Raw genomic sequence first — 72089 nt, forward strand, 5'->3', positions numbered from 1 at the left:
CCTATCACAATCCAACATCCATGGAGCAGCTGCATGACAGCATTACCCCCCTGTGCCTGCGCCCCTGCTCCCTGGCACAGTCAGACCCTGTCACAGCCCAACATCCATGGAGCAGCTGCATGACAGCATTACCCCCCTGTGCCTGCGCCCCTGCTCCCTCGCAAGGTCAGAGCCTATCACAATCCAACATCCATGGAGCAGCTGCATGACAGCATTGCCTGCCTGTGCCTGCGCCCCTGCTCCCTGGCACAGTCAGACCCTGTCAGAGCTCAACATCCATGGAGCAGCTGCATGACAGCATTACCCCCCTGTGCCTGCGCCCCTGCTCCCTCGCAAGGTCAGAGCCTGTCATGGCTCAGCTTCCAAAGTGTTGCACTGCAGCACTTGGGCCAGCAATGGTGAAATTATATTTTAAACTCTGTAGTATGAACTTGTTCCTTGCAAGTTACCAAAGTATGACATTGCATGTGATGTGTATAAAGTTCTCTGCACTGTCCTGTCCACTGACAGATACATAGAGCAGACAAATATTTGTGATGCAGTTATTTTATTGAAGGTTGAAGCAGGTCAAAGGGCAGCCGTGAGGTGAGCAGTGGTGATAGTGTCCAGGGGAAGGAGTTAGCACTCTCCCATCTTCCTGATGCGAACGTGAAAGTTCCTCTTCCTATTGGAGAATAATCAGAATTTCACAGTTACTGGTCAGGGCAGCTGAGAGGAGTCTGCAGCCCAGTAATATCCATTAAATGTTAAAGTTATAAGAAGTGACCAGAGAGACGATGTCGCTCTCTCTACTCTGGAGGATTACTGGGGGGGCCTTAGCTGTTGAACCACCAGCACAAATTACCTACCAGATTATAAAAAAGCAGCTGAGGAGCAGGCTGGGAATGCGCTGCTCCCGTCCCGGGGAGTACTGGGAGTTGTAGTCCTGAGTGATATGCACAGGACAGGCTCCGCCCACCCCTCCTGGCCTGATCCCATTCATTTCAAATGACATAGACATTGTCCGTGTCGTTTCTTGTCATTTTCAGAATGAAATGATGGAGAAAAAAACAGTACATTTACTGGGTTTTTTTTCTTCTCGGTTTTAGTGAGCGTGCTTTCCGAAATATAAAAAAATGGGAAGACAGTAATGACAACGAAAATTGACAGGACCTGAAAGACCATTTTTTGGCTGCAGACTCCTGGTAATGAAAGTGATGAGGTGTTGATACTTTATTCCCATCGGTCAGTACTGACAGGGTCACCTCAATGAGGACGCCCAAACTGCCAGGGAAGACCCCTCCTCCCCCACTGTGATGCTGGACCCCCGTTTCTCCCTTTCAATCCCCCCCCCCCCCACACACATTTATTTCTGTGGTTCGTTCAGAGGAGGAGAAAAGTTAAGTATTGGGAAGAAGCTGCAGAGCTTGTGATGGAGGGGGTGGAGGGCCATGCGGTGCCGGCTGGGCAGAGTCACAGCCAGGGTGGGCTTTCTAAGCGGGTCTGTGTGCACGCGCTCAGCTGTCTGTGCCGCTTTTCTTTCAGTGCGATTGGTTTTAACACGGCATCTGGACTTTGTCTAATTACATTGCTTATCTCTTCAGCAATATGAAAGCCAGCAGGTGAGAGAAGAGATGAAAGGGGCAGAACTGAAGATGAAACGTCAACATTGACCAAGGTTAGCGGAGGCTGTGCACCTGCTGCAGCTCCCACCCTTTACCTGGCACTGCTCCCAGGCTCCTCTTCTCTGACCTCCAGCACTTAGCTTACCTGTGCTGTATGGTGGAGGAAGGGGATAGCAGCGTGACCTCTCCCCACAGCACTAGGTGTTCTCATTATCATTTTATAAAGTGCATCTCTTGTTCTATCCAGCAAGGCTGAGGTGAAGTGGCAGTTTGTGTGTGTGTTGGGGATGGGATACTGGAATAGCAGGGGGTGCTGCAGGGCAGGAGTGAGGTGCATTGGCAGAGCTGTGTGTGGGGGTCTCAGTATTGGAATAGCAGGGGGTGCTGCAGGGCAGGAGTGAGGTGCATTGGCAGAGCTGTGTGTGGGGGTCTCAGTACTGGAATAGCAGGGGGTGCTGCAGGGCAGGAGTGAGGTGCATTGGCAGAGCTGTGTGTGGGGGTCTCAGTACTGGAATAGCAGGGGGTGCTGCAGGGCAGGAGTGAGGTGCATTGGCAGAGCTGTGTGTGAGGGTCTCAGTACTGGAATAGCAGGGGGTGCTGCAGGGCAGGAGTGAGGTGCATTGGCAGAGCTGTGTGTGGGGGTCTCAGTACTGGAATAGCAGGGGGTGCTGCAGGGCAGGAGTGAGGTGCATTGGTAGAGCTGTGTGTGAGGGTCTCAGTACTGGAATAGCAGGGGGTGCTGCAGGGCAGGAGTGAGGTGCATTGGCAGAGCTGTGTGTGAGGGTCTCAGTACTGGAATAGCAGGAGGTGCTGCAGGGCAGGAGTGAGGTGCATTGGCAGAGCTGTGTGTGAGGGTCTCAGTACTGGAATAGCAGGGGGTGCTGCAGGGCAGGAGTGAGGTGCATTGGCAGAGCTGTGTGTGTGTGGGGGGGTCTCAGTACTGGAATAGCAGGGGGTGCTGCAGGGCAGGAGTGAGGTGCATTGGTAGAGCTGTGTGTGGGGGTCTCAGTACTGGAATAGCAGGGGGAGCTGCAGGGCAGGAGTGAGGTGCATTGGCAGAGCTGTGTGTGGGGTCTCAGTACTGGAATAGCAGGGGGAGCTGCAGGGCAGGAGTGAGGTGCATTGGCAGAGCTGTGTGTGAGGGTCTCAGTACTGGAATAGCAGGAGGTGCTGCAGGGCAGGAGTGAGGTGCATTGGTAGAGCTGTGTGTGGGGTCTCAGTACTGGAATAGCAGGAGGTGCTGCAGGGCAGGAGTGAGGTGCATTGGCAGAGCTGTGTCTGGGGTCTCAGTACTGGAATAGTAGGGGGTGCTGCAGGGCAGGAGTGAGGTGCATTGGTAGAGCTGTGTGTGAGGGTCTCAGTACTGGAATAGCAGGAGGTGCTGCAGGGCAGGAGTGAGGTGCATTGGTAGAGCTGTGTGTGGGGTCTCAGTACTGAATAGCAGGAGGTGCTGCAGGGCAGGAGTGAGGTGCATTGGTAGAGCTGTGTGTGGGGTCTCAGTACTGGAATAGCAGGGGGGCTGCAGGGCAGGAGTGAGGTGCATTGGTAGAGCTGTGTGTGGGGGTCTCAGTACTGGAATAGCAGGGGGTGCTGCAGGGCAGGAGTGAGGTGCATTGGCAGAGCTGTGTGTGAGGGTCTCAATACTGGAATAGCAGGGGGTGCTGCAGGGCAGGAGTGAGGTGCATTGGCAGAGCTGTGTGTGAGGGGCTCAGTACTGGAATAGCAGGGGGTGCTGCAGGGCAGGAGTGAGGTGCATTGGCAGAGCTGTGTGTGGGGTCTCAGTACTGGAATAGCAGGGGGTGCTGCAGAGCAGGAGTGAGGTGCATTGGCAGAGCTGTGTGTGTGAGGGTCTCAGTACTGGAATAGCAGGAGGTGCTGCAGGGCAGGAGTGAGGTGCATTGGCAGAGCTGTGTGTGAGGGTCTCAGTACTGGAATAGCAGGAGGTGCTGCAGGGCAGGAGTGAGGTGCATTAGTAGAGCTGTGTGTGGGGTCTCAGTACTGGAATAGCAGGAGGTGCTGCAGGGCAGGAGTGAGGTGCATTGGTAGAGCTGTGTGTGGGGTCTCAGTACTGGAATAGCAGGGGGGCTGCAGGGCAGGAGTGAGGTGCATTGGTAGAGCTGTGTGTGGGGGTCTCAGTACTGGAATAGCAGGGGGTGCTGCAGGGCAGGAGTGAGGTGCATTGGCAGAGCTGTGTGTGAGGGTCTCAATACTGGAATAGCAGGGGGTGCTGCAGGGCAGGAGTGAGGTGCATTGGCAGAGCTGTGTGTGAGGGGCTCAGTACTGGAATAGCAGGGGGTGCTGCAGGGCAGGAGTGAGGTGCATTGGCAGAGCTGTGTGTGGGGTCTCAGTACTGGAATAGCAGGGGGTGCTGCAGAGCAGGAGTGAGGTGCATTGGCAGAGCTGTGTGTGTGAGGGTCTCAGTACTGGAATAGCAGGAGGTGCTGCAGGGCAGGAGTGAGGTGCATTGGCAGAGCTGTGTGTGAGGGTCTCAGTACTGGAATAGCAGGGGGTGCTGCAGGGCAGGAGTGAGGTGCATTAGTAGAGCTGTGTGTGGGGTCTCAGTACTGGAATAGCAGGAGGTGCTGCAGGGCAGGAGTGAGGTGCATTGGCAGAGCTGTGTGTGAGGGTCTCAGTACTGGAATAGCAGGGGGTGCTGCAGGGCAGGAGTGAGGTGCATTGGTTAGAGCTGTGTGTGAGGGTCTCAGTACTGGAATAGCAGGGGGTGCTGCAGGGCAGGAGTGAGGTGCATTGGTAGAGCTGTGTGTGGGGTCTCAGTACTGGAATAGCAGGGAGTGCTGCAGGGCAGGAGTGAGGTGCATTGGTAGAGCTGTGTGTGAGGGTCTCAGTACTGGAATAGCAGGGGGGGCTGCAGGGCAGGAGTGAGGTGCATTGGCAGAGCTGTGTGTGGGGTCTCAGTACTGGAATAGCAGGGGGTGCTGCAGGGCAGGAGTGAGGTGCATTGGTAGAGCTGTGTGTGGGGGTCTCGGTACTGGAATAGCAGGAGGTGCTGCAGGGCAGGAGTGAGGTGCATTGCAGATCTCTATGGGGGAAGGTCTCACTACTGGAATAGGGGGTTCTGCAGGGCAGGAGTGAGCTTTATTGACAGAGGTGTGTTTCAGGTGCTTTGGTAGAGCTGAGGAAGCAAATGAGCACAGCCCCTGCCCACAGTAATTCTTCTAGTGGCAGTTGTCACATCCCCGGTAAAAGCATACTCACAGATTCTCCAAGCAGAGCAGACATTCGTTGGAGTAGACTCTGCCGTCTGTGCCACACAGCGGGTTGTAGTTCTTGGGGCAGCCAATCTTTGGGTAGCGATTACAGTTGGGCTATACAGGGAATGAGAGATTACACAACTGCTTTATGTAGAAAACCTTTAGGATATTGCACACCTTCCTTTACATGCTGGTGAAATGCGCGCCATGCTCGGGAGTTTGTACTGGATCCGGTCTGCAGCCAATCAGGTCTGATAGATACCACAGCCTCATTGGTGTCATCACGAAGGCTTGCGGACAGTGAAACGCACACAGCAGAAAACAGCTTTAGGCACTGTTAAGGGCATCTCCTTCCTGTGCATGCATGAGGACAGGGGTTCCCAGGAAATTATGAATTTCAGGAACTCCTCCCTCACACCCATGGGTCGAGAGAATAAACATTTGTCTACATTACCTCAGGCAACCCTTAAAATTCTGCAGTTAATACAGCACATGGTAGCAAAGATTCTGGGAGGCTTGGGGATAAGGGATCGGGACCCCTTTGTTGACACAAATGCATTGGCTCCCAACTGAGTATTGTATCAGATATCAAGTCTTAATGATGACATACAAAGCTCTGAATAGTTTGGGTGCAGAATAGTTGTACTCTCCACTAGACCCAGATGTACTGCCAAGACATCTGCGTTCTTCTGAGGATAAGCTGCTAACTATTCCAGCAGTGAAGTCAAGGCCCCTTCAGCTTCAAAGAATGGTTAAAACTTGACATTTGTCAGGTAACAGGCTAATTATTTTTATTACCTGAGGGCTGTACTGAAGGAGGATGAGGTTTAATAACCTCGGTTTGGACTAAGATAGTGATTTGATGAGTCTTTAGTTTACCAATGATCTTATTTATGATGGCGTGATTTCTTGAGTGGGTGGGAGGTTATGTGTAGGTTGGTAATGGGCTGCTCCATTAATGCTTTTTGTTGATTTTGTTTTGTGTAACTATATCGTTAGCTTGGATAATAGATATGTTATGTGAGATTTATTTTGTTTTATTGCCTCGAGTGGTTTATAGAGGCAATCAATAAGTGGATTTAATAATTGCATGTATGCTCTTTAATTATTTCATAAGATGTTGGCTCCAGCGACTTCATGAAACAGTGTAGGAGTGGTCTAGTGGTTAGAGCAATGACTGCAGAGTAGGAAAGCCAAGCGTAGAGATCCCCTCGGGATCTCCACTAGATGGCCCCAATGGAGGGCATGCGTTTAGGAGAGGAGAATGTCCCCCTCCCCCATGAGGTCTGCTGGAATGGGAAACTCTTCTCCACTCAAAGGCAGGTGGAGCGGGAGGTCAGTGCGGTGTTTTTAGTTGGACTTAGAAGGAGAAGCACTGTATTTTTATTTTGGTAAAGGAGTGTATAACAGGGACCCCTCTTAAAAGGCCAGGGCCAGGCACTTAGCTTGTCTACCTTAAGGCACAACCCAGAAGGGAATCTTGGTCCCAGGGCATCTCCCTAACTAAAGGAACAAGAGAGTAGGCCCTAAGGGTGAGGAGAAGGCAGCTCCTATGACAAGACCATCTAGTGCTGGACCTTTGGTTTAGAACTACTGAAGTAAGCAGACCTTTTCTGTTCTGCCGTACATAATAAAGCTGATTCTGTGGAGAAAAGGCCAGAGTCCATACTACTCTGTGCTCCGGCAGACCACTCGCACATTATCATGTCCACTAGTGCTGCTAGGCCAGGCCTCATGTTCTTGTGTTCCCAGAATGGGAAGGAAGCAGTCTACCTTCTCATCTATAACCTAGCGGGAAAAGTTGCCACAGTGTTATTGCGGTTTGAGAAACTCTGAGAAGCTCCATCTCACACCTGGGGATGGATGGGGTGACTTCATTCTAGTGATTGTGTACATAAGGATATAAGAACATAAGAATATGCCATACTGGGTCAGACCATCAAGCCCAGCATCCTGTTTCCAAAAGAGGCCAAACCAGGCCACAAGAACCTGGCAAATACCAAAACATTAGATAGATCCTTATTAATTAATAGCAGTTTATGGACTTCTGCTCTAGGAATGTATCCAAACCTTTTAAAAACCCAGATACACTAACTGCTGTAACCACATCCTCTGGCAATGAATTACAGAGCTGAACTATGTGCTGAGTGAAAAAGAATTTTCTTCAATTTGTTTTAAATGAGCTACTTGCTAACTTCATGGAGTCCCCCCTCCCCTGATCCTTCTATTATCTGAGAGAGTAAATAACCGATTTACATTAACTTGTTCAAGTTCTTTCATGATTTTGTAGGCCTCTATCATATCCCCCCTCAGTCGTCTCTTCTCCAAACTGCACAGCCCTACTTCCTTAGCCTTTTCCTATTTGTTTTCAGAAGGAAGTTTGCTGTCACTCTAGGGCTGCCTGGTCCTTTCATTCTGAGAGATCCCTGGTTTACTACCTGCAGAGGAGAACTAAGCATTAAGTGCTATTTTATTATCTGGAGACCCCTACTGTAGTCTGCACCTGGAAAAGAGGAAGAGGATTGGGAGCTTGGAAAATCTGAAGTACATCGGACCCTCAGATGTTGTCTGGCAAGTGAATTCCACTGCATCAAGGAGGCCCCTGTGCTACCTGCATTCTTACCTTTCCATGGCCCTCAGGACCAAGGGACACCTTCATAGATAGAGGAGTAGTTTGAAAATAGCTTTGGGACATGGATGTGCCTGTGCATGGTGCTAGTTAATTTCTTTGGAACATCCATTCCGAGTGTCCTGTCTGTTTTATGTGGCACCTACAGTATCCAGCTAGTGATTCAGCACCCCTACCCCAGGGGTGGCCAACTCCGGTCCTCACGAGCCACAACCAGGCCAGGTTTTCAGGTTATCCACAATGAATGTGCAAGAGAGAGATTTGCCTGCACTTCCTCCCTTGTATGCAAATCTCTCTCATGCATATTCATTGTGGATAACCTGAAAATCTGACTTTTTTGTGGCTCTTGAGGACCGGAGTTGGCCACCCCTGCCCCACACCTTGGGCCCTGGAGGTCGCTTGTCCCCCCCATGAGAGAAACCATGCCCAGGGCTGCACAAAGGTTTATCCCCGGGATCAGTTGTCACCTCTGCAGTAGAAGTCGGGCTGCAGAGGCTTCATTCATTACCACTTCTTCCATTTAACATACCTTGAGCAAGTCACTTTATCTCTCATTGCCTTAGGTACCACTTAGATAGTAAGCCCTCTGGGGAAGGGACTTATTCTAACTGAAAAAATACCATTAAGAAAGATTTCCTCCTTCCTTTACCCACCGTGGTGCCTTGGGCTGCTTTATTAGTTCTCTTTTCAGGCAAATGTTTACCTGTAGCCAGGGGTCACATTAGTTCACCCCCCCCCCCCACCCCGCCGCTCCAAAGCACATTTTGTATTTACCTCTTGCCCCTCATCGGAACCTGCCTCTTCTCCAGAATAACCTAAAATATACAAAGAGCAGATTTAAGTATCATTGAGTAATTCCAGGCGGTGCTCTTTCTAGTGGAATGGGGAGAGGGGGGGTGTAGCCTGGGGAGGGTAATGACAAGAAGGAAAGAGATGCACACTTAATCCATCTCATTCTTTCAAGGGACAAGCAGAGGCAAGACGGGCGGATGGACAGAAGGCTGCAACTCTTACTTTCAATGCTCACCCTCAGCGGCAGGGAACTGTGAGCACATTTAAATTACATAAATCCTTCATTGCACCTGATAATAACAACTTTATGCAGGGCTGTGAAAAAGCACATAATGAAAATGCACAAGTAGGTTACGGGCAAAAGATTTGTTTCTGAATTTGGTAAACCCGATGCATCCAGGCAATAAGACACTGACAGCACAGCTTCCTGCAAAGTCCATTCTCATGGAAGACTTCACACTATCAGTGTCTGAGCACCATAATGGGCTTCTACCAGCTACAAGAACATAAGATTCATCATACTGGGTCAGACTGAGCATCCATTAAGCCCAGGGTCCTGTTTCCAACAGGGGCTAATTCAGATCACAAGAACCTGGCCAGATCCCAAGCTGCTAATGATCAGGGATAAGCAGTGCATTTCTCCAAGTCCACCTCAATAATGGTTTATGCACTTTTCCTCCAGGAACTTGTTCAAACCTTTTTTTAAACCCTGCTTAAACTAACAGCTTTCACCACATCCTCTGCAACAAATTCCAGAGCTTAATTATGCATTGAGTAAAAAAATATTTTCTCTTATTAGTTTCAAATGTATCACTTAGTAACTTCATTGTGTGTCACCCTGGTCTTTGTACTTTTCAAAAGAGTAAGCAGCTAATTAACATTTACTTGTCCAGTCCACTCACTTCTCCAAGCTGAAGAGTCCTAACCTCTTTAGCCTTTCTTCATAAGTGAATTGTTCCATCCCCTTCATCATTTTGATTGCCCTTCTCTGTACCTTTTCTAATTCTGCTATGTCTTAACATAAGATATGCCTCACTGTGTCAGACCAAGGGTCCATCAAGCCCAATATCCTGCTCCAACAGTGGCCAAGCCAGGTCACAAGTACCTGGCAAGTACCCAAACAGTAAAAAGATCCTAAGCTGCACTAATGCTGGCAACAAGCAGTAGCTATTCCCTATTCATTAATAGCAGTTTATGGACTTCTTTTTCAGGAATGTATCCAAAACATTTTTAAACCCAGCTACATTAACTGCCTTAACCACATCCTCTGGCAATTAATTCTAGAATCTAATTGTGTGTTGACTGAAAAATAATTTTCTCCGATTTGTTTTAAATATGCTACTTGCTAATTTCATGGAGTGTCCCATAGTCCTTGTACTATCCAAAGGAGTAAATAACCAATTAACATTTACCCATTAAAATCCTTTCATGATTTTGTAGACCTCTATCATATCCCCCCCTCAGTCATCTCTTCTCCAAGCTGAACAGCCCTAACCTCTTCAGCCTTTCCTTATAGGGGAGCTGTTCCATCCCCTTTATCATTCTGGTCACCTCTGTCTATACTTTCTCCGGTGCATTCATATCTTTTTTGACATGTGGCGACCAAAATGGCACCCAATATTCAAGGTGCTATCTCACCATGAAGCGATATGGATGCATTATGATATTCTGTGCTTTATCCTCCTTTCCTTTCCTAATAATCCCTTGCATTTTTTTTTTAATTTCTTGGCTGCTACCACACACTGAGCAGAAGGTTTCAACATATTTTCAACGATAACACATAGATCCTTTTCCTGAGTGGTGACTCCCATGTGGTACCTTGCATTGTCTAGCTATAATTTGGGTTACTCTTCCCTAAGTGCATCACTTTGCATTTGTCTACATAAAATTTCATTTTCCATTTGCATGCCCAGTCTCCCAGTTTTGCAGGGTCCTCTTGCAATTTCTTACAATCCTCTTAACATTTAACAACTTTGAATATTTTTGTGTCTTCGGCAAATTTGATCACTTCATTAGTTGTTCTCATTTCCAGGTCTTTTATAAATATATTTAAAAAGCATCGGTCTCAGAACAGATCCCTGGGGCACTCCATTATCCACCTTTCTCCACTGGGAAAATTTACCTTCTATTTTCTATCTTTCAACCAGTTGGCAATCCACAATAGGACACTGCCCCTTATCCCATGACTTTTTAATTTCCTAAAAAGTCTGTCATGAGGGACTTTGTCAAATGCCTTCTGGAAATCCAGATACATTATATCCCGTTTATTTATGCCTTCAAAAAAGTGTAGCAAATTTGTGAGGCAAGATTTCCCTTGGCTAAATCCTTGTTGGCTTTGTTACATTAAGCTCTGCTTCTGCATATGTTCAGCTGTTTTGTTCTTTATGATAGTTTCTACCTTAGCCAGGACAAAGCAGAGTGAAGATTTCTTACCCTGGAAGCAAATCAACAGCATGAAGAGAAACACCAATACTCCTGCACCCCTCATGTTGCTTTCACTGGTGGTTCCTTCTGTACAGATCCTAACACTGCAGCCCTGGGACTGGATCTATATCTTGCAGGCAGTGCCCCTCCCCACCTAATATCAAACGCCCCATGTTACTGATTAATAGGAGCCTGGCATGATGATAAATCTATGGAACAGATATTGAATCTCTCCCTGGGCTAAGGGCAGCACAGTTTGTCTGGTTTTGCATAGGAATTATCACAGACTTTTCTCTAAAGTTCATGGAGCTCAGTCACCACGCGTCGTGAACCTCTGCAGCTTCTCTGGAAATTGGAAACGGAAGAGCAGTGGCTGAGCCCCTTCACCCACTACCACATACATTACCCTAACGAATTAACCTTGCCAGCTCTCTAGCTCCTGCAGTTGTGGCAGGTGGGCTTCACTGCTGGTGGGGCAGGTGAATCCCCTCCGGTCTCCTCTTCTCCATCGGTAGGGGGATGGGGTAGGGACAGGTGAAAGGAAGGGGAGGCAGCCAGCTCCGGCTCCTCTCCGAGCTGCTGTTTCCAGCCGTGTTGCTGCTGGGGCCATGGCTGGCTGTCACCCCCCAGTCACTGATTTAGATATTGTGCTGTGGGAATTTCCAGAGATTAAAATGCTTCCTTTCCTCAAGCTTTTCAAATATTTTTGGAATATTTCTACAAGATGAGTGAAACAAACTCCTATTTTAATGCATTTTGATTCGTATATTTTCAACAGCAAAATGTGAAAAATGTTCAAGGCTGTGAAGACTTTTACAAGGCACTGAATATGGTGCTGAACAACTCTGATAATTCTCACACTGATGCAGTAAAATTGCATCTTCTTTTCTTCAGTCATGAATTTTCATAAATATAATTATCTCCACAAATGGGTGGAAGTGTTTAGCACCTATTTTTCTTCTCCTCTGTAGCTGCCTCCTGAGGATTCAGTGCCCCAGGACTGCAGAGCACCTGAGTCTCCTCATTGGCTCAGGATTACCCCATGATTAATCCCATGCCCTGTCTCGTTTGCTCCAAAACCCCCCAATGCTTAGGCTGGCTGGGGAGAAGGGGGAACGGGCACATATTCAATGCTTTCCAGCTGCATTTATTCTTGCAGTGGCATTGGCCAGCACAGATACTTCTTACCCATCCTCTCTCATATGTTGCCCTTCAAACGGCGCCAGGATCAAAGAGCCTCTCCTTTCCCTCCCTGACATCTGGCAACCTCAGCGCCCATCGCCAGGATCATAAAACAACCCCTGCATCTCTCTCTGCCAAGCTCTGAGAGCAGAGGATAAAAGCATTACCAACCGGGCATTAATGCCATCTCTCTCCATTGGGACATTTGCCAGTGGAAATCTCTAACACCTGTTGTTTTCTGTATTTTCCACTGGAGTCCATCTACCTGTTTGGCCAATGTAAGGAAATATACAGATTTGTAAGTAAGCCAGGAGCTGGGGTCTCCTAGGAATAGCAGATTCCTTTGGCACAGCTCTCAGCTGCTCTTCCCTTTTGAGGAGGCGATGGATTGTTTTCCAAGAAAAAATAGGAAAAGCACTCCAGAAATACAAATAATAATATGAGTATGGGATAAGAAGTTGGCTGGTGCAGAAAAGCACTCCAGAAATACAAATAATAATATTATTATGGTATAAGAAGTTGGCTGGTGCAGAAAAGCACTCCAGAAATACAAATAATAATATTATTATGGTATAAGAAGTTGGCTGGTGCAGAAAAGCACTCCAGAAATACAAATAATAATATTATTATGGTATAAGAAGTTGGCTGGTGCAGAAAAGCACTCCAGAAATACAAATAATAATATGAGTATGGGATAAGAAGTTGGCTGGTGCAGAAAAGCACTCCAGAAATGCAAATAATAATATGAGTATGGTATAAGAAGTTGGCTGGTGCAGAAAAGCACTCCAGAAATGCAAATAATAATATGAGTATGGGATAAGAAGTTGGCTGGTGCAGAAAAGCACTCCAGAAATACAAATAATAATATTATTATGGTATAAGAAGTTGGCTGGTGCAGAAAAGCACTCCAGAAATACAAATAATAATATTATTATGGTATAAGAAGTTGGCTGATGCAGAAAAGCACTCTAGAAATACAAATAATAATATGAGTATGGTATAAGAAGTTGGCTTGTGCAGAAAAGCACTCTAGAAATACAAATAATATGAGTATGGTATAAGAAGTTGGCTGGTGCAGAAAAGCACTCCAGAAATACAAATAATAATATTATTATGGTATAAGAAGTTGGCTGGTGCAGAAAAGCACTCCAGAAATACAAATAATATTATTATTATGGTATAAGAAGTTGGCTGGTGCAGAAAAGCCATCGAGTGTTATTCATCCTGAGTAGAACAAAGGCCCGACTCTGTTTTCATTCCAAAATCTTCACTTTTGGCCAAATGATGCAAGGAAATTTGTGGGCCTACTTTAAAATTGTCTTTGTCAATTATTATTGATGAGAGAATATTTTATTTTGTCTGGATTTTGGTATACCTTCAGAGAAATGTTGCTACTAGCCCATGACAAAGACTTGGTGAGCTCAGTCTTCCTTGTGTATTTTGGTTGTTGAAGGGATACTTTTTCCACCCATTCCTTCTGAGTAGACTGGAGAGAGGTAATGAAAGATTCTTGTTCCTTGCAGGAAAAGTGTTGGAAGTATTTTTTGGAAAGAAAGGAGTTTATTTTCCTTCTCATTTTGGGAACCTTGCAGTTTGCCCATGTGTCACTCAGATTGAGGGACTCCATGCCAATCTTATGGGGGAGTGAGTTCCAATCTGGTGAGAAAACCATTGAGTTACCCATCCAATGCTCACTCAGCAGAGACGACAGAGTAGGTGCTTACGCACTACATGAAAGAGCAGAAAATTGGATTGAGAGTCGTGGTCAAGCTATAGGTTCCAGGCATTGCAAGGGGAAAGCCAGTATAAATGAAATAGCACAAAGCAGAGTCCATAAAAATATCTAAATATACTACCTATAACATCCCTACCTTCCAAAGGCATTCAGTGTCTCATCACATTTGGGCTGTCTGCCGGGTCAGCTTGCTTGATACTCATGAGGATCTGGGTCTATACAAAGTCAACACAGGGATTGCACCTGCATAAGTCAGGTTGCATACACATTCTACACAGGTTGTCCATACAGAGGTCAGGCTGTGTCCACAGTATGGATTATACACACAGGATTTAGCCTGTATTTATCCATAGTCATGCATGCAGGGGTCAAGCTGCATCCAGAGCCAGCATAAGTTCTACCTGCAGAGTTCAGGCTGAGTCCACATTTAGCGTGCAGGAGTCGGGGTGTATCCACATTCAGCACAGGTTACTCACACCGTGCCATGATCATTTTCTCCCTGCTCAATCTGGCCTGGGAGTGGCAGAGAGAGGTTATTGAGGTGGAGACATTCACATCTCCCTCTCACTCTCTTGGTGCAGGTGTGTGTGGGCAGGAGACTGCAGACAAAACTGTCATGAAATTAAATCCAAAGAAAGTTAAGTATCATTTTCTATTGCTTTTTATTCATTTGGCAAATACAACACTCCTATCTACAACACTAGACACTGCCTGAAAATCCCACTCTTTCGCATTCAATCTCATTTTTTTGGGATCTTGGCCTCCCCGGATGGTCAATGGGGTGAAGATCGGCTGTTGTATCCCCTCTCCCTCATGATCCACAGGCGAGAGGAGCTTGAACTTCCAACTTTCTGCTGGTTCCTCTCTCTCCCTTGTGGTTGAAAAGGTGACCTGCATGGGAGAGAGAGGAGCACAGGGGAGGGGGGACCTACTAAAGAACATAAGAAAATGCCATGCTGGGTCAGACCAAGGGTCCATCAAGCCCAGCATCCTGTTTCCAACAGAGGCCAAACCAGGCCACAAGAACCTGGCAATTACCCAAACACTGAGTCTATTCCATGTAACCATTGCTAATGGCAGTGGCTATTCTCTAAGTGAACTTAATAGCAGGTAATGGACTTCTCCTCCAAGAACTTATCCAATCCTTTTTTAAACACAGCTATACTAACTGCACTAACCACATTCTCTGGCAACAAATTCCAGAGTTTAATTGTGCATTGAGTAAAAAAGAACTTTCTCCGATTAGTTTTAAATGTGCCCCATGCTAACTTCATGGAGTGCCCCCTAGTCCTTCTACTATCCAAAAGAGTAAATAACCGATTCACATCTACCCGTTCTAGACCTCTCATGATTTTAAACACCTCTATCATATCCCCCCTCAGTCGTCTCTTCTCCAAGCTGAACAGCCCTAACCTCTTTAGTCTTTCCTCATAGGGGAGCTGTTCCATTCCCCTTATCATTTTGGTAGCCCTTCTCTGTACCTTCTCCATCGCAATTATATCTTTTTTGAGATGCGGTGACCAGAATTGTACACAGTATTCAAGGTGTGGTCTCACCCTGGAGTGTTACAGAGGCATTATGACATTTTCCGTTCTATTAACCATTCCCTTCCTAATAATTCCTAGCATTCTGTTTGCTTTTTTGACTGCTGCAGCACACTGAACCGACGATTTCAATGTGTTATCCACTATGACACCTAGATCTCTTTCTTGGGTTGTAGCACCTAATATGGAACCCAACATCGTGTAATTATAGCATGGGTTATTTTTCCCTATATGCATCACCTTGCACTTATCCACATGCATGGGAGAGAGAGGAGCACAGGGGAGGGGGAACCTGCATGGAAGAGAGAGAGGAGCTAGCAGCAAGGGGAGGTGAGAAGCACAGGGGGAGGGGGATCTGGACAAGAGGGAAGGGAAAAGATGCAAGGTGAGGAGGGCTGAATTGTGAGGGAAAGGAGGAAGGGGAAGACTGAAAGGAGAGGGACAGGAAGGTGTGGATGGAAAGGGAGGAGGGAAGGATGGGCGAGGTTGAAAGTGAAGAGATTGGAAGAAGAGAGAGGGGGAGGAAAGATGGAAAGTAAGGGGGTTGAAAAGTGCTTTGGAGAAGGATGGGAGGAGATTTAAAGGTGAGAGAGAAGAGGGAAAGGATTGGAAGGTGAGGGAGAGGAGTGAAAAGATGGATTGAGGGATGGAATGTGAATGAGATGAGGGAAGGAGGGAAGGTGAGGGAGAGGAGTGGAAAGATGGCTTGAGGGATGGAATGTGAATGAAAAGAGGGAAGGAGGGAAGGTGAGGGAGAGGAGTGGAAATATGGATTGAGGGATGAAATGTGAGTGAGAAGGGGGAGGAGGGAAGAGTGAACAGTGAGAGAGAGAGGAGGATAAAGGGGGGATTTGAGAGAGCAAGAAGGAAGGTAGCTGTTGAGGGAAATGAGAAGGGAGCCTCATAATGAGGGGGAGAGTTGGTGAGATGTAGGTTGGGACAAGGGGAAGTGGAGGGTGAAGGTGGCACTCTAGCTATGAGTTTATATTGAGGCAGAGAGAGGGCATGGAAAAATGAGATGACAGGGAAAGATCAAGATCAGAAAAAGATGCAGGGAAGTGACTTGAAGAAGGCAGGAGGAGAGGAAAATGTGTAATATGGTCAGAAGTCTGAAAAAGAAGGTTAGGAGAACAAGAAGGGAGAATGAGAGATGAGGGGCAAAGTGACTAGAAAAACGTAGAGAAAAGCATTTTATGTTGGGTTTGGTGAATGGACTGTGCCGCGTCTCATGAGCTCCTTGGATTTTCATTTATTTATTTAAAATCTTTTCTATACCGTCATTAAGTAATTTACCATCATAGCAGTTTACAAAATAGGCACAAATAGTACAAATGGTTAATGTAATAGAAGTGCCCATAATGATCCGGTTACAAAGAATTCAATATGACTAATTGATGAATTACGTATGTTTTTCCTCCTGGTACATGTTTCATGGTTGAGTTACATGTAGATCTCCCCTGCGACTTAAATTTTATCTAAGGTTAACAGAGAGACTGAAAAGGAGTCAAGCACATAGAAGCTGATGCCAGCTTTCACTTACAGGACAGGAGGGGAGGAATTCTGCTTCTCTTTCTCTGCATTCAAAGTCTGTCACCCTAGTGCAGGTTTTGTCTGCTCGTTTCTGTTAAGTTCAGGGCACACTCCTCTCTCACTTAAGGATCTCATCCATACACATGTAAGGGCCACACTTTTGGGACTAAGGTCACTTATAGGTCATGAATAATAATAATAATAATCATGTTATGCTTTAAATGTAAAAAAACTTAAATCTCCCAGTTCATGGCGCGGTGTACAGGATGCGAGCACAATGTCTCACTTGGCCATAGGCTCTGTGAGTGTTTGTGGAAGAGCTGCCAGACAGGATCTTACCAGGTGCAGACTGAGGGGCGCTGAAAGCAGCAGTGGATAGAGTCTGAGAATTCAGTGTGGGTCGTGGCAGCTGCTACTCAGCCACTGAATGGTGCCATTAGGAAAGGTCACCAAGCAGGTCAAGCTCAGTGGGGACAGGGCCTCTTCTTTCACTAGGATAGAGTGAAGGGACTCACTGTGCAGCCATCTGCTGTCCCCCCCCTCGGTCCAGGCAGTGCCAAGGCACAGGAGCGGGCAAGGAATGCGGGCCTTAGTGCCTCTGCATTTCAGTGCTGGCTGCTAGCCCAGCTGAATTTTCCTGTTTCCCTGTCACCTCATTCCCTAGCAGGAATAGCACAACATTCCCTCATTCTGGTTAGCAAAGATAGCATTTTCCATCCCTTTCCTTCAAAGAGTCACTCTAGTCCCAGGAAATTTAGACTTGCTTGTACATTCCTCCCCCGTTGTGTTTCCCTCATCTGGCTGCATGCTTCCCTAACTTCCCTACTCCCCATGCACCACTGCCTTACGTCTCCTACTGTAAACTCGATGGGACGAGGCGTCCTGATGAAGGGCTGCAGGCGTGCATGTGCGGGCGTGCGTGTGCGGGCGTGCGTGTGCAGGCTGGCTGCATGTGCAGGACAGGTAGAGCAGATCCCCGCTTACGCACGGACATTAATGAGGCAACAAGAAAATTAGAATGAGGGCAACACATGGGCATTCACAGCACTTTAACGAGTTTTTCTCTGCACTCTGCTTCCTCAAGTAAACAAGCAAATGTTCCTCCTTCTATCGCATTCTTCACTGAAGCCAGATATGAAAGTTTGCACACAGTGACAATATTGCCATTGGCAAAGCCACAGAAGCTGCATCGGGAGGGTCCTTTCACTCCTCCTCCACACCCTGCCCCGGTTGATTCAGTGGCAGTGCCCACGTATATGTACCCACCTCGTGCACTCTGCTCCTTGAAAGCTTGGCCCTCAATAGATTGATTTGGTTGTGAGGTGCCACATACCTCCGTCACGTCTGCTATACCATGGCTAAGTGCAGGTTATATGCATAGGACATATCATCCGCTTCAAACAATTTGTTTGGCAATGAATGCAGAATACAAATATCTTGTAAAGTAATAAGTAAATAAATCATTCAGCCATAACACAGCACGGTATATATATACATAGGACGTTTACGATTTATTGATTTATTTAACGTTTTCTATAGACCGACATTCGTTTGGAACATCATATCAGTTTACATATAACATTAAAGCAGTGTTAAATAGCTTTACAGGGAACAAAGATTAACAAAATACGTTATATATTCTTTGGAACATTAGATGAGGTCTTTGCTTCTGAATGTCATCAGACTTTGCAGGCTGCATGTCTGTAAGGACAAGAAGGTCTGCAGCAAAAGCCATATGAGATGAGACTTAAATATGTATACCCCCCCCAGGAGAGGGGCAGGTGTTTGCTAGAGGCACTCAAATGCCTGACAGGAAGTAGATATGGGGGAAGTAGATATGGGGAGAAGAATCACAGTAAGCCGTGAGCGGAATGGAATGTCCCTGATTGAGCGTAATTGGGTAACTTTAAGCATAACTGGGCCCGATATCCAGCTAAGTTACAAGGGACATTCAGCGGCACAGCATGCACAAATTGCTACTTAGCTGGATAACTTATATCTGGGTAAATTAGACCAGCTCTATGGCTGGTCTAACATCCGATTAACTCAAATGGATAAGAGTGAATATTGCTTCTTATTTAGTTAAGTTATTTGGATAAGTAGCGCCGCCCTGACATGCCCATTGCCTGCCTACATATGGTTAAAAGATTGCCAGAAAGGTGACTTATCCACTGAATATTCCCAGATATCTGCCTGCTAGATAGCCAGATAAATCCTATTTATCCAGCTGTCAAGTGCTGAATGCACTTTGAATATGCCGCCCAACCAGATATTCTTTTGAATATTGCCCATTAGGTATAAAGTTATCTGACTGTGATAAGCCAGATAGATTTAATTAGCTGTATTAAAGATTGTGGGCCTCTCAGCCTAGCTCCAAAAGATTGGTCCTTCTGGGCCGAGTCTGTAAGTTCCCCTCTTTACGTCCCCCACTCCCAGGTCCAATTCCCCCAGGGATCCTCTCTTCCACCTTACCCTCCCACACTCCTGTACCTTAATTTAAGCTGAATCTTCAGCCTTACATCACAGTAGTGACCCTACCGCTATCCCAGCCCAGTGTAACTCTTGCAAGCTAGACTGCAGTTTTGGGTCACAGTCAGAGAAGGACTTCCAGGCTTACATCAGAACATGCCATACTGGGTCAAGCCAAGGGTCCATCAAGCCCAACATCCTGTTTGCAACAGTGGCCAATCCAGGTCACAAGTGCCTGACAAATACCCAAATATTAAATAGATCCCAAAGCTATTCTTCCTTATTGATTAATAGTAGTTTAAATACTTCTCCTCTAGGAATTCATCCAAACCTTTTGTAAAGTCAGTTACTCTAACTGCTTTATCCACATCCTCTGGCAATGAATTCTAGAGCTTAATTGTGCATTGAATGAAAAAGAATTTTCTCCAATTTGTTTTAAATGAGCTACTTGTTAACTTCATGGAGTGCCCCGTAGTGCCTTCTATTATCTGAGAGAGTAAATAACCGTTTCACATTTACCCATTTAAGTCCTTTCATGATTTTAAACACCTCTATCATATCCCCTTTTAGCCGATTTCTTCTCCGGGCTGAACAGCCCTAACCACTTTAGTCTTTCCTGATAGGGAAGCCATTCCATCCCCTTTATCATTTTGGTTGTCCTCTGTACCTTCTCCATCGCAATTCTCAGTTATAAACCGCTCATACTAAAAAAGATGCGACCAGCCACTCATATCGCAGACATCATCCCATCAAAAATCCTCCTCACCATTCCCTCCGCCATTGCGAAACCAATAGCAGAAATCATCAACTGCTCCATCACATCTGGGAAAGTCCCCGACCCACTTAAACTTGCCATCGTGAAGCCTCTACTAAAAAAAACCCACCCTCGACCACAATGACCCTGCAAACTACAGGCCCATATCCAATCTCCCTTTCTTATCTAAAATCATGGAGAAAGTGGTTAACACACGACTCACCGATTTCTTAGAAGAAAACAATATTCTTCATCCTGCACAATATGGTTTTCGTAAAGATCGTAGTACCGAAAAACTTCTACTTGCTATAACGGACACCATCCTCAAAGGCATGGACCACAGCCAATCATACATACTTGCCCTTCTTGATATTTCAGCCGCCTTTGATACCGTGAACCATCAAATCCTAATATCACGCTTAGCAGAGATAGGAATCTCAAACACAGCCCTAGCTTGGTTCTCCTCATACCTCGACCACCGAAAGTACTTAGTCAAGCTTGATAATATTGAATCCGCTCACATTCCCCTTACACAAGGCGTTCCCCAAGGCTCCTCTCTATCCTCCACCCTTTTCAATATATACTTACTCCCACTATGCCACCTCCTATCTAAACTTGGACTAAAATTCTTCTTATATGCAGACGACGTCCAAATACTCATTCCCATCCAGAAATCCATCAATGAAACCCTTCAGTACTGGGAATCTTGTCTGACATCCATCAATTCCCTCCTCTCCAATTTACACCTAGCACTCAATGCCTCTAAAACTGAAATCCTTATCATAGCAAATCAACCAATCGATTCAATCCATCAAATGATTCAAAACGCCTCACAAACTCACACACTACCTCCCAGTGTCAGAGATCTAGGAGTCTCCCTAGACAATCAACTAAGCTTCAAATCCCACATTAATTCACTACTAAAAGGGGGCTTCTATAAACTTCAAATCCTCAAAAAACTGAAGCCCCTCCTCCACGCCCACGACTTCCGTACTGTGATGCAAACCACTATACTATCCAAACTCGACTATTGCAACTCCCTCCTCTTAGGCCTACCAGCATCCACCATTAAACCCCTCCAAATCCTCCAAAACACCATGGCAAGAATCTTAACAAACACCAGAAAAACAGACCATATCACTCCCATACTCCAGGACCTCCATTGGCTCCCCATCGCCTTCCGTTCCCAGTACAAAACACTCACCATCCTCCATAACACGCTATACAATAACAATTCACCCTGGCTTGAAAATATGCCAAAATTCCGTCAAGCTAATCGCCCCACGAGAAACTCCCTTGCTGGCACTCTCCAAATCCCCTCACTGAAAATTGGGCACCTTACCAATACCAGGGATAGAGCCTTCTCCATTGCGGGCCCCACCCTCTGGAATTCCCTCCCCGTCAAACTCCGCCTAGAACCATCCCTGAGCCACTTCAAAAAAGGAATCAAAACATGGCTCTTTAGACAGGCATACCCCAACTCCTCTCAATCCTAATTTTGTCCTACGAACCACCTTAGCTCACGCTCAGCCTTTATACCACCTCCCTGTCCTCCCACTCTCCTTCCCATCACCCCTCCTGCTTCCTTCCCTTGCACTCTTAGCCCCCTAATACCCCTAATACCTAATACCTCCTAATACACTCCTAATACACTCCTAGCCCCCTAATACCCCCAACACCCCTAATACCCCTATTACCCCTCCCTCTCACCCCCTAGTAACCCCTCCCTCAAAGTACCCGTGCCTTACTGTACCCCTTTTCACTTTACCCCACTTTACCCCCACTTTACCCCACCCGCCCCTCTCCCCCTGCTCCCTCCCTACTTTCTCCCCCCCCCTCTAGCTTTTAACTATACATATGTGCACTTGCCTCCCCTTACTGTAAATAAGCCCACACATGTCAATTTCTCAAGTGTACATGCCTCGTTTAATTTGTATATAAGTTCCTTTGCATACTTAACCCTAACTTGAATGCAAAAGTTGTAATTCTGCTGTTAACTCTCTCTTCCTTGGTATTTTGTATTACCCAGTTAGCCCCTCCCTTGTTCTTTGTAATTTCCTTTCTCAGTTGACTGTAAACCGACATGATGTGTCCTACGAATGCCGGTATAAAAAAGTGTTAAAATAAATAAATAAATAAATAAAATAAACCTCTTAATACATTTTCTTCACCCTGAACTGCATACCCTCCTCTTCCAACCTAATAATGCTCTCTGGACTTGATATGCTTATTTCTGATATTGTTCAAATTGTTTTTACTGTTTCACAACTGCTAAGAAAATGTATATTTTTGTAAACAGTTATGATGGCTCTACCGAATGACGGTATATAAAACTCAACAAATAAATAAATATCTTTTTTGAGATGCGGCGACCAGAATTGTACACCGTATTCAAGGTGCGGTCTCACCATGGAGCGATACAGAGGCATTATGACATTTTCCGTTTTATTCACCATTCCCTTCCTAATAATTTCACCGACGTGATATCTCTGAGCGGCGGTATATAAAAACCAATAAATAAATAATTCCTAACATTCTGTTTGCTGTTTTGACTGCCGCAGCACACTGAGCCGACGATTTCAATGTGTTATCCACTATGACGCCTAGATCTCTTTCCTTATGTGGAATCTAACATCGTGTAACTTCAGCATGGGTTATTTTTCCCTATATGCATCAGTTTGCATTTGTCCACATTAAATTTCATCTGCCATTTGGATGCCCAGTCTTCCAGTCTCACAAGGTCCTGGAGCTCATCTTAGGCATGTTTCCAAAGTTCACTGTTGTGCTCCGCTGCTCGCAGGTCCCGACTGCGAGCAGCCTCACTCACCTCACCATCTGGGCCGACGTCTCCAGTCCCTTGCTTCTTGCGACCTAGGGTGGCACTGCCACTCCTCGCGGCCTGATGCCGCCGTTGCCTCTTCACGGCAGGAGCCATCACCAGGATTGCCTGACTTGTTTTGTTTTCCTAGTAGGAGGTGTGTTGGTGTTTCAGGGCCTGGTGAAATTTGCAGTGTTGCCTTTTCATAGATAGGGTTGTTACTGTTTTGAGTGCTGGCAGTTAGTTCTGTTTTGGTATGGAAGGTTTACTATATTGTTATTGTGATTCAGTTTGCTCATGGCTTTCTGAGGGCCAAGCCAACACCCAATGTACGTTATAATAGACCTAATACCATATGAGATCCAAGTGCCTTTTTTGCAGGATTTTCTGGTTCCCACAGCAGTAGTGTGGGTAAATATAATGTACATGATGAAAAACTGCTTTGAAGTGCCTGAAAGGTGGAATATAAATGGAATTATATCTTTACCTCAGAAAACTGTAAAAAGCTTTTTTTTATAAATGTATGATTTTTTTTGTTGTGTGTGGGGAGGATATGATGGGAGGAGGATGCCAGGCTGTCAGATTTATCTGGAGTACCCAATTCCCTTGCAGCGGCCCTGGAAACCTTTTCCTATGAACTCTAGAGCCATTGCCTGATCGTCACAGACAGCCGTTCCCAAGGCAGGCTCTGCTTGTAAGAAGAGGGAGGGATTTCCTATCTGGCTTCAGTGATTGTCGGTTGTGTCTCCGGTTAACCCATCATAACCCGCTCAGCATGTCACATTCCCAGTCCTACTGGGATTTCTGCCTGGGCTTCACGTGCTGCCCATGGAAAGACGACTTCACACCTGCGTTTTGCTCTCTGCTGTTTATCTTACGTTGCCTTTCTGCTGTAAATACAGATTTATTTTCCCCTCCTCCCCTATTTTAATCCTTTTTTTACTGTTGTTGAGTAAAACTATGTTAAACCTGAGAGTGGCTCGTTCTACAGGTGGGAGAAACGAAGTGAATTGGGCAAACTGGTTTGCTCTAGATTTGTCTGTTGCTTCTATTGGGGCTGCTGGGTAATGCGGGAGCCTGGAAAATATTGATTTTGTTCCCCATTCTGAAGAATCGGTGGGTTACTCCTTACTGTAGCTGAAAAGTTTTAAATATGTATTTATCTATTTATTTAAACATTTCCTCTATACTGCTTTAAACCAAAGTGGCTTACAATAAAACACACATGTAGTTAAAAACAAGAGACAAACAAAAGACACATTGTCAATATAAAGCAACATAAAAAACCCCATCATAAGGTCATGTAATAGCTGTGAAGTAACGGGAGGTTATATGCAGCCCTCAAACAGAGCTTTGTTTGTAACTCACTGTAATCCCTTTTCTAAACAGTTTTTTGTCAGCTACGAGTCTCAGTGTTTCTGGCATTTTGGTCTACAGAAGAGGTCCCGCTGCACATGCTTCCCTTTCTCTTACTCTTCCCAGCATTCAGTGGGCATGTTTGCTGATTGTAAGTCCCTAGATGGAGTAAATTGTATGAGAAAGTGTAGAAAGAACTTTGCACACAATCCTGTGTTGTATCGGCAACCAATGTAATTTCTATAACACTGGAGTTATGTCATCCTCTATCTATTTCTTCCTGGGGAGAGGAGATGTTACCATAATAAGAGAAGGAGCCCTTTCCTCTGAAGAGCATCCAGCAGGGGGTGAGAGAGGAGAGCCTGTTTGCCTCCTCCTCCAGCACAGCCCTGATTGTGGCCCCTAGTATGAGGAAGAGGATGGAAGGAGGGGCCCAGCAGGTTGTGAGAGGCGGAGCCATCGTCTAACAGGGCGTGAGCAGCTCTATGGTTCTGGCCTTCTCCGACTCTATAGTTGCTGTAAGTCCGACCCCCAGGGCAGGATCCTCCTGAAACACAGCTCTGACCTCATGGGGCTGCGTGAAGAACCTCACTCTATTATCCTAGAAACCAGGGGCAAAGGGGACAGGCTGAATCACCAGTTCACCCTAAGAACCAAACCAGCTGTGGAAGCAAGACTTTCAGCACGTTTACTTTATTGAAAGAAGAGGACAGAGAGAGGAAAATCACAGACAGGGTCTGCAGGAAAAGGTGCTTTGTGTGTGAGGAAAAATGGAAGCGGACCGGTCCTGTTGAACAGAAAGGAGAATCATCATTGCATGGATTCCTCCAGCTGATACTGAGGCCCTAGAACCCAGTGTAAGAGAAATAAAAACTATTGTTATTTACCTCTCAGTTCAGCAAAATCCATCATTTCCATACAAAGTTATTCTATTCAAAAAGGCTGCAAAAGAGATTGAGTCAGGAACATCTGCCTCTCTTCCACAGACATTCACTGCAGGGGTTCTGCTCACCTAGACTGAAGAAAAACATGTATTGCTCATGTTCAGCTGTCATCTGAGTTACATCAGAGAGGATAATACTAGCTGATTCCCAGCAGCCCCGATGCACTCTCCTCCCCAGCACTCTCAGACCCTCTCCCCTGCCCCACCAAGCCTGCCCCCCATCAACTCGTCACCTCCCCATCTCCCCTCCCATCAACTCCATCCTGGTTATCTAACAAGCCCACCCACTCCCAGCTTGAACCCAGCACCTACATCCCCCCTCCCTGCATAGACCAGACCCAATTTTGATGGCTTCTCTCTGGGTCTGTGGCTCATTTTTCCAGGCTGCCTTTCGCTGTGGCTCCATCTGGTCCCCTAGCTCTCTGGTTGCCTGTGGACCTGCTGACAGCCCTTGTGTCACCTGCCTTGCAGTGGAGCACGCACTGCATAATTTCCAAGCTGTTTGCATAGCTCAGGTCTTCCACGTGTGCGTCAGGGAGCACCTGTCTAGGTTCTTCGTTGGACGGTGGGGGGCACATGGCACCCACCGACAGACATTACCTGGAGGGCTGGGTTTTCCTCTGGGTTTGCTTGGGGGGAGTTGGTGCAAAAGGAGTTGAATGTTAGGGAAGTGAGGAGTGGGTGAATTATTGGGGGGGGGGGGGGTGGCAAAAATTGAGGCGAATGTCGAGGTGGTGAGGATCTTTCTGTGGGGGAGCTTGATGAGGGGATTCAATGTCCTCTTTTCTCCCTAACCTCAGTAGTGCAAGCTTGGGCTTTGACACTTTTGCCTCCCCCCCCCCCCCCCCCAGGTCCATCTTCCTGAGTCCTCTGCAGCATCAGAGGAGTGGGACTAAGGTCATGAGGAAGAAGAGGTGATAAGAGATCCACAGTAGAGGATGCATGGGAACAGTGTGTGTGTGTGTGTGTGTGTGTGTGTGGGGGGGGGGGGGGGGGGGTATGAGTGCAAAACAGCTGGTGAGATTGGGGTAGGTGTGTAGAGAAGCAGAGCAGGATATGTTAAAGAAAGCTGGAGGATGGGTGGAGTGAGAGAGAGCCAGAGATGAGGTGGATGGGGAGGGATTGTGATGGGAGATGTGTATGAGAGTGATGGAAGATGTGATGGAAGATGTGATGGAAGATGTGATGGAGAGGTAATCAGTGGGGAGAGAAGCAGAGTTGACATGAGGAGGGGGGGGCAGAGGTGTGATAGGTTAGATGCATTGAGACTGAGAGGGCAGAGAGAGACAGGGTTGGGGGTATGAAAGAGCCAGCGAGCATATTGGAAGGAAAGGGAGAGTGTGCAAGGGGATGGCATATCCCAAATAAGACTGCCCAGTCCCCGTATACTAATATCTAGAATTCCCCATGAAGGGACCCCGCATGCTGCAGCCTGGCAAAGCCTGAGATCTGCCCCCCACACTGTGACATTCCCCAAGCAGGGTTCCCAATAGGCAAATCCAGCTCATCCTATTCCCTGTGGATTTCCTGCCCAAAACCTGGCTGGCTGGGTCCTGAAGAACTGAAGTCATCGGATCTCTAAGGCTGTGCAGGGAAAATCTTTTAATTTGATTTCACTTTTTCATTTTGTTTTGTTTTATTTGTGTGTAAGTTTGTTTCATATTTATTTCAATTCGTTTCATTACTGAACCAAAATAAATATTACATTTTGAAAAATCGCCATGATATTAAGTCGGAGTATTTTCTGCTTTTCTGTTCACTTTTTTTTGCTGCTCTGGGCAGGCGTTAATTTCTGAGGCTAAAAATGTGCAGGTCGGGCACCCGTTTTCTTTTTAGATTTGGGGTGAATACCTTAAAGCCCGTTTTGCATCAGCCCCTTCGTTTGCAGCTTTGGGTACAGCAGAAATAAAGCGTTTTGGGTGATCTGTGTCATCATCGGAAATCAGGACTGCCAGATTCATGCGAAACTCTTCTTGCATGTTTGAGGTTTGTGAAGAATTATTAAAGAGATACTTACGCACGCTCAGCCCATGTGGATTTCTTGCACGGGGAACGTTTTGCTGGTAAAGCTGCCTCCAGCTGCGTAACCACCAGCCGTGCCTTCGTTGCCTTTAAACTTGGTACTTTCAACTTTAGTTACAACGTAGCTTCCACCGCCTCCATGGCCTCCCGCACTGAAGCTGCCCCCACCACCACCGCTAACTGCCCCACCTTCTTTCCAATCAATTCTGCCTGCAGCTCCACCAGTGCCACCAGCCGTGCCCCCTCCTCTACCACCAAAGCTTATTCCTACACCAAATCCACCTGCACTGCCAGCCCCTCCACCAAAGCCTCCTCTCGCACCTCCACCAATGCTTCCTCCTGCACCTCCACCAATGCTTCCTCCTGCACCTCCACCAATGCTTCCTCCTGCACCTCCACCAATGCTTCCTCCTGCCCCTCCACCAAAGCCTCCTCTCGCACCTCCACCAATGCCTCCTCTCGCACCTCCACCAATGCCTCCTCTCGCACCTCCACCAATGCTTCCTCCTGCACCTCCACCAATGCTTCCTCCTGCACCTCCACCAATGCTTCCTCCTGCACCTCCACCAATGCTTCCTCCTGCCCCTCCACCAAAGCCTCCTCTCGCACCTCCACCAATGCCTCCTCTCGCACCTCCACCAATGCTTCCTCCTGCACCTCCACCAAAGCCTCCTCTCGCACCTCCACCAATGCTTCCTCCTGCACCTCCACCAATGCTTCCTCCTGCACCTCCACCAAAGCCTCCTCCTGCACCTCCACCAATGCTTCCTCCTGCACCTCCACCAATGCCTCCTCTCGCACCTCCACCAAAGCCTCCTCTCGCACCTCCACCAAAGCCTCCTCTCGCACCTCCACCAATGCTTCCTCCTGCACCTCCACCAATGCTTCCTCCTGCACCTCCACCAATGCTTCCTCCTGCACCTCCACCAATGCTTCCTCCTGCACCTCCACCAATGCTTCCTCCTGCACCTCCACCAATGCCTCCTCCTGCACCTCCACCAATGCCTCCTCCTGCACCTCCACCAATGCCTCCTCCTGCACCTCCACCAATGCCTCCTCCTGCACCTCCACCAATGCCTCCTCTCGCACCTCCACCAATGCCTCCTCTCGCACCTCCACCAATGCTTCCTCCTGCACCTCCACCAATGCTTCCTCCTGCACCTCCACCAAAGCCTCCTCTCGCACCTCCACCAATGCCTCCTCCTGCACCTCCACCAATGCCTCCTCCTGCACCTCCACCAAAGCCTCCTCTCGCACCTCCACCAATGCCTCCTCTCGCACCTCCACCAAAGCCTCCTCTCGCACCTCCACCAATGCCTCCTCTCGCACCTCCACCAAAGCCTCCTCTCGCACCTCCACCAATGCCTCCTCCTTTGCCACCAATGTTTATTCCTACACCAAATCCACCTGCACTGCCAGCCCCTCCACCAATGCCTCCTCCAGCTCCACTGCTACCCGAGCTGCCTTTGCCAAAAAGAAGATCCCAAGTGCCTCCCATAATTTTCAGAGCGCCTCCAAGAAGTCCTTTGCCCCCCAGAATGCTTCCAATGATTCCTTCTTTGCTGTCAACACCCTAAACGAGAGAAGAAATAAGGAGGTTGAAAGAGGCAGAGAAAGGGAGTGAGTGCTGGTCCCACTGGCACACCCACCCCAAGGATTGTAGGTGCAGCAGAAGCAGTAAAGGGGAAAGGTCACCAAGTGCTCTCTGGAAACGTCCGATAATAGAAATGTTTTTTCCTGCTCATTCTGCTGCATCTGGATAGGAAATGTCCCGGGGACGTGGAGTGTGGCGTAGAGCTGAGGCGAGAGGGAGCAGGAGGGGTGCACGCACTCTCACAGAGGGAGGAGGTGGCTCACATTCCCTTCCAGGACTCTGCTGGGTCAGGGACAGGAGGGAGGCATTGGAAGTTATGCCACAGACAATCATCCTTACCCACGAAAAGAAATCAAAAATGGAGATAAGTGTTAGCAGCAGAGCAATTCACTATTATACTGCGAGGAAATCACCATCAGCCAAGACGTAAACATCTATCTTTTCTGTCTTTTTTTACAATTTTTCTGTTCTGATTTCTTACATTTTAATTTTTTTGCCTTTCTCTCCCATTCCCTCCATCTCTCCTCTTCATCTCTGTCTTACCCCTCCCTCATCAAGCCCAACTCATTCCTCCTCCTCCCTCTTTCCTGCCTTTCTCACATCCTCAGTGACCCTTCCTGTCCATTGTTCCCTCACCCCTGTGTCAGTAGGATTGGTCATGGCTGTAGAGAGCACACAGACTATCCCCATACCAGACCCAGCTCCTCTGGCTGCAGGGACACAGCTGAAAGAGGCTTTGCCTCTGTCCTTGTGGAAGCCTGACTTCCTCCTCTTGCATGGTTGCTGCTTTTTAAAATCATACGGTGTCCGTGAAGGGAGCTGGGGAGATCGCGAGGATGGAGAGAAAGTGCGCTCTCTCTCTCTGTCTCATATGCCTTGCATCCCATAGTTTAAAATGTCCTGGGCCTGGGATGGGCAGTGGATAACTGACCACAGGGGTTCTCCCTGCAAACCAGGACAAATCCACCCTCACCTGCAGAAACCACAGCTCAGGAAAACCTAAGTCAGGTTACATGAAGATGTGTATGCAAGTCAGAAAATCCTCAATGTACAGGACGAAATCCATGTGTAGACAAAATATAAGAAGATGCTGATGTTAAAAGGATCATTGAGCCATAGTTCAAATTTTTACTTCAGCTACTAAAGTGCACGTCACAAAATGGATAAACAGCCTCAGAAAAGCAATACGTAGTCTCATGAAAGGTATCAGCCTTCCGCATACGCGAGACACAGCAAACTCAAGAGATGAACTTTCTTCAAGAGATAAACCGTGAATTGCTCAACAGTCCCGCAAGATTCCCGCTCCTTGTTGTTGTTTCCAAGTGGGGGAAAGACTGTTTCTTTCCCCCACAGCAGCTTTCTCTTTCTGCCCCCACCCCTGCATCTGGTTCTCTTTCCCCAGGAAGCCCCCATAAGGTTTGAACCCTCTCCAGCTTTCTTCCTGCACCCCCCCCCCCATTCTCTTCTCCCTTCATACTAGTAAACCCCTATCTTCCTTTCAGCTTTAGAAAGACCCCCTACATTTCTCTCTGTCTGATACCCCCTCTTTCCCAAAACTCCCAGCTCTCACCCCTACTTCTTCCAAGCTTCCTGTCTACTCCTTTCATTTAAGGCTCCACCTGGCTCCCACTGATCCCTCCTTTGTTGAAGCCAAGGCATGGCCCGAGCAAAGTTCTTCCAGCCTGAATGAACCAAGGCTGAGTCTCCCAACTCTCTGCCTGCTGTCACCAGTGCTGATCCTTCTTCTCTTCCAGCCTGCATGGACCAAGGCTGAGTCTCCCAACTCTCTGCCTGCTGTCACCAGTGCTGATCCTTCTTCTCTTCCAGCCTGCATGAACCAAGGCTGAGTCTCCCAACTCTCTGCCTGCTGTCACCAGTGCTGATCCTTCTTCTCTTCCAGCCTGCATGGACCAAGGCTGAGTCTCCCAACTCTCTGCCAGCTGTCACCAGTGCTGATCCTTCTTCTCTTCCAGCCTGCATGGACCAAGGCTGACTCTCCCAACTCTCTGCCTGCTGTCACCAGTGCTGATCCTTCTTCTCTTCCAGCCTGCATGGACCAAGGCTGACTCTCCCAACTCTCTGCCAGCTGTCACCAGTGCTGATCCTTCTTCTCTTCCAGCCTGCATGGACCAAGGCTGACTCTCCCAACTCTCTGCCAGCTGTCACCAGTGCTGATCCTTCTTCTCTTCCAGCCTGCATGGACCAAGGCTGACTCTCCCAACTCTCTGCCTGCTGTCACCAGTGCTGATCCTTCTTCTCTTCCAGCCTGCATGGACCAAGGCTGACTCTCCCAACTCTCTGCCAGCTGTCACCAGTGCTGATCCTTCTTCTCTTCCAGCCTGCATGGACCAAGGCTGACTCTCCCAACTCTCTGCCTGCTGTCACCAGTGCTGATCCTTCTTCTCTTCCAGCCTGCATGGACCAAGGCTGACTCTCCCAACTCTCTGCCTGCTGTCACCAGTGCTGATCCTTCTTCTCTTCCAGCCTGCATGGACCAAGGCTGAGTCTCCCAACTCTCTGCCTGCTGTCACCAGTGCTGATCCTTCTTCTCTTCCAGCCTGCATGGACCAAGTCTGACTCTCCCAACTCTCTGCCAGCTGTCACCAGTGCTGATCCTTCTTCTCTTCCAGCCTGCATGGACCAAGGCTGACTCTCCCAACTCTCTGCCTGCTGTCACCAGTGCTGATCCTTCTTCTCTTCCAGCCTGCATGGACCAAGGCTGACTCTCCCAACTCTCTGCCTGCTGTCACCAGTGCTGATCCTGCCTCTCTTCCAGCCTGCATGGACCAAGGCTGACTCTCCCAACTCTCTGCCAGCTGTCACCAGTGCTGATCCTGCGTCTCTTCTAGCCTGCATGGACCAAGGCTGACTCTCCCAACTCTCTGCCTGCTGTCACCAGTGCTGATCCTGCCTCTCTTCCAGCCTGCATGGACCAAGGCTGACTCTCCCAACTCTCTGCCAGCTGTCACCAGTGCTGATCTTGCCTCTCTTCTAGCCCACTCCTGCTGCTTCCTGCTCTCCATCACCGATTTCTCTGCTAGTCCCGTTCCAGGAGAGAGAGTGTGCTAGGAAGAACATGGGATTGAGGAAAGAGAGGCAAAGATTGCAGTGCTCTGAGTGTGAGTGAGGTTTTGGCAGGAACACATGAAAATTCATTAAATCCCTAAGTTAATATGAATCTGATGACTACAAAGCAAAAAAAAAAAAAAAACCACCACCACCACCTCAAACAATCCAGATATAAGGTGTGCTTACCAGGAGGTTCCCCACGAGTCCCATCATGTGTTTCAGAACGAAGCCACTAAATTCCAAAAGGCCGCCCTAGAACGAGGGAGATTGAGCGCAGTGAGCGTGCAGCAATGTTCCGTCACATCGTTCCCGCAGCATAGGCTCGCGGCACTTCACTCTCTTACACGTACGTTCTCACACTGCAGCATGGAGATCGCAGCTCTAAACCCAAGCCGAGTCAGCATCCGTCAGGACTCGGGGACCAGCAGCAGAGGCCACAGACGCCCACAGCTGCGTTGGCTTGCAGAGTGAAAATTCTCGCGGTCTTTGCACCAGTTGTCAAAGAGAAGGTTCATGGGGAATTGTTTGTTTATTTATTCCATTTAGCAATCGCATTTCCTCTAAAAGACCCAAAGTATGACATGCAACCAACATCAAACCTCAATTGGGTGAGAAGAGGGGAAAATTTTGTTTCGTTTTTCATTTCGTTCTTGGAGGGCTTTTTCCTCTCAAATTTATTTTCGTATAATGTTTATTTTGTTTCCTTCATTTAAAAAAAAATGAAATAAACATTGGAAAAAAAACAAGAAACAGGGCCTCCCAGGATCTCCGTGCCCCCCATTTCAACCCTGGGGCCAGAATCCTCCCCAGCACCCACTTATCCAGTCCGGAGGGGATCCACAGATAAGGCCTAGGCCCCAGCCCAAACTGAGGCCTTACGTGCGGCCTAGGTCAAGGTCACAGCAATCTTCCATGGCCTAAGCATTAGGGCCAGCTGTCCCTAAAGCCTCGACCTTGCATAGGCTTAGGCTGCGGTAGGTTGCCTCAACCTCAGCATAGGCCCTAGCAAGGCCCAGGCTTGGAGACCTGGACCCAACGCCTGGTCCTCGACCTAGGACAGAGCTTAGGCCTGAGGACAGGTCCTGATGCCTGGGCAAGGGCCCAGACCCACACCAGACGCAGCCCACAGGCCATGTCCTGACTTCGGGGCCTTGCTCGTACCCAGGCTTGTAGCCAGACTTGGCCTGGAGGCTAGGTTCCAATGCATAGGCCTTGGCCAGGATCCGGACCCAGGCCCAATGCCGGGGCTAGCTAATTACTGCTGTATATCAAATGGCACCCTCCATTAGGGAGGCTGCGCCAGAGTTAATTAACTCTGGTGCAACAACCCCAGTGGATGGCATCAGTTGGCGAAGAAGGAAGATGACAGAGGAGCACTGAGGCCTGGGCGTGACCCTGAGTCAAGGCCCAGGCATCGAGACCCGGCCTCTGGATTGAGCCACAGTATTGGGCCTAGGCCCAGGCATCAGTACATGGCCTCCAGGCCAGGCTCCAGTGTCAGGCCTGGGTCCGGAACGAGGCCCTGGTGTCAAGATCGGTGCAGGATGCCGTATCAGATTTGATAAGTATGGGGAGATCCTTTGCTCAGGTTTTGGCCTAGCCTGAGACTCTGGTGTCATGCTGAGGTGTAGGTCTTGGCCCTTTCATTGGGTCATGGCCCAGGTCTCGAGCCTAGGCCAAGGTGCCAGTATTGCACTGAGGCATAGGATGGGGACCCCTGCTTTGGGTCTCTGTCTACTCCCTAAGTGAGGCTCCGGCTTCGAGCCTAAACTCAATTCTTTTTTGATTAAATGATTAAAAACAACGAGATTCCACCAAATTTTTTGTCGGAATTTTACTTTTGAAAACGATGCAAAACAAAAGAGAACATTTTTTCTCACTTACTCTTTCATTTCTCCCAAATGCCCATCCCTCGTTAAATTGTACGAGGAACAGTAAAAACAAAATACGCCGCCACAGGCTCAGTAGCATAATTTTCACTTTAAAACTTGGAATCACGTGTGCCCTGCATTTGTGCGAGTGCAATCCCGCTGGAAAATGAATGCAGAAATCTGAAACGGCCGTCTATGTACGTACGTTTCCCAGCCCAAACATTTACCTGCCCCCCTTTTAGAGGTCGATTTTAAAACAACTGCATGGATGCCTGTGCACCAGCACACGGGTGTGTGGGGGGAGATGTGCTGGAATGTTTAACAGTGCACGCAGTTACGCGCGTATGATGTAAAATACGCCTGCCGTACGTAACGATGCACCTAGTTATAAGAAATAACGGAAGCAAAACTACTTTGCTTATGTTCAGTAGGACTTTGCCAGCTTTAACTCGCGTATGTCAGCAGATTTTAAAGCATGCTTGCATGAAGGATATTCCCAGTTTTATCAACAAGCTACCAGCTTGCCCTGTCAATCTTGAGTTCTTCCAGATCCCTCTGATTCTTCACCTTGTATGTCCCCCAGTTGATCTGGATCCCTCACCCTGTCATGTCACCCTTAAAACTCGAGATCTGCAGACTTCCCCCTGCACAGGAGCAGCAGTAAAGTTGCATGGCATGCTGTGGCATCTGCTTTTAAAATACGCACATATGAGTGTAACAGTTGGCTCCGCCCCAAAACGCCTATGTTCCACCCACAACTCCTCCCCCTCTCTACCCCTTTTTGGTTACTCACGCGCATAACTTCCGGCTTTTAAAATACATGTTGCTCGTGCATGGCCACGTCACTGCGTACATGGGTTTTTTGCATGAGCAACATTTATAAAATCGACTTCTTTGTGCACTAAAGCCCAAATTTTACGTGCGCAGGGCTTTTGTTTAATTGAAATAAACTAATCACCAAAGTGAAAATAGAAAACCAGGAAAGAAGTGGGGCTGGATCGTCTCCTTCCTCCAGCAAACCCCCCCACCAGCACCTCTGCAGTGAAAAAATGATGCCCCTTTCGCTGTCACACGGCCCTGAGACCGGCGCTGTTCTGCTCCCTGTTCTATGATTGCACAGCCAAGCGGTGCCAGCCAGGGGAACAACCCCCATGCGGGACAATCTACGTAAACATTTCCGAGAGCTGCATGGGGAAAGTGCAGAAGACGGAGAAGGCCCAGGGAGAGCTTTAATTTTTTTATTGCTGGGGTGTTGGGCAGGGATTGTGCTGCTTTGGTTTTGGCAATGCTGCAATCTGAAATAAGGAGAACTGAATGAATTTCATTGAGCCCAATATTCAGAATGGACGTATTATTTAGCTGGATAACTTGGGGGGGGGGGGGGGGGGAGGAATTGAGCTAGCCAAGAGGGTTCCAACATTCAGTTGGATACCTCTGGTCAGTCCATAGACCTGCCCTAATGTTATCCAGCTAACTTTTAAGATATTTATTTATTTGTTTTTATATACCGACATTCATTGGGGTATATCACATCAGTTTACATTATAACTTGATAATAATATGACTAAGAACATGCCATACTGGGTCAGACCAAGGGTCCATCAAGCCCAGCATCCTGTTTCCAACAGTGGCCAATCCAGGCCATAAGAATCTGGCAAGTACCCAAAAACTAAGTCTATTCCATGTAACCATTGCTAATGGCAGTGGCTATTCTCTAAGTGAACTTAATAGGTAATGGACTTCTCCTCCAAGAACTTATCCAATCCTTTTTTAAACACAGCTACACTAACTGCACTAACCACGTCCTCTGGCAACAAATTCCAGAGTTTTATTGTGCGTTGAGTAAAAAAGAACTTTCTCCGATTAGTTTTAAATGTGCCCCATGCTAACTTCATGGAGTGCCCCCTAGTCTTTCTACTATCCGAAAGAGTAAATAACCGATTCACATCTACCCATTCTAGACCTCTCATGATTTTAAACATCTCTATCATATCCCCCCTCAGCCGTCTCTTCTCCAAGCTGAAAAGTCCTAACCTCTTTAGTCTTTCCTCATAGGGGAGCTGTTCCATTCCCCTTATCATTTTGGTTGCCCTTCTCTGTAACTTCTCCATCGCAATTATATCTTTTTTGAGATGTGGTGACCAGAATTGTACACAGTATTCAAGGTGCGGTCTCACCATGGAGCGATACAGAGGCATTATGACATTTTCCGTTTTATTCACCATTCCCTTTCTAATAATTCCCAACATTCTGTTTACTTTTTTGACTGCCTCAGCACACTGAGCCGACGATTTCAATGTGTTATCCACTATGAAGCCTAGATCTTTCTTGGGTTGTAGCACCTAATATGGAACCTAATATTGTGTAACTATAGCATGGGTTATTTTTCCCTATATGCATCACCTTGCACTTATCCACATTACATTTCATCTGCCATTTTGATGCCCGATTTTCCAGTCTCACAAGGTCTTCCTGCAATTTATCACAATCTGCTGGTGATTTAACTACTCTGAACAATTTTGTATCATCTGCAAGTTTGATTATCTCACTCGTCATATTTCTTTCCAGATCATTTATAAATATATTGAAAAGTAAGGGTCCCAATACAGATCCCTGAGGCACTCCACTGACCACTCCCTTCCACTGAGAAAATTGTCCATTTAATCCTACTCTCTATTTCCTGTCTTTTTAGCCAGTTTGCAATCCACGATAGGACATCGCCACCTATCCTATGACTTTTTACTTTTCCTAGAAGCCTCTCATGCGGAACTTTGTCAAACACCTTCTGAAAATCAAAGTATACTATATCTACCGGTTCACCTTTATCCACATGTTTATTAACTCCTTCAAAAAAGTGAAGCAGATTTGTGAGGCAAGACTTGCCCTGGGTAAAGCCATGCTGACTTTCTTCCATTAAACCATGTCTTTCTATATGTTCTGTGATTTTATGTTTAGAATACTTTCCACTATTTTTCCTGGCATTGAAGTCAGGCTAACCGGTCTGTAGTTTCCCAGATCGCCCCTGGAGCCCTTTTTAAATATTAGGGTTACATTTGCTATCCTCCAGTCTTTAGGTACAATGGATGATTTTAATGATAGGTTACAAATTCTCTCTTAGCCTGTCTTATCAATGTCTTACATTTAACTTGCCAATGTTTATGCATTTATCCTATTTTCTTCTGTTGGATCCTTCTTCCAATTTTTGAATGAAGATCTTTTGGCTAAAATAGCTTCTTTCACCTCCCCTTTTAACCATGCCGGTAATCGTTTTGCCTTCTTTCCACCTTTCTTAATGTGTGGAATACATCTGGACTGTGCTTCTAGAATGGTATTTTTTAACAATGACCACGCCTCTTGCACACTTTTTACTTTTGTAGCTGCTCCTTTCAGTTTTTTCTAACAATTTTTCTCATTTTATCAAAGTTTCCCTTTTGAAAGTTTAGCACGAGAACCGTGGATTTGCTTACTGCCCCCCTTCCAGTCATTAAATCAAATTTGATCATATTATGATCACTATTGCCAAGCGGCCCCACTACCGTTACCTCTCTCACCAAGTCCTGTGCTCCACTGAGAATTAGATCTAAAATTGCTCCCTCTCTCGTCGGTTCCTGAACCAATTGCTCCATAAAGCTATCATTTATTCCATCCAGGAACGTTATCTCTCTAGCGTGACCCGATGTTACATTTACCCAGTCAATATTGGGATAATTGAAGTCTGTGAAAACCAAACACAAAGATTCTCTTAATGAAAAATCCCACGATTGAAATGAACTTATATAGAAAGACGTGGTATTTGATAGTTTTGAACAATCACAACGCTATATAAATCTTTTTATCAATTTTTACAATGTATATTTAAGGACCATCATACCACCCCCAGTGCTCACAAGTTATACTTGCACTTTCTGCACTTTCACAGGGTCATGTTTAATCAATTGGTCCAAATGACATCAACGTTCAATTTTTTCATTTTTTGCTATATAATAAAAAGGCAACTTTCCTTATTTCCAGGTTATCGGGGTTGCTTGTCCCGGGGCTGTCGGAGGCACTTGTCCGCGCGCGTTTCGCCAAGGCTGCTTCAGAGACATCCAATTCAAGCTCTCCAGATCCAGCACTTCCCCTTGCTTGGCGGGGTATCTAAACAGCGTTTATTTCATGCAAAATGCTGCGGGTCCATAAATTTTTCGGACACCGACGCCGTCTCCCTGCTCAGAAAATTTCAGCAGGGAGACGGCGGCGTCGGTGTCCGAAAAATTTATGGACCCGCAGCATTTTGCATGAAATAAACGCTGTTTAGATACCCCGCCAAGCAAGGGGAAGTGCTGGATCTGGAGAGCTTGAATTGGATGTCTCTGAAGCAGCCTTGGCGAAACGCGCGCGTCGGACAAGTGCCTCCGACAGCCCCGGGACAAGCAACCCCGATAACCTGGAAATAAGGAAAGTTGCCTTCTTATTATATAGCAAAAAATGAAAAAATTGAACGTTGATGTCATTTGGACCAATTGATTAAACATGACCCTGTGAAAGTGCAGAAAGTGCAAGTATAACTTGTGAGCACTGGGGGTGGTATGATGGTCCTTAAATATACATTGTAAAAATTGATAAAAAGATTTATATAGCGTTGTGATTGTTCAAAACTATCAAATACCACGTCTTTCTATATATGATAATTGAAGTCTCCCATTATTACTGCACTACCAATTTGGTTAGCTTCCCTAATTTCTCTTAGCTTTTCACTGTCTGCCTCACCATCTTGACCACGTGGATGGTAGTATACCCCTATCTCTATAGTCTTCCCCGACACACAAGGGATTTCTACCCATAAAGATTCAATTTTGTATTTAGTCTCATGCAGGATGTTTATCCTGTTGGACTCTATGCCATCCCGGACATAAAGTGCTACACCGCCTCCCGGGTGCTCCTCTTATTATTCTTACATTAAAATATTATAACATTACAACTTTAAAGTAGGGGGAGAGGGTAAGATAGTTAGAGAACTTTAGAGTAACTTGGTTAGAGAAATGTGCAACATTATAGTAGGGGATCGAGAGGGAGAGGTTGGATCATGTAGATATCTGGGTATATTTATCGGTGCAGCTGCGCCCAGCTGCTCAGCAGCTGAATATCAAGCTCTCTGAGTTTTTCTTTTTGTTTCATTTTGCAATGATGCCTAATGATACGGAATGCCTTGCTGCATTTCACAACAAATGCACCCTCCTACTATCAGTAAAGGTGGTGGAGGCCAGCACTTCAGCGCATTTTGGGAGGACAGTGGTCGGAAAAAAGTTGAGAGGTAAGGAGCTGGTTTTGGCTGTAGGAATTTCAGCTGGGCAGACTGCATAGGTCCATTTGTTTCTATTCTAATGCCGTTTACGTTCTTACTATGCAATTAGTAATAAATGCATAAATATATCATCAAGACTTTTTATAGTTTATACGTTTTGAAAACTTGGCCTCATACTCAGCTGTCCAAATGGCACAGGATTGTCCATTTAGACACTCAAACAATGCCAGGCTTCTCCTCGAAACTGATTTCATGGCATTGCTTTAAAGTAAGAAAATTTTTTATTATACAGCTACTTGGGGAAACTGCAAACTAGCAGGTTATATCTTAACTTTCACTCAATCAAACTACTTTTAAAGAGAAAAAGACAACAACCAACCAGGAGTGGTATCAGAAATTTATATGGTGCTTCCAATCTCATGGGCTCTTGCCCTTACAGGGCTACAACCCCTCTCCTGTGTAAGCACTGTTGGATCACGTCACTTACCAATTTTCGTACCACAGCTACCACTGCTGAGGGTAGGAGGGAGGGAGGGCAGTCCTGGAACCACTGCTGAGGGTAGGAGGGAGGGCAGTCCTGGAACCACTGCTGAGGGTAGGAGGAAGGGAGGGCAGTCCTGGAACCACTGCTGAGGGTAGGGGGGAGGGAGGGCAGTCCTGGAACCACTGCTGAGGGTAGGAGGGAGGGAGGGCAGTCCTGGAACCACTGCTGTGGGTAGGGGGGAGGGCAGTCCTGGAACCACTGCTGTGGGTAGGGGGGAGGGCAGTCCTGGAACCACTGCTGTGGGTAGGAGGGAGGGCAGTCCTGGAACCATTGCTGTGGGTAGGGGGGAGTGCTGTGCTAGAGCTGCTGCCAATAGGTAAGTTGAGGGGGGGGGGGGGAGGGTGAATAACCGAAGATTCGCCTAGTGCGCGAAATAGGCTTGTACTGGCCCTGACTAATACAGAATGCTGTATTGAGGGTGCCAGTTTGTACTCTAGGGTCTACAGTACCCTTGACTAGAGGTGGTACCTGTCACGAGGTACGTGTTTACTGGCACTACATACAGTATATAGCCCAAATAACCATTACATAAAGACCTTTAGCTGCATAATCATGATATACTTCTAGAAGATTATTTTCAGAGTTTTGTACGCTGCTTTGGAAAGGAATGTTGCAGGATGGTCATCTCTGACCCATTAGAGGGAGGGGGGGGGGGTCAGTGTTAGTTGATCAGATATGTCACATTTATAATCAAACCCGCTTATCTCTATGTTAGAGAAAGGCGCTCCTTCACTTATGAGCCACACAAGGCCTTTATCAGATGATAACTATTTAGTGCTTTTATATATGGACTAATATATTGAGAGCAGGTGCTTAGAGATTCAACATTGCCCAAGACAAGAGACAGGAGATAGAGAAGTAGATTTGCAAAGGCTAAAGTCATTTTGATTCAAATAACAAATGTATCAAAGCAATTATTGTAATAAGAGACTGCCCTTACCAGCAATATTTCATAAGACCGCAAAGTGTTTGCAAGGATGCCCTCAAGATCAATTTTTGAACAAAGGTGTCCAAACTCTGCCTCGTCAGTCTCAGCCTGAAAGAAAAGAGAGAGACTGATTGCAGAGCAGTCCTTCTGCAAAGCCCACCAAAGAGAACTTGTATTTCAAACACTGAATTTGGTGGTGTTGAGTGCATCCCAAAAGCAAGGACTGTTTTAATTATTTTGGATAAGCATCTGTAGAGATGCACTTCAGCATTTAGGGATTTCTCACACAGCAGAAAGCCCACAAATATGAGGCCATCTAATAAGAAGCCCAAGAAAACAGGGGTAGAGGTTATTGCTCTATGGCACAGGAGACTTGTTCTGATCTCCTGACTGACCTCCCAGCATGCCATGGAATCAGTGGTACGTACATGGGAATGGATTTTAATACTCTTCTACATAATCAGAGATGATAGGGCCATGGAAACAGTGACATGTACATAGGAATGGATTTTAATACTCCTCTAGATAATCAGAGATAGTAGGGCCATGGAATCAGTGGCACGTACACGGGAATGGATTTTAATACTCCTCTAGATAATCAGAGATAGTAGGGCCATGGAATCAGTGACATGTACATAGGAATGGATTTTAATACTCCTCTAGATAATCAGAGATAGTAGGGCCATGGAATCAGTGGCACGTACACGGGAATGGATTTTAATACTCCTCTAGATAATCAGAGATAGTAGGGCCATGGAATCAGTGGCACGTACACGGGAATGGATTTTAATACTCCTCTAGATAATCAGAGATAGTAGGGCCATGGAATCAGTGGCACGTACATGGGAATGGATTTTAATGCTCTTCTACATAATCAGAGATGATAGTCTTACCTCCCAGAGTAGTTGCAAATTCTTGCGATTGGAATTGTCGAGATTCTAGAAAATAGCATAAGATAGTCAGCACAGTGCGGGAAAGGTGCTAAAATGTTCTGTTTTCCCTGTCTCATGCTAGTTGATCTCTGGCACCCTCTCTTTCTCATAGCTCTGAGATTCTTCACTCTCAGGAGGGATCTTCATACATGCTCTGTTTAATTATTGAGTCTCACCCCAGTGCAGACTGGGAATGCTGAGATGGCAGGTGAAATATACTGTCCACATGCGCCTTGAACCCTGTGCAATTAAATTCAAAAAGAAACTAAAAACACTTCTGTTCAACCATGCCTACACTGAATTACTTTTCCCTTCCCCTCTGTAGTCTCCCCCCCCCCAATTCAGGTGACCGCCCTCTCCTTATATTAAGAAGACATTCATTGTAAATTGTAAATTGTTTTTCTCTGGTTATGTTCTCTCTATCTTCCTACTGCCTTTTGGTTTACCCCCCCGCCCAGTTATATTCTCCCTGTTGAAATGTACTTTCCAAGCTTTCAGTTAATATGTGAACTGGTATGATGTCCCCACTAATACCGGTATATAAAAGTTTCTAAATAAATAAATAAAATATCACCAGTGCTCTTTCCCAACCCATCAGAGACCAGTATGCTCCCATCTGCTGGTTATACTCTCTGCCATCATCTAAGAAAGCTCAGGTATGGAGGAAAGCAGTTTTATGTCATGAGTCTGCTAGGAAATAAGACAAACTGTGCTTTGTACCAGGTTATCCAGAAACACATCCTTTGACGTTTCAACACTTGAGGCCAGCGATTTCTGAAAGACAAAGGAAGAATTGTAAGTAGGGAGAACATATGAAGTAATGGCCTGCTAAGTATACTTCCTGCTCAGCGCTCTGACATTTTCTAGCTGCTGCTTCTGTAATTCGCAGGGGCAGATATCTCAACATTTTGCTCTAGATTTGCGCTGGTGGGAAAACTGCTTTGCCTCAGGAAATTTTCACTGATAAATTTACAGCAATTTCTGTACTATGGCTTCTGCTCTTTCGGGTTTTGCTCAGCAGAGAGGATTACTGAAACTTCAGACTTTGTTCCTAGCTGTGCCTTTCCTGATGTCGCCATGTCACAGGATGTCCTGTCTGACACTGCTGCTGGAATGTGACATGCATGGCTAGGCTGCATGCGGGTCTGGGGTTTTCCATAGGTCCTGTGATCTCCATGAATGGAGATCTGATGTTGGGAAGATGTGAGGCCCTGCTTCTGACTGACACTACAGGGCAGTCTTTAGGCCTGTGTGGTGCAACCACCATAAGGCCCCTTCAGTTGCAAAGCCAGTTGTGGTTGCACCTTTCACATCTGCCTAGTGACATACACTGATGATATCCTGAGGGGGACTGTAGAATGCAGGCCATTCCAGTCTTAGTTTACTATTTTACACTCCCATCTCTAAGACTTGCAGTTCTGTTTTTGCATTAACACCAGCAGGACAACCATTCTGAGAAGTTGCTAGAAATACCTGGGTCTGTCCCTCTCAGGACCGTTCAGGGATATCACTAGAAATCAGACATACTGTGCATGCTCCCACAAATCCACTGCCCTAAAACTGGTGCCATGTCAGTTGGACAGGGCACTGGAGGAAATAGGGTTAGCAGAGGCTGCAGGTCATCAGGGATTGCTAGGTCAGTCCTGGCTTTGCTAATGCATGCAAGGACTTATAGTTCTAGATCAATGGAAAATCAGAGCTGCACATCCAAATACACAGGGTGCAAATTCAGGTCTGGCTCAGCCTGGAGCCATCTGGCAGTCTCTTGAATACGGGCACAACCACCATCTGTTGATAAGCTTTACCATCAGCTGGATGAGAATTTTCATGACACCTTGGTACTCCGGGCTGTGGGGATTGACCTTCCTTTCCTAAAACAGAAATCAAAAGCTTCAGCATGGAGCAATACTTTCCAGGCAAGTTCCTACCTAACAAACTCTTAGGCTTTTCCCTCCATATTGCATATAATTACCACCGTTATTGCCTGTAATTACCACCCATTCGTTGCTGGCTGAAGATGAGTTACATTCAGGTAGATTGCTCTCTTTATGTAAATCTTGTCTCAGTGCATTCTGGGACATGCAGTCTTATATATTTATTCCTGTCTAAAACGTCTCCTGAGAATTATCACTCCATTTCCTGGCACTTATTCCTAAACCAGGACTAATATTATTCTGAGCCTAAAATGAGACTGACCTAAAGTCCATTTAAGTAGCACTTAATATTATTTTGGAAGTAAAATACACAGTAGAGAGGTGGGATTGCAAGGGGTCCCTCTTCATGTAAATCCCTGAGAAGGTAGTGAGAGATCCCAGCTAGTAATATCAGAAACCCCAGAAGAGTGTGCACTCACCCCCAGCTGCTTTATACATACACTGTAGACCCAGTATTGGCAATTTTATCTACTGCATAGAGAACAGGTTGGAGAGGCATCGTACTAGACTTATCAGCTGCTGCCCTCTCCTCCTCACTTCCTATTGGATTCCTCAGTCTTTTCTTGGTTCTCATCAGATCTCCCTGACTAGGTTTTCCTGATATCTTGTTCTGAATAGTTTTCTCTCTCTGGCTCTGTTTTCCAGGCCTTTACTCTTTCATTGCCCACTGTGGCATCTGGATATATCAAATTAACTAGGAGGCTTCTTGGAATGTGAGCCCAGACCACTCTCACTATTCAGGAGGCTGCAGGTGCTCAGTTGGGGACAATTAATAAGTAGCTGTAAAGGTAGTACCTTAAGTGAACTGAAGATACAACTCATCATTGCAAATTGGACAGAATATTCTCTGCTTTTTGCTTCCTAGAAGAAAGTTTAAAAACAAGTTAAAAACTTTCTGGAACAACAGAACTTGTGTATATTTGGTAAGGTTGAAAATTATTTAACCCTAGGCAAGAAGACTTTCGGAAAGTCTGTCTTTGTTTTGGTGGCCTTCAGTAGGATTTCCCCTCTTTGCCTGGAGGAGGTCAGGAATACGAGGATCTATGTTCCTGTCCTACAGAACCAGAAGGGACAGTGGTTTCCTTCCCACAAGAGAAGAGTTTCTGAGGTATTTTGAAAATTTTGCTGGGAAGGATTTTTTTTTTATCGCCATTCCTGCCCATGAGAATAGTAAGGAATTTTTGCTGCATTATGACCTTCTTACTCAGAGGTCCAGTGTTGACATCAGAGGAGAGGCAGGAGATCCCTGTCCCCACTGGGAGCCCCCTTCCATCACTCAGTTTTTTCTTCCCGACTACCTGCTACCTGAAGGGACACCAGTTCAGTCGTGCAGGTCTGAGACAATCAGTAATATTTGTTTGGAGAGCTAAAGATTGAATTTACAAGGCTCTCTAAGGAAAATTGTGAAGAAAGTTAGACCAAGCATTTTAAAGAAATGGTTTTAATTTATATTTTTCTGCAGTTAAGGTGGATGATTTAGTTATTCCGTGGTTTGAGCAATTAAGGAAGGTTTTCGGTCAGCTAGCTCAGAAACAGGAAGTTTTAATTAATAAATATACAAGAAAGTTTCCTTTGTCGTCTTTGGATTTAGGCAACAAAAGTTGCAACAGAATATAAAGTAGCAACAGAATATAAGTGAGAAGTGAAGAAAGCTAAGACTGTATTTTACCGGTTCTATTAATCAACCCAAGGAGTTAAGTCGTTGACAAGAAAACTTGATACTTATCAAGCAGAGATTGTTGATCAGGATGCTTTGGCTGATTGCTTGGATCAAAAGTTGAACAAATTACAAGGATCTGTCAACTTATAATTTTACAAATTTAGTTTACTCTGTAGGACCTCATGTTGTAAATTCTTGGGCAGAGTTTAAGGTCATCAAGGATGAGGATGTCTGTGAGGTAATAACGCAATTGAAAACTGAGTTCTCCGATGGACCAAACTCCTTTTTGGATAATTACTAACATAGATATATATGTGTGTGTGTGTAGATACATATAAAGTTATTATGCAGAGGGGAAATAATTTTCAAAAGGATTTATGCATTTAAAACTGTGCTTTACACATTCGTATGGGCTTTTGAGAATTGCTACGATAGAAGATTACAGTTATGCGTGTGACTCCTTTGAAAATTGTGATTACTTTCTGAAATGAAGGAGTTAAAGATCTTAAGGACCTGGCTCTTTCAATCAAGCAGTCTTGAGCTGACTGTGAAATCTGAGTTATTGCAACCAGGAACTGTGATGTTTCAAGTGAAGTTAATTTGTAATGAAGCTCTGTGTTAGTTGTAACTCGCCACGATTCTTGGAGTAGTGAGTAATAAATACTTTTCAAATACATAATATGGGGGGGTTTTGTGAAGATCAAGTGGAGATTTGTTGCCGATTGTTTGGAGATATTTTTGGTTACAGTAAATTTCTGTTCCAACACCCCACAAGTGTGCCCAGGTTTATTTTGGGGGTTGAGGGTGACTTTAAACCCAGAACATCTCAGCTGTGAATATATCTGTGCGAGAAAGAGAGGGTAAGACTCTTTCCTCCTGTGTGCCTTGGAGGTCCAATCTTCCCTACCACTGGAAAGAACCCTGCCCCTGGAGCTAATGGTAGCCCCAGGTCACCGTGTACCCCTGTATTCAGGACAATCCCGAATAGTGTATCTTTCTTCATCGTCAATCCTTTGTGAAGCCCATAGTAATAAAACTTAATTCAGGCTTGTATGGGCATTTTCATCCTAACAGGATCCCAAAGCAGTTTACTATGTAAAATTCCATAAGTCTATCAGCAGCCACCTCTGGGGTGCATGACTATGAGGATATTTCTGATGCATGTGCTGCATGTCCACTTTTATAGGAGAGCAAGGACCATGTTATAACTCAGTTAGACCAGAGAAATAATGACTCTCCCACTGTCAGACAGAGGGTCAGTGACAGCTGGGGTATAAGGTAATACAAGGGCTTGCTCAGTGATGGAGGAGATTTCAGCTGCATGGAGTTCTCTGCAGAAAAGTGTATGAGTATTTATATAAATGTATTAAATATTCAAGGAAAGAAAAGAGGTTCTTGGATATCAGAACTGTCACAAATGAAATCTGCAATCACTCTACAGGCTGGAAACCCTGCACACATTCTGTGCTGAAAATGATAACCAGAGTGAGAGAGAGAGGGAGCTTACGTGGCTCTGCCTCCAGTTCTCAGTTTTAAGAACCCAGTTTTGGATTCAGGACACCCCCTGATTTCATACATCTGAGACCCAATCGGGGAGGCTGTGAATGGATCTAGTTACCCTCAGCGAGGACTTTTCCCGTCAGTCAGACTTACATTGAGCTTTTTCCAGCTGCGGGGAACCTGGAAGTTGCCAACAGAGCCTATAATAGAGGAACAGGACACGGCATCAGCTCCTTAAGTAGTAAGACTGCATTATGTGACTTTGATTGTTCACCTGTCATCCGCATTGGAAGCAGCGGAACACAAGATTTTTAAATAAAGAAAGAAAGAAAACCATTTATTGGAATTTTAGATATGTTATTATGTGAAGGTCTGGCTTGGGCGATGGATGGACTATGAGTCCACAAGTTAGGAATTAAGGTAAGTCCCAAGAAAGCAAAAGCCTAAGATGGGAGGAGTGTGAGTTATAGATTCTGAAAGTTAGGGAAGATTTCAGCCCCAGCTAGGGGCCTAAGTTTTGGGCTGAGAGCAGGTGAGGCCCTGCTATTTAGGTGGCTAAGATAAGCCTCCTGCTGGAAATCAGTGCCAACTGCCTCTCCCTTACTTTCCCCAGACTGCCCTCACTCACCTATTAGGTGCCTGAATTTAGACAACAGGGGAAGGGGGGAGAGTTATTTTCAATTAGCAAGATCTCAGCATCTTCTTACGCTAGTAACTCTTTCACTGCCAGTGGTGTTTGCAAGCCAATAACTTCCGCCACCTTACTGAGTAACTGCGACAAACAGACTTAACATTTTCCAGCATAGCAAAGCTTCCCTTGGTGCATGGCTTAGATGGGTAACTGGTCACACGATCACAGAATGCCTGCAAACCGTAGTACTCTTTAACTGTCTACTAATAACTGCAACTCATTGCGATTGGGTATGATTCTTACAGTAATCGCTCTCTACGGAAACCTGCCATAATAACTTTTCAGCTGTCTGGTTTGAGAGATGAATGATCTCTTGCACACCAGGATATGGGAAAGGAATTGCCCAAAAGTAACTCACCCTCAAAGCAGCAGCTCAGAGCCAGCAGCAGGAAGACGAGTGCAGCCTTCATGGTGGCAGACTGGGTCCTGATCTGTGGGCATGACAGGAGTGCTCTGCTCAGCGCTGCACTATATACAGGGGCAGCGGGGGCTCGCTCGCGCCTTACACAGTGTCATGTGCCTCCTGTTTCATCATGGACCACACCGCGGTTCCACCTCCTTGTTTGCTATCCCTGAAAGGTTAGCCATGTCCCCTGAAGATGTGGCAAAGTGACAAACTAATCACAAGTTTCTTGATGGCAGCTACTGTACGATCACTTGATGCAGATGAAGTTTGAGCAGTTGCTGATTACCATAGGACAGAGAGAGAAGGAGGAATCAGATATGTAAAGTCTCCTGAATCAGCACTTTCAAAAGTCTTTCGTTTTAGATCAGAAACACATTTTCTTCCATAATTCGAGTTACTTTTTCTTAGAAACCAATGACTGCGTGACATGTGTGTGTCTTGCTAAATTCCCTGTGTTAACTGTACCTTGGATTGTGAAGTATGAAAGAGTTTTACAATGCTCCATTCGTACAGTGCTAAGAAAATGTTTGTGAGCACCTTAGCAAGGTCTGAAATTCAGCACAAAACATCCAAACCCTGATAACAGAGAAAGACAACCCCAATGAATAAATAACTGAGACACAAAGAATATATTTTCATTATTCAAAAAAGATTTAATATATTTATTTTATACATTCCCAAGTTCAAGGTGACTTACAATATGAACCCTCAGAAATAAATACAGTAAAAACTCATAATTATAAAACAAATCTTAAGCTTTAACTGAGCCTACCACTTTATGCTATCTTACATATTTAATAAAAAGAAGTCAGCCTTCAGTTGTTGTTTAAATGTTTTAGTACATCGTTGTTTATGAGTTTCCTCTGGCAAGGCATTCCAGAGCATGGGACCAGCTACTAATAATCATCTCTCCCTTGATTCAGCTTAGATGAATTAACGTATAACGTGGTACATCTAAAAAGCATCTGCCTTCAGATCTCAGACTTCTGGTCGGGCGGTAAATTTTTAAAAAGGAATTAATGCACAGCGGTGATTCGTGATTCATAGCTCTATGAATCATTCCCAAGACCTTATATGTGGTTCTGTGTTTGACTGGAAGCCAAAATCAGGGTAATTTGTGAGGATCCCAGCTGCAGAGTTTTGAATGGTTTGAATGCCTTAATTGCGGGCCCTTGAGTTACGACCGGCTCGAGTTATGACCAACTTTTCTGGTCTTGAGTTACGAACAGATTGCAAGTTCCAACCAGAATATGTCCACTTGGGGGGGGGGGGGGAGAGAGAGAGAGACTAGCCATAAGGCCCTCATGCTAGGTAGGTATTTAAACCCCTATATGAGGCCCACCTAGTTACTCCAGGTGAGGAGTAGGTATTAGTGTAGGGGTTAGGGGTCACTTTGACATGCAGTGTGCGCCGTACAAACAGAACAGTGCTCTCTTGTGAAGATTTCATGACCTTCGGAGTGAGGAAACTCACCCAAAAATGAGATTTGTGCAATGTTCTCTCAACCTAGCTTGATGTTACCCAGGTAGAGAGTCCATATGTAGATATCATAAAGGAACTGGTGGAGGAGGTGAAATTGTTTCTGGTAGGCTAGGCACATTTTATAACTTTTTGGTGAGTACACTAGGAAATTTTTGGTGTTTCTGTTAATTACTGACATTATACAACCATTTTTTATTATAGAAATGGTTAGGTAAGGGATGCTTTTGGGAGGTTGGAACGCATTATGGGTATTTCCTATGGAAAAAATAGTCTTGACTTACAACCAACTTGAGTTACAACCAGCCCTCTGGAACCAATTGAGTTCATAAGTCAAGGGACCACTGTATACGTATGCTGGAAGACTAAACTCAAGGAATTGCAGTAGTCAAGAGAAGGAATGATGAATGCTTGAATTAACTGTCCTAAAATCTATATTATCTAAAAAAGACTTTAATCGTCTTAACATCCTAACCTTCCAGTGTGCCCTCTGCACAAGATTTTTCACGTTTCTTAAATGAAAGGTTGAATTCAATAATTACTAGCTTGCCTGACAATGGATAATTGATATCTTAAAAAGTTAGCAAATATAGAAAAAAAAGTATCTATTTTTCAGCTTAAAAAACAATCTCAGTTTTTTTAAGATTTAAAATTAACTTATTATGAGTTAACCAACTCTTGACAGAAGTGAAATAAATAGAAACAAGGAAATGACGGAAAAAAAGGACAGATGGTCCATCCAATCTGCCCAGCAAGCTTCCCATGCTAGTATCTGCTGCACTATGCAGGTTACCCCATGTATTAGTCATTTTTGCTTGACGTGCTTTGGCCGTAGAAGCAGTCCTGTGTTTTGCCTTAATATTTGTGCATCAGTACTCCAGACTAAAAAAAAAGTCATGGCTCGTGTTGATTGTCTAAATCCAATTCCCCTTCCACCTTCCCTTCCCCATCACCACTGTCAAAGCTGAGAGTGATGTTGCAGACGTGTCAAAAGCATAAAGGATTCTTGATTAAGAGTAGTAATCCCATGCCTTCTGTTAAGGGCAGTAACTGCTGTTCTGTGCAGGTTACCCCCATGCTTTTCAGTTCCCCAGATAGTAAAGGTCTGGGCTCTCATTGCTTGCTGTCTGAATCCAATTCTCCTTTTCCCCTGCTGCTGAAGCAAAGAGCAATGATGAGTTGCATCAGCAGTGTGAAGGCTTATTGGTTAAGGGCAGTAACCGCCGTACCAGCAAGTTACCCCCATGCACGCTTTCTTCATTTCCTTTAGGACTTGGCCATAGAAGCAGTCCTGTACTTTTTCCCTTATGTGTGCATAACGGTATCCCAGACCATGAAAGCTGTCAACACAAATAACAGTGGTGACAATGGACACCCCTGACGTGTACCCCCTTGTAAAGTTAATTCCCTAGAAAGGGAGCCATTCAACATATGATGTGCTTTTGGGTCAGTATATAATAGCCAAATTCAATCAACAAAATGCCCCTTGATCCCAAATGTGATTAATACCCAAAACATATTAGAACATAAGAACATAATGCTTGCCATACTGGGTCAGATAAAGGGTCCATCAAGCCCAGAATCCTGTTTCCTCTAGGAACTTGTACAAACCTTTTAAAATGCAGCTATACTTATAGCTTTCACCACATCCTCTGGCAATAATTCCAGAGCTAAATTATGTGCGGAGTAAAAAAAATATTTTCTCATTAGTTTTAAATGTATTATTTAGTAACTTCATTGTGTGTCCCTTGGTCTTTGTATTTTTCAAAAGAATAAATAACTGATTAATGTTTACTCATTCCATTCCACTCATTATTTTATAGACCTCCATATCCCCCCTCAGCTGTCTCTTCTCCAAGCTGAAGAGCCTTAACCTCTTTAGGCTTTCTTCTTAGGGGAATTGTTCCATCCTCTTTATCGTTTTGGTCACCCTTCTCTGTACCTTTTCTAATTCTGCTGTATCTTTCTTGAGATGGTGGGAGCACAACTGAACACAATACTAATTTTCATTGTTATACGCCTTTTCCGTGTCTAAGCTCAAGACTATACTCCCATTCTTCTGCAGCTCACCATCAGACAATATCGCTAATAACTTGCAAACATTGTTAACTCCATATCTTCCAGACACATAAAGAGTCTGATCCAGCGCCACTAAAGATGGAAAAACATTGCCCAGTCGGTTTGCCAGTATGGAAGCCAATGGTTTTGTGTCCACATTGAGAAATGAGATTGGCTGATAAGAAGAAGGGGACCCCAAATCTCTACCCATTTTTGGCAACACTATTATGACTGTTTGATTCATATGAGAAGTATAAAGATGATATAACAAGACTTAAACATTTCCTTAAGTAGTTTCAGCAGCTAGAATTTGAGACTTTTGTAAAATTCAGGTCCTAATCCATCTGCTCCAGGGGTTTTGCCAAGTTTTAACTTCCCAATAACTCTAAAACTCTCTGCCTCAGAAATGGGCATATTAAGTTTGTGGAAACCACGCACTATAAACAGTTATGATCAAACACAACGAGTGCAATTCTTCACTAGAAAGACGTCATGTAAATATAATTTTTCTTAATTTTTCTTAATGTGCTATTGCTTATAGAGCCATCATAACACCTGCAGGCATACCAGCATATTTTGCTTTGAGGTTTTGCCACTTCAGGTCACGTTTAATCATTGGCTCAAGTCCTTTATTCTTCTACGTATTTTTGGATTTTTTTAGATTTTTGTAAAATCCTGTGTCGGGGAAATATCTTCCTTAGAGTGACTCAAAATGTCAAAGGAATTTAAAGGTCAGTCCGACGCGCGGTAAGAGGAAACGGCGGCAAGGTTGGAAAATAAAAGCAAGCAAGTAATTGAGTAACGGGGGAACCACATCCGTCAAAAACTAAAGCGGATTGTATTAGTTTCAGTCCCTGATGCAGCGATGCGAAACATGCGTCGGACTGACCTTTAAATTCCTTTGACATTTTGAGTCACTCTAAGGAAGATATTTCCCCGACACAGGATTTTACAAAAATTAAAAAAAATCCAAAAATACGTAGAAGAATAAAGGACTTGAGCCAATGATTAAACGTGACCTGAAGTGGCAAAACCTCAAAGCAAAATATGCTGGTATGCCTGCAGGTGTTATGATGGCTCTATAAGCAATAGCACATTAAGAAAAATTAAGAAAAATTATATTTACATATTAAGTTTGTCCAATAAGTTCCCCTGCAATTCAAGAAAAGAAAGATCTTAAAAAAAACTCTGTCATTAAAACATCAGTTACACCACACAGAATACAGTTCCTGATAGAAAGACCTAAATATCTCCAACATTTTTATTTGTATCAGTTAGTGGGCTACCCTTCTCATCTTGTAGACCTGTAATATAGGTGTTTGTTTTTTTTACCTTACATTCTTAACTGAGTCATCAATCTCCCAACCTTGTTTCCAAATTTGTGAAATTGGAAGTGAAAATAATTAGTGGAGCATACTGCCTTTAAATGAAGTAAATGATTCAACAATGCCTTTGTCTCATCCATAGCTTTTTTAACTTCTACATAAAGAGAAGAAATATGTTCTTTCTTTAAATCTTGCAAACATCTAGATACTTTAAAGATCTCCATTTTCATTTAATTTATTGAAGTTTATGTACTGCTTGTCAAGCAAGTTACCCAGGCAGTTTATAAACTATGGCCTAGATTCATCCATAACTCATGCGTTATAAAAAAAAAAAAAAAAAGGGGCATGTTTATGGAAATTGGTAAGTTGGCTCTATAACAGGGTACCATCAAGCTAGGGTGAGAGAACATAGTACAAACTTTCATCTTTTTGAGACTTTTCTCACACCAAATGATGTCAAATCATCATCCAAGGTGCACCGTGCTGTTCGTACGTGTAACTCTACATGTAAAACTGGCACCTAAACCACCACTAACACCTCACCTTGATCTATCAGGTGGCCCTCCTATAGAGATATAAATAGGTGCATACAGTGAGCCCCCCCCAGAGGCTCGCTCTCTCTTTCTCTCTCGCTCTCTCTCTACTCCATTCCACTCCACTCCTTCCACCCCCCAAGTCCAAAAATGGCCAAAATGCAATTCCAAAAATGTATTACAAATTGCATTATGGCCATTTCACAAATACTGCACACCTTAACACCAGGGGAAAAGATGTAGTTATTTCCGGCATTTAAACCATGTAATAGCATGCGTAATGCTATCGCATGGCGCAATATGGCCCCTAATTTTACTAATTCCCATCCAATATTCCCCCTCGATCCTGCCCACCCCAAAATTTGCATTCATGCCATGCACTAAAGCGTTATCGCATGTGAAAATGCTATAATATGCTTTGATGCATGACCCCTAAAACAGACGTAATAGTTAAAAACAAAAAAAATTGTCAGACTTAAAATGGTAAGCATAAAATGAACACATCAAACAATGAACAGATGCAGCTGAAAGTAAATCCTTGCACTTCAATATTTCATGTAGTTCCTTTAATGGAAAGGGCAACTCCACTGTGTAAGAAGGTTAGCATTAGTAAGCGAGTCCCCAGACATTATCCCATTTTTTTCCCAAGGCCTGCATCAGGAGGGATGAGAGAAGAAGACTTTATAATCTTGCACATCGTTCTAAACGATATACCGGGAGCTACCGCCATAATCTTAAAGGTTCAACCGCAGGTGTTAACTGTCAAAAGCCTGTGAGAATAACCAGGTCTTTATTATTTTCTGAAATTTCAAATTAGATTTTGCTATTTTGTCCATTGGTAAAGGATTCCAAAGCAGACATTCTGGATATGAAAAAGTACTTTCTCTTGAGGCTTCCAATCTCTCTGGTTTCTTTTCCTTTCTATATAAGCCATTATCTCCCTTTCATTTCTGCTTTCCCTGTTTCCCAGAAAAGTGTTGAGGATCCATTAGGGTCTTCATTAAATTGCTTGTACGCCATCCACTTTTGATGTAAAAAAATCACAGAACCCCCGAATGTCTAAAAAGGCTGGGACTCAGCCGCCAAGAAAAATAGTCCCTACTTTCTTTACCTGTTAGAGTAAAAAAAAACCCAGGAGCATGGACCAGGATAGTAATGTTACCAATAGAGGCATTTAGAACTATAGGAAACAAGCACTCTGAGATGAGAATATAATCTATTCTGGATTAATTCTGATAAAGATTAGAAAAAAAGGTATAATCCTTTCCCCAGGGTTTAATAGATGCCATATGTCTAAAACCTCCAATTCCCTTTGCAACAAATGTAGCCCTCTGTAATGTTCCTGCGGATTAGGAGTTCGTTATGGCCTGCAATTCTCATTACTATTTGCTACAACATTTAAATCCCCCCCCCCCCCCCAATCACCAAAGTATACTGAAGATAATCCAAAAGTAAGGTGATAGATGAGAAAATAAATCTGGGGTATATATATTGGGGGCACACAGATTTCCAATAATATATTTCAACCCCTAAAGCATCCGAATTAAAAATAAATAATACCCTTCTGGATCTTTAAAAGTCTTTTCTATAGAAAAAGATAAATCCTTATGAATGAGAGTGACCACTCCCCTCTGCCTACAAGAATATGATGCAAAACTACAACTACTGACCCAATCATTTTTTTTTTAATTTAAGAAGTTCCTCATTGGTCAGATGTGTCTCCTGCAAACAAGCTCTTTCAACCTTTTGTTTTTTCAACATAGAAAGTATTTTTGTCCTTTTTATAGGGGAGTGAATGCCATCAGCACTCCATGACACCAATTTTAGATCACCCATTGCATAAGAAGAGGACAGAGCCAACCCTGCGATCCACAAGGCGGATTGACAGAATTGCAATCGCAAAAATACCCTACATCTCCCAGCCTAGGCACAGAATTTGAGCCTTATAGGACATCCTTTCAGTCCTTCTCATCCACACCTTTAACATCCTCCCCCAAAATCCTTCACCCCCACAAATCTTAAGCATTCCCATATCCCAGTCCAGAGGATGTGGTTAGTGCAATTCATGTAGCTGTGTTTAAAAAAAGGTTTGGATAAGTTCTTGGAGGAGAAGTCCATTAACTCTTATCAAACATGCTGACATAGGGAATAGCCACTGATATTACTGGTATCAGTAGCATGGGATCTTCTTAGTGTTTGGGTAATTGCCAGGTTCTTATGGTCTGGATTGGCCACTGTTAGAAACAGGATGCTGGGCTTGATGGACCCTTGGTCTGACCCAATATGTTCTCCCTCCCTCCCCCCCCCCCCCCCCGCTCCCATTTTGTGCTCTGTTCATTGTTTTCTGTGAAGCTCGTTAGCTGCATTTTGTGTTCACTGTGAACCAATGAGATGTTCCCAATGTGCATCGGTATATAAAAGCCTTTAAATAAATAAATAAATAAATAAATAATACTCCATCCATACCACACACAGAAAAGAAACTCCCCCTAAATGTAGCTCCAAGGACCCCCATCTTCCAACCTCCAGCATCTTCTTCTTACAGACAAAAATTAAAAGATGGGCCCACAGGAACCCTCCCTTCCAAGTCCCCTTAATGAAAGAACACACCGACCCATATTTCTACTTTCCTAGAACATTGTGAAGAACACATGTAGAACTAAGAAACAAAAAGTGAAACGAGAGCGCAAACAACATTAACCCTCAGTATAAGGAACATATCATTGCCAAATTGATGATTTGAAAATGTCCATCACCACATGGCCGATACGTATCCAGGCTGCAGGCTTGTGAGATCTCCAATCTCCTTATCAAAGGCTATCACTTTGTTCCAATTAGCCCACTTACATTCCTACGAATCTTGGAAAAGAAACATTTCAAGCTGCACTCTCCTCAGGCAGGCGCAGCGTTTGTGAGAGTGGCAGTGTTGAGGATTGTGTGGAGGGAAGGTAACTGATATGTAGATGTGTTACTTGATTGTTCTTTAGATGGAGGGAAGATCTGATACTGAGAAGATAGTATGAATATTTGTATTGAATATTTGTATGTTTTTGGTTAATCCATCTCTATCTGATGTAATCTATCTCGTTCAATGTAAACCTTTGTTTGATGTAAACTGATGCGATATGACTTGTGCCATGAACGTCGGTATAAAAAAAGAACTTAAATAAATAAATATTATATCTTTTTGACTATAGAGAATGATGCGGGAGGAGGTTTATGTGCGGTCACATTTTTAGAAGAGTGGGGAAGAGAGGTGAATCATGTAGGTAAGGATAATAACTTTTGGAAAAAATTGTTTTAAAACATAGAGTAAAGATCGAAGAAAGTGCTGAGTATATTGTCCGGGGGAATGGAAGAAGTCATGATAATGATGGTGCAGTATCTGGTTGTTGAAACGGGACTGAGAGTTTGAAAGAAATTCAACATACAAAGTATTGAGGTGAGAAGGATGTGAGTATGAGGCTTTAGGGTCATTGTGTATTGAATTGATGTATAATCTAAAAGATATATAGAGTTATAATGGATATATTTTTGTGTAGTGTTGACAGAGGTTGGTTTAAAGAGAGAAATTGAAGAGAATAGCAGTTTCATTGTGGGATCAGAGAAGGATAGAGCTCTATAAGGGATCAAAGTGAATAAGTGTATGAAGAGCATTTAAAGGATATTGATATCGATATTGAAGAGGATATCAATATGAGAAGAATTGGGTGTGGGATGGATATGTAAATGTTCTGAGATATATTCCCTGAGGAAGCCTTATTCAGGTGAAACAAATAGTATCCCGTTTTGTTGGTGTGAATGGTACGAATGTGTGAGTTTGATTATTATATAGGTGGTATGTGGGGTATTTTAAACGAATATGTTGTTCATAAAAAGAATATTGTATTAATAAACTCATTATTTGAAATAGAGTAAGTAGTGTTTCCTTATGTGTTTGTGAATATAACATATGAACCATATTTGTAAGGATACCAGTTGTTAATTGACAGTCCAAAAAGAATTAACAAGCCATCAATCATATATCTTATCTTTCTCCACTTATCTTAGCATGTCAACGGGATGGTAGTCTCCATTTATTGCTTCAGATTTTGAATAAACTTTTGCATCTAATCCTTGTCAGAAAGCAAGTCTTACCCTCATGCTGAATTCTCAGATTAGCAGGGAAGAGCATTGAGAACTGAATCACATGTTTTTGTAGCTCCTAGCATATGGGTGAAAGCTCTTTTCACTGAGCCGTGACTTTGGCAGAATAATCATTAAATAGCAATATTCTGGATCCTTCATACTCAACAATCCCTTTAGCTCGATAGGCACTTACAATTTTGATTTTATCTGCCCAATTTAAATGCAAGCAATAATTGGTCTCAGCCTGCTATTGTTATTGTGCACTGGGCCAACTCTATGTACTCATTCATGGATAATAGCACTCACCATATAGTTCAATCCTACTGCGTCCAGGAGCCATTTCTCAAATAATGCTGGCAAATTTCTGCTTCCAGAAGGCTGATAATTTGTATGTTGTTGCAGCGATTCCTGTTTTCCTGATCTTCTACTTTATCCAGCAACATTGCATTTTCTTTTTTAAGTGTTGCAAGTTGGATATCCACTTGTGCCGCATGATCTCCCGGGCTAAAACGCAGTTCTCCACCTCCAACAATCTACAACCCTGAGCGTCCATGCCCTCCTTGATCTCATCAATCGTGGATTGCAGTTTGGACAGCCGGTCTTCTAGGGCTGCCAAGACACTTTTTGAAATGGTGGGAGTATAGGAAATAAAAGAAATTTTGCTCGCTATAGTATCTTACAGTCGGACAGCACAATATAAAACTGTTTCAGTCTGACCTTTAAATCGACAATTTCAGATTTAAGCAGTTTCAAGCTCAAATTGCAGGTTCCAACCAAAAATTTTTTAAAGAAAAGCAAAAATAAAAAGGAAGACATTAGACCAGTGATTGTAGCGACCGGTGCAAAAAGTTTCTGTTCAATATCAGAATTCTATGCCGGTGCTTAGGTCTTATCTTCCGTATAAAAAATAATTGTCAATGTTTGAAAAGGATTTCTTCCAGGATTGGATGTAGTGATATTTAATATTATCACACATGAGTAGATACTTTTATTATCACGTATTTATAATTAACATTTTACTAGTATGATGCGCATCTCTCCTATCCTAAAAAGCCTTCGTTGGCTGCCAGTGCACTTCAGAATTCTCTACAAATCCATCTCCGTTATCTACAAAATCATTCATGAACATACTTCTATCGACCTGCAAATTCCTCTCCTCTTACACAATTCTTCAAGACCTACCAGAGACGCATATAGAGGTTCACTCCAGGTTCCTCCAACCAAAGCCACTAGACATATTACCTTGAGAGATTGGACCCTCTCTACCGCCGGTCCCCCTTTATGGAATTCCATCCCCCCAGACCTAAGACAGGAACCCTGCCTCCCAACCTTCAGGAAGAGACTTAAGACTTGGCTCTTCAAACAAGCTTTCCCGGACTCCAGCTAATGTCCTTCAACTTCAAGTTCTATAACACAACCAGCTCATTTAACTGTTCGTTGTAAATATTTAAAATGCTATTAACCTTTTCTTTTTCCTTCCTCTCCCAGTTTAAGCATCCCTGTTTTTTGTAACTGCTTTCTTCCGCACTACAGTTCCAGTTTGTTTTTTCTTTCTATGCACCACTGTTTTAATGTAAACCAGCATGATGTGATTTTATCATGAATGCCGGTATATAAAAACCTTAAATAAAAATAAATCTTCAATTTGCAAGATTTATTTAAGTGCCAATAATAGAAACATTAACTAGTGCATCAATTTAGTCGCCACTTTAGTTTCAGGCAGACGTCCTTTCTCTTGAGTTGCTTTCACAGATTTCACGCTCATAACTTTTGCTTTCTTATCACAAGAGTCCATCTGCAATCACTATAAACTGGCAATAGTAAATCAAGGCAGTTTCTTTAGTAGCAGGTCCATGCAACAGTTTTAAAAAAGGGAGGGTCCCCGGAGCTCACCCACACATCTGCTCAAACCTCCCACTCCCAAGGTCTCTTTCTATGTCAACAAGGTAATGGAGTATTTGCAAATTGCTGCCCTAATTTTGCAATTTTTGTTTAGAAATAGTGAGCAAGATCATTTGCTCTAAATGAATTAGAGGTACTAACATTGTTTTTGTTATTCATGAGTCTTGAAACTGCATAAAACAGCTACTTAAAGTTGTTACTAGGAGATCTGATAGCTGCAGCCAAGTACATTTTTGTAAGGTGTAATACCACCTCTTTATATTTCTCCATTGCAGAAAAATAGTTAACTCTATCTGCATCTAAAGGATATCTACAGCAACCTCTCTTTATTCTGTGTAATTCAGATTTAAGACCTCTTAAATCATTAGTATACGATACTGCCCTAAAGTTGCTCTTGTATGATTTTCCCCTTTTCAAAGGAGTGATTGCATCAAGAGATGTAATTAAGGCCATATTCCAATTATCAGGCACTTCGATAGTATTATTTGAGCTAAAATGAACTATCTTATGTAAATATCTTATATAAATATCCCTGTATAGATAAGTCTTTCAGTAATTGCTGACACTTCTTTGAACCCTTATTTCCTGTAACTGCTGATCACTCTTTCACATCATCCCTGAGGAGTTCTGACCCATTCTTCCAGAACTGTTTCAGCTATGTGACAATTGAGGGCTTCCTTGCTTGGTTGTAACATTTCAATAGGATTTAGGTCTGGATTCTGACGTGGTGGTCCATATTCTAAAGCTAGCTGGCTAGGGAAGTTAGCCTATCTTTGGAACTATGTCTTGACATAAGTCTCTTAGAAAGCCATTGAAAAACATTTCTATTCAAACAGGCATGCCGGTTATGTTAGGCTATTTATTAGCTGGATTTTTTTTTTTTTTTTGCTGGTCTGATCACTGCAGTGTGCTGCAGTGTGCTGCGGCAGTCAAAAAAGCAAACAGAATGTTGGGAATTATTAGAAAAGGAATGGTGAATAAAACGGAAAATGTCATAATGCCTCTGTATCGCTCCATGGTGAGACCGCACCTTGAATACTGTGTACAATTCTGGTCGCCGCATCTCAAAAAAGATATAATTGCGATGGAGAAAGGTACAGAGAAGGGCTATCAAAATGATAAGGGGAATGGAACAACTCCCCTATGAGGAAAGACTAAAGAGGTTAGGACTTTTCAGCTTGGAGAAGAGACGACTGAGGGGGGGATATGATAGAGGTGTTTAAAATCATGAGAGGTCTAGAACGGGTAGATGTGAATCGGTTATTTACTCTTTCGGATAGTAGAAAGACTAGGGGTCACTCCATGAAGTTAGCATGGGGCACATTTAAAACTAATCGGAGAAAGTTCTTTTTTACTCAACGCACAATTAAACTCTGGAATTTGTTGCCAGCGAATGTGGTTAGTGCAGTTAGTATAGCTGTGTTTAAAAAAGGATTGGATAAGTTCTTGGAGGAGAAGTCCATTACCTGCTATTAAGTTCACTTGGAGAATGGCCACTGCCATTGGCAATGGTTACATGGAATGGACTTAGTTTTTGGGTACTTGCCAGGTTCTTATGGCCTGGATTGGCCACTGTTGGAAACAGGATGCTGGGCTTGATGGACCCTTGGTCTGACCCAGTATGGCATTTTCTTATGTTCTTATGTTCTTATTGTTTGGCTCTAAATGTTTTTAATTTAAAGGTGTTTTATTTAACTCCCCACAAACGGTGGAGTATGCGAGTAATATTTAAATAATAATGATGCTGATATACATAAGAACATAAGAATATAAGATATGCCATACTGGGTCAGACCAAAGGTCCATCAAGCCCAGCATCCTATTTCCAACAGTGACCAATCCAGGCCATAAGAACCTGGCAAGAACCCAAAAACTAAGTCTATTCCATGTTACCATTGCTAGTAATAGCAGTGGCTATTTTCTAATGACCCTTTTAGACAGATAAATGCTGATATTTGGACTTATCTAGTTATTTATTTATTTTATTTCAAAGCTCTTCTATACCATCGTTAAGTTAGGTAACCATCACAACGGTTTACATAGAGGCACGATAAAGTAAAATATGATTGGTATAGATTTACAAGTTAACCACGTGCCATCAAAGTACAGTAACATTTTTATAATAATAAACTATGTGTATAAATTAAACCTATCTGTATTTTAAGAATATTGGTGATTCAAATTTAACATTATGATATATTTTAAGGTTAAAAACAAATTATTTGCTTGGTGCGACCTTTTCACTCAGCTGTATTTCTCCTTCTCTTTGTCTTTACAGAAAGCTTGTTGATAGAGCCATGTTTTCAAGTTGGTTCTGAATATTTTAAAATCTCTCTGTAGTCTTAACTCAAGTTAAGTTAACTAGATAAGTTAGGCCTACTCAGATAACTTTTAGTTAGCTGAATAAGTTTACAACAGGAAACAGTGTTCACAAAATGTAATCTTTTTACCTTTAGTAGCATAACTCACATAGCATTCACTTCATAATAGATATGTCAGGAGTTGCCTTCTCCTGGAGAGACGGGACCTGTCTGTTCCCAGCTGGCCCTGCTCAGCAGGGTCCAGTCCACAGAGCTATCTTGCTGGCTTTTAAGGAGGACCAGGCTAGATTCCTGTCCCACTCAGCTTACGGAAGGATGTTAGGGCCATCCTTTACAGCTAGATACCATCCCAATTACTGAGGAGAGTATTTGAATGGAACTAGCAAAAGTAAAAGTGGAGAAGGTCATGGGGCCTGCTGAGATACATCCCAGAATACTAAGGGAGCTCTGTTCAATAAATCCTTGGAGACCAGAGTGGTGCCACAATTCTGGAGAAGGGTAGTAGCAGAGAGGCAGACATGAGAAAATTAATGAACTATCTACAATCCAGTGGGTTGCAAGATCCGAGGCATCAGTTTTACCAGAGCAAGGTCATGTCTAATGATGTCTATAAAGCAGTGACCACTGTATATTCACTTTATTCAGTTTATTGTGTTTTCCCTGAGCAGAGTCCTGGAACAAGGGTCTGCTCATTTCCATTGGTTTCTGGGATAATGTTATGGGTCATGATATGAAGCTCTGTGGGACCAGCATCAGGAAATAGGTTTTCCTAGAAAGGGTGTGGGTGCATGGAATGCCCTCCCAGGAGAGGGGGTGAAGACAAGAGTAATGGAATTCAAACGCAGTGGGAAAAGCAGAATGAATCCTTAGTGGCTAGAGGATGGAAATTAAGAAATGGGAAAGCTGTGGTAGTTTTAAGTGTCCCAAAAGAAAGAGAGAGAATGTGTCTAACGGCGCTAGGGTATCAGCAAGCCCATGGACTTTTCCTTCATCTGATTTTGTGAGAGTGTCAGCAGTCCAAACAGGAGCATGTTGCATAGCTAACTTATTTAACTTTATTCCCCTAATGCAAGATTTCCAAAACATCGGTTGATGTTATGGTTGTTTTCTTGTTTTATATGCAAAAGAAAATAAACAAAAATGATTAGAGTTTCGCCAAAAAGAGACAGTGATTCCATAGTGGGTAAATGAGTAATCCGGTAGAAATCTCTTATCAAGCAATCTTGCATGCTGACAATTTGAGGTATATCAGCTTGCCAATACCCCATCATTTCATATTTTAACCTTTGCATATTTTACGAGGAAGACTTTTGTGGAAGTTGTTAGATACACTAGCTTCTCTTTTGGGATTATATGTTTGTGAGGTGTTAGCTCTCATTTTATGGGGTAACTTTAAGTCTAATATTTGTGAATGGGGGTGACCTAAACAGAGTAGCTGCTACAACCTTTAATAGCTTTCTGGGCTGACTGGATGGATCATTTGGGTCTTGCTGACATCTACTATGTTATTATTTCTGAGTGCTCTTTTATTTACATAGATTTGGGCTACTTCAGCTTTCACCAGAACCTCTTTACTGGAATATTCTAATTTCCCTGTTTTGCAGTATCCTAGGAAAATACCTTCTCTGAACCATGCACGTCTGATCAACTGATAGCTCTATCTCCTTTTTAAATGTCCCTGTTTAAAGTTCCAGCTTCTAGGCATTCTTGTGCAAAGAATGATAAGATTGCTTTATGGGGATATCATGTACATCAGTCTGTGACTTCATATCATAGGTAAAAGAACAGGAGGTAGGTGTTGTGCTTTAGTGTTATTTAAGAATGTGGGGTAGTATTTACAATTGACAAGTTTTACATGGGGCCAGACACCCTGTTTATTTATAAAATTTATATTTTGCTATCTCTCAAAAACGCTGTCCAATGCAGAGAACAACACAACATAAACACTTCAAAACAATGAAAACATCATCATAAAATTAATATGTTAAGACATGCATGTCAAACAATAAAATCTGTCTGCACATTATATTAACACTTAAAAGAATAGGTCAACTCTAACACCAAGCTTCCTGAAATAACTTCCTTATGCCAGTTTCCTTCCTTAACACCACTGCAAGATTGTTCTACAGGGTAGGTCCTAATACAGAAAATTGCCTCCTCCTGGTACTCATTAAATGACAATCTCTATTTATTTTATTTATTTATGGTTTTTATATACCAAAGTTCCTGTATACAATACATATCACTCCGGTTCACATTTAACAGAAATAACTATCGCCGGGGAGGCGATTTACAAGGAACTCTAATCAGGGGAACAGTCAATAAGCCCAGGTGAACCTTCAGCCTTGGCTGCCTCCTCCATTAACTTTCAGGCCTCTAAGCCAGCCAGCCTTACCCACCCTCACCCCTGAGATATTAATAATTAAACTAAAAAATCATAATGATAAATAAAATCCTCTATCAAAACCCAGAATTGGACAAAGGGAGAAAAGTTTTCCAAAGTAATTTATGTGAGTAAATATTGACTCACCCAGGTGAAAGAGCTTTTAGAGAATTGCCCACCCTAAAAGCACATAAAACTATGCATAGTTCTAAGGGAACATTTGCTAATACTTTCCGTTTGATAATTGGTGCAAAGCCCAGAGACAAAAGTATCTGTGGACTACATGCAGTTTTAAATACTAAACTTTCTTTTGTGTGTGTGTGTGTCTATTGAGACAGAGAGAGAGTGCCAGAGAGATCAGGTTATCCTTTATGTATAATAATTATGAAAGCAGGGGCACACTCAGCACACTTTCACCATACCCTGGCATGGATTCTCTAAAAGAAGGTGAAGAAAAACCACAAAGCATTGTGTAAGACTCTTTTTCTATATGTTTGAACTCAGACTGTGTTGCTGTAACTTCCAGTGCTAAGAAACCATCTGGATACATATGCAATATTCCAAAAATAAAAGTTTACTGTTCAGCTTGCTCAGTGGAAATTAAGAGGCATCAAGTACATTTTCTTCTTCTCACATCCATATTCTCAGCAATAAACCAAGTCCAAACTGATCTGTGTCTATTGTCCCCGTAGTCCATTCTCCGGGGTTCTCCTTTTTTCTGAGGATGGAATATAAAACTGTCTGGGATGCATTGGATAGGTTTTCCTATCCCTTAAGGGTCTCTCTTGCACAATATCTGGGGTTCATTGCTCCAACCCTCTTCCTGAAACTCTGGGGGTAGTTTGGTTGTACAATATATTTGCAAAAGGCAGAATAGAAATGTATTAAATAAATAAATCATGTCTCCAAGTGGATTTGATTTCAACCCACAATGACAAGAATGAGCCTTGCTGTAAGCCTGATTTCGACCTCTCAAATTTACTGCTAGTGCTTGGCTCAGTATGTACACTGACTCAAAAGTAGCTTCCTTTCTGGCAACATATCAGGGTGTTTAATCATGCCAGTGGCACCCAACACAGTTGGGACTATTACTTTATCTTTTTGTCACATTTTCTTGGTCTCTAATTGCATATCTTGATACTTGAGGATCTTCTCTGTTTCCATACGATGTATATAAGTCACTTAGAACTGATACTTCTATTATTTATTTATTTATTTATTATTTTTATTATACCGAGTTTCATGATCGGAATCACATCAACCCGGTTTACAATTAACAATGTGAGTAAAGACAGAGAGTAACAAAGTAAAGAACATTTCCCAATACAACAACAAATATAGTATGAAACTTAACAAATATTATAACAATATTTTGGATGTGAGAAAGTTACAAAAAACATGGAAAAATAACTTGGATATGAAAGGGGAGGAATTGTAGAACGACTATTAGCATTTTAACCAGCTGTATCAATTAATAAATATGTATAATATTATAAAATATAAAATATAGGTGTGTAGAAAAATGATCAGATATGATATTGTTGTGAAGTATAATAAAAATTTGGTGTGACTGCGTGTGAAGTTAGTGGGATTTTTTTTTTTACAGTTCCTAACTTTTGTGTTTATGCTGATGATGAGTGGGGAATTTAATCCAGATCTGGGAAAGCTTTTTTAAAAAGCCAAGTTTTTAGTCTTTTCCTAAAAGTTGGAGCGCATGGTTCTTGTCTTAAGTCCGGTGGGATGGAGTTCCAAAGGATTGGACCTGCTGATGAGAGAGCTCTTGAGCTGTAGGATTTATGATGGTAGGTTTTGGCATGTGGAACCTGTAGTGATTCTTTGTAGTGTTCCCTGATGGGTCTGTCTGATGTGTGTTTTTTAAAAGGGATTTGTAGGTCGAGTTGAGTGTGTTGATGGATGTTCTTGTAGATAATCATGATGGTTTTATACATAATTCTGAAGTGGATCGGTAACCAATGAAGGTCTTTGAGGATGGGAGAGATGTGGTCGATTTTTCTAGAGTTTGTGAGGATTCTGGCTGCTGTGTTCTGTACCATTTGTAGAGGCTTGGTGTAGGAAGCTGGGAGGCCTAGTAGAAGAGAATTGCAATAATCTAGTTTGGAGAAGATTATTGCTTGCAGGATTGATCTAAAGTCATGCGCAACTCTATTAGCAATAGAGTTGGTCCAGAGGGTGACTACTAAAATAGCATGCAATAAGATTGAAAGGGAGTAGACTCAGGAATATTCTTAGGAAATATTTCTTTACAGAGAGGGTGGTGGATGCGTGGAACAGCCTCCCATTCTTGGTGGTGGAGTCAAGGACAGTATCTGAATTCAAGAATACAGGGGATCTCTAAGGAAGTGACGAGAATTATAAAGCTAAATTAATTGGATGGATGGGCAGACTGGATGGGCCATATGGTCTTTTTCTGCCGTTATGTTTCCATGATGTTCTTGCATTTTACTCCTTTACTACAATGTCCAGTTGTCTTGCATGAAGCTTTTTATAAGCTGGAATGGGAATATCCCAAATGATCACAACTTCTTCATTCTCTACACTTCTTTCAGGGTGTAATCCCAGTGTTTTTCTGGTCAGTGAAGGAACCATGCCACCTGGTTGTGTCTTTCTGTATAAAAGCCTTCTGACATCAGCTCGACAACTCAGTAACAGGATGTGTAACTGTTTTACAGAATCTGCATTTATCCATTTTACCATCCTTTTTTTGCTGGCTGTCACCCATCTTGTCCCTAGCTCACTGTTTTGTGCTACATTAATCAATCTTTCATCTTTAGGTTTATGTTCACCTCTCCTTAACCATTCCTGTGTGACAACTCTTGATCTACTTGTGGTTGCAGGAGCAACTGTATTTCCTGCTGTATTTGTACTTTTGCCTTTTCTTTGCTTGCTGGTTTGACTCTTTAAAGCTCTTTCTTTTGTTTCAAAAATTCCATTGACTCTTTCTCCAAATATTCTGGTAGACTTACTCATTCCTTCTATTCATCAGAAAGATTGTCCCGCTGTAACATTTGGCCAGTCATGAGATGGCCAGATGACTGGCCGCACTCCCCGCAGAACGTCACTGGGTGGCCTCAATGCAAGGCTGCCTTCATCGCGGTATAGATGCCGCCATCTTGCCTCCTCCTTGGTCCTTTTAGGTACGCATCAGAAAATAAGGTCTCCTCAAGATGACATCATTGCAGCTGGGAATTTAACAAAAGCTGCACTTACAGCCAGCACCTCAGGAACAGGCCCCCTGTTGTGCTTTGCCTGCAGTGTGTGTTGCTTTCTCCCATGCTTGTCTTGCTATTCTTTGCTTGCCTTGTCTCTCCCTCTTTTCTTGCCTTGCTCTCCCCTTGTCCTGTCCACCTGCCTTGTCCTGTCTGTCTGCCTTCCCTTGTCCATCTTGCCCCCAGTGCCTTGCCTTTACCTGTTCCTCTGCCTTGGCCTATTTCCCTAGAACTCACCTCTGCTACAGAACATGACCACTCTCTTGCCTTCCATCTGGTACTAACCTCTGCTACGAACCTGGGCTCTTTGCCTGTTACTTGCCCTGACCCTTGGCTTGGACCCAGATATTCTCTTCTCACTGCCAGCCCTGACCACAACCTGCACCCGGACTCTATTTAACCACTCCCTAAGGGGCACTCACCTGCCAGCCCCCTGCCAGCTGGCAGTATGGATTTAATAGGTTCACCTAATAGACTATATTAACTATGCCACAGCACAAGGCTCACTGCCATAACACTCATCTTAAGGAAGGAGAATGATTTGGGCCATTCATATTGTTACTTCATCACTTTGAGTATTTGATGCTGTTAATTATGCTTAAAGACCTATAATAGTTTAATACATGTAAGCGATGTCTATAAGACACATACAGGCTTCAGTTCTTGGAATGTATAATCTCAGCATACACTTACAGGTTACTTGGTGGGCGTGGAGGAATTTTCTTGTTCTTACATCCAACTATTCCTGAGGCCAGTGTACAATTTTTTTTTTTTTTTAACAAATCTAGATAATATAAACTATTATTTCTGTAGACCAAATTTATAAAGCAATAAAAAGGATCTCAGGATTTATCTGGAACATTTCAATCTATCTTTTCAAACCCACAACATAAGTAAAGGAGACGAGCATCTTATTTCTTTTCATCACCTTGCAAAGTTTAGATGTTATTGGTTTCACTCTTACATTTATCAATAAAAATTATCTGCGAGGGTTCATAGGAAATATATTTATTATCCTTATAATTCAACATGCATTTACAGGGATATCTTATATTTAACTGGATTCCCAATGATTTTGCTTCCTGAATCATACCCACAAAACATTTCCTTCTAGATTGTGTCTGCCTTGTAACATCTGGGTAGATCCATACATTTTGTCCATAATACAGTCTGTTTCGACTTCGAAGAAACAATCTCAAAATTAAATCTGTCAGTCATATAGACAAACGTTACCAGTAATATTCCCCTATATTCAATCTGTTCTTCAGTTGGTGCTTCTAAAAAGGCAGCTAGATCTGAATCTATATTCATATTTGGGGGTCTTACTCCTGTATCATTACCATTCTTTCTCCACATTCATTACCACAGATTTCAAAAATGTATTTTGCCCCTACTCCTAAGAACAGTGCACAATTTTAAAACTGTAGGAGAGTGTGGGGCTTTCAAGCTGATTGATAGCTTCTGTCTTATTCCGTGCTGTTTAAAATGCTTTTCAATATCAGTTTCGGTCTCCTGTAATATTCTTCACTGATCTTTTTATCTCAGTAATTTATGATGGATTATTGCATCTTATTTTACTTCTGAATAGTTACATATCCCACACAAGTTATTTTATGTTATAATCTTCAATCAGAGAGATGTTTTTGGTTATGCTTAATTTTCCTTTAAGGTCATTAACATTAGCACATCTGGGCAGTTCAAATGTCTTACTGATGTCTTCTGAGAAACTCCTCAGTGTATGAAGTTGTTCTGCTAAGTGACACTTCTTGCCATGATGTTTTTTCCATGTCATTTATTTATTTATAACCCGCTTACTCCTCAGGCACTATATTTATTTATTTATTTATTTATTTATTTATTTATTTATTTAAAGTCTCTTGTATACCACTTATACAGTAATGAGATCTAGGCAATTTACAAATAAACATAATTTAAAAATAACACAAAAACCACAAAATTAAAAATACTTTACAACATAAGATATGGTAAACAAATAACAATACATTGCATAAACCAGGAGTTAAATGATTTGCGTTGCTTTGGGTATTGTAGACCATAGATAAATTTTTAATTTCTTTCTAAATTCTTTGGAATTGGCTAATAGTCTCAATGTGACTGGAATGAAGTTCCAGAGTGATGGTCCTGCAATTGAGAGAGCCTGTTTTTTTGTTAGGTCAAGCTTGGCTATTTTGACTGTCAGGACCTGAAGGAGGTTTTTGTCAGCTGACCGCAGTTGTCGTGGAGGTTGATATAGGCGAAGGGACGTGCATAGCCAGATTGAGGTGGGATTATGAATTAGGTTGAAGATTAAAGTCAGCATTTTGTAATGGATGCGTTGCCGTATAGGCAGCCAATGGAGATCACTAAGGACAGAGGTGATATCTTCTCTGATTTTGACATTTGTAAGAAGGTGGGCTGCAGCATTTTGGATTAGCTGTAGTGGGCGAATTGATAAATCTAGAAGTCCTATGTATAATGAATTACAATAATCCAAGCCTGAAAGTAGAAGAGCTTGCAAGACAGTTCTGAAGTCAGTGTGGTATAGTAGTGATTTCAATCTTTTCAAGAGATTGAGTTTATAAAAGGATGTTTTAACAACTTTGGCTATGTTGATAGACATGGATGACGCCAGACTGTGGGATTACTATCTAATAACCATCAAATTTAAGGTATGAGGAGGATATTTGGAAGAGTTCGGAACAGTGGTTAAATGTAACATTTCTGATTTTGCGGCATTTAGCTTTAGATGGTTATGTGCTAACCAGGTTTTAAAAGTTTCTAAATAAAGGGTAACTAAAGAAAACGTGTGGGATCAGGATACAGTGTATGGAATAAGGAGTTGTATATAAAATAAACATGTTTACATAAAATACACATAAGTATCTAACCATGACATACAGAATTTACAGGACATCTGCTGTTCAAATCAGAACAAAATCAAGTATCTTGCTACTTAAGAGGAATGTTATGAATATCTATGTAAGTCTGTATTCTGTATGCATCTTTGCACTGAACAGCTTGTATATTTTAGGTAGGCATGTGTGGCGGTGTCTATATGCCGGCCCCAGGAGGAAGGTTAAATCCCCCAGGAACCAGGAAACCCCAGGAACTAAAAGCCCCAGGGAAGGAAAACCAGGAGACAGAGAACTAGGGAGTAACACTGGTTCCTTCCCCCAGTAGTAGAGAGACAAGAGACACAGGTGTGGGAGGAAGAGGGTGGAGACCCGGAACCAATCCCTGGCCACTAGGAGAGGAGCCTCAGATAGAGCAGCCTCGGTCTCCTCCTGGGGATGGACCGCGACACCTGTCTTTTGAAGGCCTCTGTTCCCAGGAAGCTGTGCATGCAGGGGAGACTGAAAGGAGAAGGACTGCAACCTTGGTGCCTGGGAATCCAGAGACCTCCATTTGTCTGGAATTGTTTTTGCTGATGAACAATTTCTAAAACTTCCGGGTGGGTGGAGTTTATCTCTGGGGAAAGTTGTAGAGGCCCAGAGATACAAGGGAGGTGGCAGAGAGGCCAGCAGGGCTGGACTTAAATTCCTTGTTGACCTGTTTTGGGACATTCCTTTTGTTTTGCTGGGACTTGTTTCATACAAAGAAGAGGACTATAATATAAAGGCTGAGACTCAGGCAGGAAGCCAAGCCCAGCAGTATCCGGCTGGAGCTGGTAGCTCACCTGGAGAGCCTCAGTTTCCCAGCCAGCCAGAGACTGTGGGAACTGGAGGAGGGATTTACAATTGACTTCAGTTGGAGTTTTGTGGTTGCACGGGAGTATTCCTGCCAGGTACCGGATCCAGAACAAGCCAATCTGGAGGTCATCCGCTGGGTGACGAATGACAGCATGTTATTGATTGGTAATTTGGGGGGTTGGTATTTCAGTCTCCTTTTGAGAAACACTCCCCTGAGGTGTCTTGTATGAAGTTATTGGTGGTGGTGTTTTTTTTACTAGGAATTTCACAAAAAGTTTGGAGAGTTCCACTGCTCAGTATGAAAATGACCAGACAAGGACAGTGTGATAAAATCTTTTGAGTAGTTCTTGCAAAGTGTGGTACACAAATAGTTAAAGGTTATTAGGGTATTGGAACTCCACACATTTTTTAAATTAAAAAGGTCCACTTAGAAGTAAATGCTGACCTCCGACACACTCACCATGTTTCGCCCCATAGGCTGCATCGGCAGGGACTATACAATATGATTCAAACAAGCTGATTTACAGTGTATTCACGTATATTTGTAAGAAGTTCACTCCTTAAAAGTGAATACGCTATAAATCAGCTTGTTTGACTACTCTAAAGCTTTTTTCATGCTATCCTAAAGTTATCCAGGTATGTTCCTCTGTATATCTGGAGAACTTTACCACTCATCGTCCACTGAATATCGACCTCTGGGTAACTGAGTTGATTTATGAAGAAAGGATAACTCTCAAAAGGTCTCACCTATAACTTGTTTGGCCCTTGATTCTACTTATTCCAGTAACAATACTTTACCTAAAGGCAGATTGAGTAATATTTAAACTAGATCATGGGGAAAGTCAGTGGTTGCTTAGGTTTGCAGTAAAGTATCTTAAAGCACATTATTGAAACAGGGAAATTTAGTTTGTTTGGTTTTTTTGATAGAAAGGATGGAAATAAAGCTCATGTAGGTCAGGTGATTTTAAATAAAGAGTGATTCCAAGTTACCTGAAGCGACTGCTAATAATAAGCAGGAATAAGAAGAGCACATATAAATAAGTGTCTGAATGCAAATGCCAGAAGCCTAAATATATGATAGGAGAGTTAGTGTGTATGGTATTAAATGAGGATCTATACTTCATCAGCGTATCACAGACCTAGTGGAAATAGGATAACCAATGGGACACTGGGATACCTGGTTAGAAATTCTACCAAAATGACAGGACAAAAGATCTGCAGAAAATAGACCACACTGGAATCTATAGGGATAGAAATTCCATGCATAACAAGGAAAAATATAGCAGTGGGGGTATACTACTGTAAGGTACCGGCCGGCTGCACCTCCCCCATCACCGCAGAATGCCATTAGCTATTTGCAGCCTGGACACCACCAGTGTGTGCAGGGCCTGTTGCATTGCTCCTCCCTTAGTGGCACACGCACCCTGACATCTCTTCTAGGCCCTGCGGAGGGAATCCCAGGCCGGGCTGACTCCAATAACATCAGTACGGTGGGGCATTTAAACCCCAGCTGCGCTACACTTCAGTGCCTTCGCAATGGGTCTCCTGCCTTCATCTGTTCCTATTTCAATGAGCTCCAGGACAATTGGGCCACTCTCCTACCCTGGACTGGGTTTG

General features: G+C 43.8%; 2 protein-coding genes across 2 annotated transcripts; both read right to left on the minus strand.

Annotated features, from left to right (window-relative positions):
- Positions 1-530: 530 nt before the first annotated feature.
- Positions 531-10788, minus strand: LOC115080062 (serine protease inhibitor Kazal-type 1-like). Its single transcript, XM_029584090.1, has 4 exons — positions 10671-10788; positions 8220-8260; positions 4821-4930; positions 531-664 (listed from the first exon to the last, which is right to left on the minus strand). The coding sequence occupies exons 1-4, from the start codon at positions 10723-10725 to the stop codon at positions 619-621; spliced, it is 252 nt and encodes an 83-aa protein (XP_029439950.1). The 5' UTR covers positions 10726-10788; the 3' UTR covers positions 531-618.
- Positions 10789-24723: 13935 nt separating this feature from the next.
- On the minus strand, positions 24724-47452 carry LOC115080043 (glycine-rich cell wall structural protein 1.8-like). Its single transcript, XM_029584075.1, has 10 exons — positions 47380-47452; positions 46484-46530; positions 43966-44031; positions 43042-43107; positions 41957-42010; positions 41198-41242; positions 40317-40412; positions 31864-31929; positions 27010-28587; positions 24724-24894 (listed from the first exon to the last, which is right to left on the minus strand). The coding sequence occupies exons 1-9, from the start codon at positions 47429-47431 to the stop codon at positions 27016-27018; spliced, it is 2064 nt and encodes a 687-aa protein (XP_029439935.1). The 5' UTR covers positions 47432-47452; the 3' UTR covers positions 24724-24894; positions 27010-27015.
- Positions 47453-72089: the final 24637 nt, after the last annotated feature.

Source organism: Rhinatrema bivittatum, chromosome 18 (assembly GCF_901001135.1).
Source record: "Rhinatrema bivittatum chromosome 18, aRhiBiv1.1, whole genome shotgun sequence".
Classification (NCBI taxonomy): domain Eukaryota; kingdom Metazoa; phylum Chordata; class Amphibia; order Gymnophiona; family Rhinatrematidae; genus Rhinatrema; species Rhinatrema bivittatum.

Excerpts from the sequence above, each read along its gene's own strand:
- LOC115080043 (XM_029584075.1), bottom strand. The coding sequence starts at position 47,431 with ATGAAGGCTGCACTCGTCTTCCTGCTGCTGGCTCTGAGCTGCTGCTTT. Across the intron at positions 46,531-47,379 it reads TCTGAGCTGCTGCTTTGAGG|GCTCTGTTGGCAACTTCCAG; the intron begins GTGAGTTACTTT and ends CCTCTATTATAG. Across the intron at positions 31,930-40,316 it reads GGTCTTATGAAATATTGCTG|GGCGGCCTTTTGGAATTTAG; the intron begins GTAAGGGCAGTC and ends CCCTCGTTCTAG.
- LOC115080062 (XM_029584090.1), bottom strand. The coding sequence starts at position 10,725 with ATGAGGGGTGCAGGAGTATTGGTGTTTCTCTTCATGCTGTTGATTTGC. Across the intron at positions 8,261-10,670 it reads GCTGTTGATTTGCTTCCAGG|GTTATTCTGGAGAAGAGGCA; the intron begins GTAAGAAATCTT and ends TGTATATTTTAG. Across the intron at positions 665-4,820 it reads CTGCTCTGCTTGGAGAATCT|GAAGAGGAACTTTCACGTTC; the intron begins GTGAGTATGCTT and ends ATTCTCCAATAG.